The sequence below is a fragment of the Chenopodium album genome, chromosome 9 (genome assembly GCF_948465745.1).
Source record: "Chenopodium album chromosome 9, dcCheAlbu1.1, whole genome shotgun sequence".
Lineage (NCBI taxonomy): Eukaryota > Viridiplantae > Streptophyta > Magnoliopsida > Caryophyllales > Amaranthaceae > Chenopodium > Chenopodium album.
Genome location: NC_137842.1, coordinates 41,194,558 through 41,266,646, shown reverse-complemented (window position 1 = coordinate 41,266,646; position 72,089 = coordinate 41,194,558). Strand labels below are relative to the sequence as shown.

At 37.3% G+C, this 72,089-nt stretch overlaps 1 protein-coding gene, 2 long non-coding RNA genes, 1 other non-coding gene and 1 pseudogene across 4 annotated transcripts; 3 read left to right on the top strand and 2 right to left on the bottom strand.

Moving 5' to 3' along the window:
- Positions 1-15,520: 15,520 nt before the first annotated feature.
- LOC145559767 (uncharacterized) lies at positions 15,521-16,552 on the bottom strand. Its single transcript, XR_014092935.1, has 2 exons — positions 16,260-16,552; positions 15,521-15,665 (listed from the first exon to the last, which is right to left on the bottom strand). It is a non-coding gene; the product is annotated as an uncharacterized LOC145559767 (long non-coding RNA).
- Positions 16,553-17,277: 725 nt separating this feature from the next.
- LOC145559766 (uncharacterized) lies at positions 17,278-18,264 on the top strand. The gene is made up of 2 exons (XR_014092934.1): positions 17,278-17,512; positions 18,109-18,264. It is a non-coding gene; the product is annotated as an uncharacterized LOC145559766 (long non-coding RNA).
- Positions 18,265-40,978: 22,714 nt separating this feature from the next.
- On the top strand, positions 40,979-41,084 carry LOC145561025 (small nucleolar RNA R71). Its single transcript, XR_014093608.1, has one exon. It is a non-coding gene; the product is annotated as a small nucleolar RNA R71 (small nucleolar RNA).
- A 6,153-nt stretch (positions 41,085-47,237) lies between these two features.
- LOC145559764 (pentatricopeptide repeat-containing protein At2g42920, chloroplastic pseudogene) lies at positions 47,238-49,312 on the top strand (annotated as a pseudogene).
- LOC145559765 (reticulon-like protein B17) lies at positions 49,165-52,349 on the bottom strand. The gene is made up of 8 exons (XM_081621077.1): positions 51,648-52,349; positions 51,404-51,557; positions 51,145-51,219; positions 50,910-51,051; positions 50,726-50,795; positions 50,578-50,643; positions 50,348-50,470; positions 49,165-49,328 (listed from the first exon to the last, which is right to left on the bottom strand). The coding sequence occupies exons 1-8, from the start codon at positions 52,183-52,185 to the stop codon at positions 49,165-49,167; spliced, it is 1,332 nt and encodes a 443-aa protein (XP_081477203.1). The 5' UTR covers positions 52,186-52,349.
- Positions 52,350-72,089: the final 19,740 nt, after the last annotated feature.

The window sequence follows — 72,089 nt, the reverse complement described above, 5'->3', positions numbered from 1 at the left end:
AATGCCATTAATTGTTGGAGAAACAATGCTTAGTTTGGATGAATTAAAGAAAAATCCAAAAGCACCATTTCGAGGCTCTCCAATTTTATTACTGGTAGAAAAATAACATTTTTAATTACAGAAATCAAAAATATATATTTTTGTATAGTAATACTAATTATTTGCATTGGATTTTTGCAGATGTGGCAAATGGAGAGACTAGAATTATTTAGTCCTCCTAATAATATTGAAAAATACACTCCAAAGTGCTTTGTGAGGTGAAAGAAGCACTTCTCTATAAAGATGGGTCACCGTGAGTGGATCAAAATATTCGCCTCTCGTGATTTTGCTATCAAATGGGTCATCCCATGGTGGAAAATCGAGAAGATGGTTGGTGTCAACAAGCAACCCTTCTGCCGTCTTCCAAGCTTAATCAAATGGGTCATCCCATGGTGGAAAAAGAGAGTACGGTCTTATTCAAACAATTCCTTCTTGAGATCTTCGTCATCCCTATGAATTTCTTGTTTCTCAAGAAGTAGAGAGGTTTGACACTTATTGGAGTGCTAGGCCTTTATGGAAAGTGGTTACCGAAAAGGCTCCTCCTTCTTTGCCCAAGGATGTGAAGCATTGGCTTCTTAATAAGCCTATAAAGGATAAGAAGAAAGATCAAAGTAGAACCAATGTGAAGAATCGTCTAGGTGACAAGATAACTCCTATTAAGGAATGCTTAGGTGAAAGAGTTGAGTTCAAAACACCTATGATGCCTAAGAAGAAGGACACTACTAAAGGCAAAAAGAAAAGAAAAGCTGACTCTTCAGAAAAGAAAGTTTGGGTGGAAAAGAAACATGGTGTCCTAGCTACAGAAGAAACTATTTACTCCAAGATTGAATGTAGATCTTCTAAAGGATGCCTACTAGCTCAAGTGATGAACGATGAAGAAGACGCACACAAAAATTGGAAAAGAGTAAAGAAAGAGAAGAACGATTGAAGCATTGCTTAACTTTCAATTTATTAGACTAATTTAATTTTGTAGTCAATTTATTTTATTAAGCATTTATTTAAATACCATCAATAATGTAATTTTACTTTATTTTATTAATGCAATTTTCAGCTTTTTAATATTAAATTAACAATTACATTACATGTTTTATTAAAGCAATGAAAACACTTAATTTTTCTAAAAATATTCGAGTAAAGAAGTCGAAAATTTCCGAAATACACCGAAAATTTCCAAGTTTAATGTGAAAAAATTGGCGTCGAATTTTGATCCCGTTGCCAAACGATGGTCTCCGTCGTCTGACGTTGACTTCGTCGCCAGGCGACGATTTGCACTGGGAACGCTCGTGCATATTTGTGCTAATATCTTCTAACAGACTTGCTGGAATGCGAGGTTTATAAAAATTAAAGTGGCCACACCCTATAAGGGTTGCCTACGTATCCTTTCCTAAGGAATCAGTCCAAACGTAGCTCTCTTGAGTGTCCTACTCAAGTAATTATGGGTAGTACTTCTTAAGTTGGTCAAGATTTGTCATGTTTGAGAAGTCATTGCCATCCATATCATTAAGTTTTGCAGCTCAACCTAACAGGATGGTTTTGACAATGTATGGTCTATACTAATTGGGTCTAAACTTGCCTCTTGGATCTAAAACATTTTTTCTTAATGCTTTCAGGACCAAGTCTCCTACTTTTATATTTCTTGTCTTGACTTTCTTGTTGAAGTGTCTAGCCACACGGGTTTGATAACACTGAGTATGATTTAGAGCCTCTAGTCGCTTTTCATCAAGTAGAATTAGCTCTTCATACCTCACTCTAGTCCATTTTACCTCATCGAGTTTACTTTCTAACGTGATGCGTAGGGAAGGTATTTCCAGTTCTACAGGTTGTACGGCATCCATTCCATAGACTAAGGAAAATGGCGTATTTCTTGTTGATGACCGAATTGATGTGCGATAACCCCACAGGGCAAAGTGGAGTTTGTCGGGCCAATCTTTGTAATTTTCTGTCAACTTCTCGATGATTGTCTTTGAATTTTTATTAGCTGCTTCAACGACACCGTTTGATCGAGGTCTATAGGGAGAAGAATGATGGTGTTTAATGCCATACTTTTGTAACAATTCTTCACATTCTGCTTGAAAGTGAGTTCCATTGTCGTTTATCATTTCATGTGGGACTCCGTATCAACAAATGATGTTTATGTCGATAAAGAGTGCTACATGTTTTGCAGTGAGTTTAGCATATGATTTTGCTTCAACCTATTTATTGAATTAATCAATTGCTTCTAATATGCATTCATGGCCTCCTGTTCCTAGAGGAGTAATTTTTCCAATGATGTCTATTCCCCATGCTGAGAATGGCCATGGTGATGTATAGGTGTAGAAGAACGATGGAGGAACATGTTGTTAGTTGGCATATATTTGTCATTTAGGGCATCTTCTAACATATTGATGTCAATCCGTATTCATGGTAGTCCAATAATACCCTTCGCGCATTATCTTTTGGACTAGCATCTTGCCGTTTACGTGTATTCCCCATACCCCTTCGTGGACTATTCTCAAAGCTTTTTGGGCTTCCTTTTTGCCTAAACATAGAAGAGCTCGACCTTTAGGTACCCTTTTGTGTAGCTCATCGTTAATGAGCACATATTGGGAAGCCAAAAGTCTTAAGGCTCGTTTTTCCCTTTTAACAGCATGGGGTGGATATTTTCCCTTTGTGACATAGTTGAGGATGTTCGTGTACCAAGGTTCTTCCTCTTGGGTTACTTCATCATCCTCTATTGCTTGGATGTAAGCTGAGTTATGCCTCTTTTCTATCGTTAAAGGCATTTGCTCGATTTCCGTAGGTGTAGGGAATATTTCAAGCATTACCCCAAACTTGAACCCCACTGTGATCTACACTTAAGCATGGTGGCGTCCAAAGGGAAAGAAGCTAGAGCAAAAGAGTCGCCAACAAGTTTTAGGAACTTGTAAACCGTTCACAGGGTGAAGGTTACACCCCTTAACGATCCAGGATATCGTTAACTCCAATAGGTCTAGAACCAAGACTGGTGGTTCGGGGATGAAGGTACAAATCCAACCTAAAAGAGATTGAACCTGCCCTAGTAATAGACCTCTACTTTATTCTTCTTGTATTCATGTATGCTTTTTGACTAACATGAAATCAATAGGTTAACCCTAAACCTGTTTAATCTATGTTGGTTGAATATTAATGCATAAACAAATCTATTATTGGCGATCACTTTAATTATAATCAAAATAACCCTAAACAAGATTATTAATTATCTTATTAAGCGTGATTACAAGTACAAATTTCCTTTAAGCATGCATAAAAGTGTGATCAAGCACTAAATAATAATAAGCATCAAAGAACATGATATTAACAATTTATATATAGTTATCCGTCGATTAACAAATAACATGAAATAATTTATAAATTATCAAATTACGTGAAACAATTCACTAATTAACAAATTACATAAAAATTATATAATTCGACAAAACAATAATCTTAATTATCAAAATCATGTTAAAGCATAATATTAATAGCAAGATCTTAGGCATGATACTAACAAGATTAATAACAAACTCTAGCATGTCAATAAACATTAAAGATCAAAGCTTTAGCCCTAACATGATACTAACATGAATATTAGGAAAGAAAATAGGAAGCATCGTAGGAATCATAATTAGCATATTTGATATTATATCCTTTACCCTAAACATAATACTAGGAATCATTTTTGTCATTCAAAACATCAAACATGATACTAGGAATCAAAATAAAAATATAGACATGATTTCTATATCATATATCAATAAAAATTAAATTACTTACTTGGATGCCTCGTACCCTAAACATAATACATACGTTAGTAATTTCAAGGAAAAAAAAAACAATTAAATTACAGAATTAAAATAAAGAAAGTTTAGACTAGATTTGGGACCAAACCCTCAGAAATATCAAACCTTTCACGTCTAGGGCGAAGGCAACTTTGAACTATGCTAGGTGTGTCTAGATCTTGTGAATGCGGAATTTTGTTTGAGAGAAGGCTAGTTTAGAAAGAGAAAGAGAGTATCAAGAATTTCTTGATGAGAATTGGTGAGAAGAATTGGTGAGAGTTGATGATTGAAAACGGAGGTTTAAGAGGCTATTTATAGAGAAAATCAGTCGGATATGATAAAAAACGAATCAGAGTATCGAAAAGAATAAAACACGACCGCAGCACCAAACACGCGCTTGTCGCCAAACGCTGGAGTGCAGCGCCAAACGCCAGGTCTGGAAATAAATTTCCACGCGTTTTCTTATTTTGATAAAATTTAGCCGTACGAGAGGGCAAAATCGTATTTTCCTTAAAAACACTTCTTTTATTCTGATTAAAACTCTTAAAAAGTCAACTAAAGTCAATTTATCAATGCTAATTAAATTAGGATTCAAAAGAACCTTCTAAAAGAATCTAGAAGATTATAATTAATTCTAATCGCATTAGGAATGATAAATTAATATTAGGCCCTCCGCTAGATCATTGGGCTGCATATAAATATCAAACCGGGCCTAGTTTAGTAATTTGGCCATAATATCCTCATTATTCATCGGAATTCGGCTTATAATATATTGTTGGAAAGATCTTTTTGAACCCAACCCAACTACAATATTATTGGACCCTTGATATGGACCAAACAAAACTGGATTGGCTGTTTTCTTAAAATAGGTTTTCAAAAACAAAGAGAAAGAAAAGAAATAAAACTAACCGCAACACTAGACTTTCCACCCTTTCACTCCATTCGATTATGAATCGACGTGAAAGGTACTCATCACTGGGTTTGGTTTTGGGGAGACACAAATGGGTGACCACAGAAGCCCCCACTTTGACTGAGTTTGGAGAAACGCAAGTTTCCAAAACAAAAGTAAAATTATCGATAGGGATGGAGAATGATTGAGAACGTTCTGCAATCCTAAATCATTCTTGTAACGCCGATACCTGCAAACTAGCGTTATTTAAATAGATAAGAGAGCTAAGAAACGCGTATCTTGCACCGTCGAGCACACGTCTCTGTAGTAACCGATTTGTTGTGTTTGCTGTTGTTGACAACCTTCCACAAGCTAGGGAATGCTATCAATCATTGCTGCTACATCTCGAGCCTTTTTCTTGAACCATAGTGACAACCTTCCCAATCATAGCAAAAGTCATCGAATACCGCCTCTTCACGAACCGCTCTTCTTAAATCTCGGTGACAACCTCCACAATCTTAGCGAATGTCGTCGAAGACCGCCCATCTCGTGCTATCTTCTCAAAACTTTGGTGACAACCTCCATAATCTTAGCGAATGCTTTCGAAGACTGCCCATCTCGTGCTACCTTCTCAAATCTCGGTGACAACCTCCACAATCTTAGCGAATGCCCTCAAAGACCGCCCATCTCGTGCTATCTTCTCAAATCTTGGTGACAACCTCCACAATCTTAACAAACGTTGTCGAAGACCGCCCATCTCGTGCTATCTTCTCAAATCAAGTGATAACCTCCACAATCTTAACGAATGCCGTCGAAGACCGCCCATCTCGTGCTATCTTCTCAAATCTTGGTGACAACGTCCACAATCTTAGCGAATGCTGTCGAAGACTGCCCATCTCGTGCTATCTTCTCAAATTTTGGTGACAACCTCCACAATCTTAGCGAATGCCGTCGAAGATAACCTCTATTGAAGTCATCCTCAGTTGTTACGATAATATTCCGAAGAAAACTACCCCGAAGACCAACGCTTGTCGATCCATAATGCTGCTTGAATTTTGCTTAAGCCAGTGCGTCGGTGCTTCTGCTGCTTGTGAACCAGAATGTCGGTGCTTTGCTGTTTATGAACCATTGTGTTGGTGCCTTTGCGATGAGCCAATGTTTAGGCGCTCTTAAGCTAAGTGAGACGATCTTTTGTTAGGTCGATCACTTATTGCAATTGTAATCAAGCCGATTACTCAATCATGTCAAATTGCTTATAAGGGCTAACTGGCGTTCCAAGGAACCCGAAAATTGCTGCAATCGGTCCACATAATCTAATATGGGGGCCATGTATTGCGTCGCTGCACTAGCGCTCGCTAGAACTATCTGGCGCCGCGCTTTTCTTCTGTCGCCTTGTGGTGGAGTCAGGTTTTCCCTATATTGCCCTTGCTGTTGTTGTTCGTTGCTCGGTTTCGCTTCGAACTTTGAACTTAGTCTTTTCCTTTCAACCAAATCCGCTCAAATCTTTTGTAAATTAAAGCTCTTCATCTCCAATTTACTAATCCATGTAATTTTGCTCAAATTCCTTTCATCTTGGAAGAGTCTCATGTGGCGTATTCACGGTTTTTCGAAAAAATCTAGGAATGTTTTTGCTTGTTGAGATGCACCTGCATTTATATGTTTGACTCTAAGACTTTGCTTATCTTTCTTTAGGGTTGACCTAAGACTTAGTGTTGCTTGACTCATTGGCTTGACATGACTCAAAGTATAAACTTGACTCACCGTGATTGACTAACTCGAGGCTGACTCGACTCGATATGACTCGTGTGTGCGGGGTGTTGACTCATGCAGAAAAACAAAAATTTCTGTCATTTTTGTGGAGGGCATTGACTTTCTCCCGAAAAAGAAAGAGGCAAAAAGGAAGAAGTTTTAGATGGTGCATGTTGAATGAACTTATTCAAATGTTATTTGATACTATTTCTAAAGGTGCAAGGATTAATTCATCCTAGGCTATCTCAATTGTTGACTCCATGATGAAAGTATTTGGGTAACTTAGGCACAGAGGCTAAGCACTTCGTACTTTGTGATGCAATGATGAGTGATGAGCGATTTTGATATGACAAGGCATGCTTCAATGTTGTGTTAAGATTTCATGACAAAGGGTTCCTAAGGGAAGTATATTTGGTCATGTATCTGTGATGTGTGTGAAAGTGACACTAAGGTTAGGCCGCAAGGGCTAAGTGTATGGAAAAATATATTGAAAAGAGTCAAATGTTGTGACTCTTAGGCTAGGTAGGCTAATGATGTAGGGATCAAGGCCCCAAGTCTAGCTCTAAATTAAGAAGGATGAGCATTGGAGATTCTTAGATATGATCAGTTATGAACGCAAATATGAATGCATTTTTTATTACGGCCGCACCTCGATGTGAGGTTGCCTACGTATCCGTTAGGAATCAGGCCGAACGTAGCTCTAGCCGAACCTCACACAAGTATGTGTATACCTCAAAAAGGTCTTTAGAAGGGTTGTAACGTGGTTAGGATAAAGGTTTGAAGAAGAAGGGGATAAAGGCTCAACGCCCTAGATAAGCCCCCAAGGTGTGCAACCTTGCTTTTGAATCTTTATATTGTTATGCTTGAGGGTTTTAACTCTTTTTTAGCTCTTTTTGCTTTTGCATTTTATTTTATTTTGAACCTTTTTTATAAGTGTGGGCAATCCCGATCATGCGGTCTATCACTCACTTGGCATTCATGTTTCTCAGGCACGGTACCAAGCACTCGATAAGAAACGCAATCTGAGACGTTTTCTTATCAAAGATATTTTCATATCAAAGACATTGGAACACTTGCCCTTTTGTACACTTTAATTTATTATTTTTTTTATTTTGATCTTTTGAAATCACTCAAGCTTTTTATGAAATTGAAAATTGCATAAGTTGCACACCATCCCATCCCAAGGTTAAGTAGATATGGGTTGAAAAATGAAAGGTCTATCGTTAGACGAGGCTTAAAATGGTTTATCAAAAAAAGGATTGTATATTTGAAGGGTGAAAGGTAATATGATGTGGCTACAAGGGGTGCCTCAAATCATTGGTATATCTTGTTCTTAGTTCGACAATGTGTTTTTTTTAGTAAGCGATGTAGTGCAATGTGTTGGGGTTTGGTAAGTCCAACTTACCGCGGAAACGACCCCGACCCAAAGAACCACTCGCAATTAATAAAACCATAAAGCATAACAAATAAACATAAAAGGATAGAATTGTAATTTACTTTTCACGCGTGCTTCGCCGTCAAAGTCGGGCTCTTACTTGAAAGCTTTAGCCCCGCTCACACGAGAGCCTCCAACGGTATCCACCCACAAAGGACGAACATCGACTTTTTAGGTCCGCTACCTTGGAGTTAGCAAGGTCCGACCAAAAGCCGAGTGATTAAATGAGTTCAAAGGTTTTCACAATGGTGATGCCTTTTTCAACTCTCACTCAAGCAAAGAATTCTCAAGTAATGCTTTGGCTATTTATAAGGAAGGATAGCTTCTGAATTCCACTCATCTTTCAATGTGGGACTTTTTCACAAAAAGATCCCATATGGAAAGATTGATGAATTCAACCCTTAGTTAAATAAACTAAGGAATAAGTAACAAGTGTCACATGGTTAGGTGAGGACCACTTTCCTACTTGGTCCCCAAGGAATTTCACATGCAATGTGAACTAACCATGTGTCATCCAACCTTGAGCCCCAAGTTGGTTTCGGTTGGGCCATTTTATTTTGGCCCGTGTCCATGACCCGTCACCCGGGTCCACGACCTCTTGCCACACATGCCGCCACCATGGCGCGTTGCCACGTGGCACGCTGCCTACATTGCACGTTGCCTATTGGGCACTGCCACTTGGCGGCTGCCACTAGGTGGATGCCACGTGGCACGCACCTATTTTGCGCGCTTTCCTAGCCTTTCGCGTGGCTAGGATTTTACTTGTTACTTGAAACATTTTCCCGTCTTGCCAAATCCTAAATTTTGGCTCGACATTCGAGATTCTACGGCGCTCGGTTTCGACGCTCCAAGCTCGAATTTCCGATGTCTAAATATTTAACACTTGGGCGACGAATTAATTTCTTCCGAATAAATTCGTCGAGTCGGTTCGTATATTTGCTAGGGTGTGACCCGAAGGGTTCAGTCAAGATTAAGCTGCAATATTAATTATACATTAATATTATTGATCGGAAGTGGCCTCCACCCAGGCATTCCGATCACTTGACCTTACTGAATATATTAGCTTTCTAATAATTATGAACCCGCTATCAAAATAATACACTTGTTCGAAGGACACCATTCCTTTCAATCTCCTACTTTTCCTTCCGTACAAGTGAGAATTTAGTGTATAGCCCCTTTCCTATGTCTCTTCATGAACTATAAGGTAAGATTATTTCGTCATCCTTATTACGTCCAGAAGTGTTTCTCGATTCCGAGTCTGACTGTCAATAAACAGATGATTTCTAAAATCCATCCGAGCATGGCCATGCATTTTTACAGTTTCGCTCTACGAGAGGCCTTGTATACAACAAAGACATCTTCCCTATTTTAGTAGGGGGACATTCCCAGTCTTGTAATGTAGCTCCTCTTACTGAGAGGACCTAGCCGCCCGAGTGTTGCCGTTATAATCCCCTATTACGGCAGACGTTTGATAACATCAAAGCGGACTAGTACTCAAACAAGAGAACTCACAATACTCATGGTCAAGGAAATAGGTTCCGATAGCCATAATGAGAAGTATACTTATGACAATTTTTAATCTCTTAAAGTATTCTCATAGGTCGATCCAGTATGGTTCTAAACCAATACCTATGCAAATGATTTATGAAAATCATTTCCTCGTAGCACAAGAAACTGTGCTATAAATCAGACTGCACACTAATCTCAATTGGTCATTAATCGTCCATCGTTTAAATGACCTCGAATAAGGATAATTTTCGATTATAATATTCAACGTTCACTTAATAGGTGTTTCCTTACCAAGACTGGTCTTGATACCCTATTTTGAATATTCTAAGAATCGAATGGACTCATTATTTAATTCTAAATCACAATTAAATAGCAAACGGAGTGATAAAATTGCATGAAATTTTAAATTACTCCAAAACCTGAATAGTTCATCTTATGATAAATGGTTTTTCCAAATGTTTTAAGAATATCACTCTTTATAAAACATCTATAGAAATCACACCCATATCACTCTTTTTAAGAATATCACTCTTGCATGGATTTGAGACTTTGGGCTTTAAGGAAGTTGGGGGGGGGGTAGTTGTTCATGAATGTAGTGGAGGAGATTTTGTGGTTCCTCTTGGGAGTAAGATGTTTGAGGGAGATGGTGATCATGAGTGTTCTTCTTTTGAGGATTCTATGATTGATTTCCATGATCTTATAGGTTATTTGAGGCATGGTGGTGAGGAAGAGTCCATTAGAGAGACCATAGCCCCTATTTCCTCCTATAAGGCCCCTTTCTCAAGGAGTTTCTACCATATCTCCCACACTCCTTTATTCCTCCCTTTCTTTGTTAGTGAGCCTATTAGGGACTCCCTTGTCTATGATGATTTGTATGAGTCTCATTTGTCTCCAATTGCGGAAAAGGGTGATGTTGCAACCCAAAAATATATTGAGGAGAGTTTGCCTTCTTCTTCTTTTTCTTTTTCTTCTTATTTTGTTGAGTTTTCTTTTGATTCTTCTTCTTTCTCTTGGCATCTCTCTCCTCATAGGTGTGCACTATGCTTGTTCCATGCCTTATTTTTGTCATGTGCATACTTTCTTTCATATGAAATGTGTAGTATTGCATTTGACAAGCTCTTGCGTTCATTGCAATATTATTTACTAGAGCGGTCAAGCTTGGACCTTAAGCAAGCCTTTCTCGGGAAGTAACCCGTGTTTTAGATTAGATTTTCTTTTGTTTCTAGAATAGATTTTCTCTCATGGAAGTGTTTGTGTGCCTTTTGCTAAGTACATGACTTGATATACTATGGTGCTTCGATTTGGATCAAGAATCAAGGAGGGTTGACTCCTATTTTTGCGAGCATATGGATACAAGGTTCAATTCTTGAGAAATTAGCTTTGAAAGGTTTAATTGGGTCATTTGCGGGTATTTACACCCACCTAATATCCGGTAATATCCTTCCTTGCTCTTTCTCTAGTGGATGATGACTTGTTGGACATATGTTGGTATATTGGATTGATCTCCTTGTTTTCCCCTACCATGGATTATATGATTTATGTTTGAGTGTATTGTCTCATTCAAGGTTGAGGGAGGGTATTCTATCATGTTTGGTGGGATGTTGATTCATATATGCTATGCACCTTTGTATATGCTTTTCCATGTTTCTTATATTTTAAAAAACTCCAAAAAGATTTTTGTTTCTATCAAGGCAAATTTGCAATGTGTTTTGTTTTGTTCTTGCTTTGGACATAATAACATTTGGACTTGAATAATTGAATGCTATTCTTCTTAAATGGTAACGGTGTGCACGGTATAAGAGTATGCTTGGTTGATTCTAGGATAAAGCATGCTAAGGTAGTTGGTTAGAACTAGTGGGATCATGAAACCGGATTCTACTTGTATAAGACATGTTAGGTAGTTGCTTCATCCATGTGAGGTTTATACTTTTTCAAGCCTTCAAGATTTATTTGCATGAGCGGCATGGATCCTTGACTATTGCAGACCTAATCTAGAATCTTGACTCATATTTCTTAAGACCGAGACTGAACCATTTAGGGAGGACAAAGGCATCTTTTCGGGGTGGTAATTTTTGTTTTTCTAGGATAGTGTTCATCATTTTTGTTATTTTTGGGTTTACATTTGCCTACTTGCTAACCATTTGAGCTTTTTCCCTTCTTTTCAAGCCACATCTTTAGATTCTTGAGCCTTTATTTCTTTTTGTTCCATTTTTGGTTTTTGTGAAGCAAATGGTCATCCTTTGGAGTTTGTGGTGTATTAGTATGGTTATTGGTTCAAATGAATGCAAGATTGTGTTTTGAATATTTTTGTGAATAATGGCAAGTGAATAAATTTAAAAGCCGTCCAAAGTTAAAAAAGGCAAGGACAAAGCAAGTGCAAAGTTCAAAAGCCATCCAAAGTTAAAAGAGGCGAGGCAAAGCACTATTAAAGAAAAAAAAAGTGAAAAATGAAAAATGCAAAAATATTTTGATGTGAGTATTCTTCCTTTTTGAGCATTGAGGACAATGCTCAATTTAAGCTTGGGGGGAAGCGTTCTCACGCTTTTTGTGTATATGTTTGTGATTTATAGCTTTGAATAAGTTTGGGGGTGTTGTTGTTTTTGTTTGGTGATTACTTGGTTATGGTGTATATGTTTGTGATTTATAGCTTTGAATAAGCTTGGGGGTGTTGTTGTTTTTGTTTGGTGATTACTTGGTTATGGGTAAAGAAATGCGCAATCTTTGCTTCACAATTTAGTTTAACCACCAAATTTTAAATATTAGCCTACCTTTATCCTTTTGCCTTAACGTTACAACCTTGAGGAAAGACCTTTTGACCTAAGTGGTTGAGTCATTCATTGGTGGAGAGAAATGTGAGTTTTAGCCTAAGGAGAAGGGATGCATAGTCAAGAAATCAAGTAGCCTAAAAATTCTCTTTTTCCGGTTCCTTCGAGGAATCATTGGGATGCTCACTAGAGGTTGATATGAGACTAGTAGGAAGAACGTAGTAAGATCGTTTGGGATGAAAGTGGATTGTGAAAGCTAGTTCCTATGCTTAGCATATTTATGTTTCAATAAACCTTGGTTATCTTGTAACGTGCACTCCCTTACTTGTTTAGAAAGATTTGCATTCATTTGTGCTTGTACATTTGGAAAAGTCCTTTCATGAACATTTGTTTGTTTTGCTTTCCTTTTGACTTGTTTTTCGTGCTTTGCCTTGTTTGTATTATTATGAGAGTTATGGGTTAAACTCTTAGGAAACCCTTACGAGAGCATCACTCGTCCTCTACGGCGATCTAGGGGTTTAAATGGCTTGTTTTTAGTTGCTAAAATTGACCATGATTCCTACGAAAGTTGGTTAGTGTATATTCTTGTCTCTTCTCCTCTTTAGCTTGTTTGAATAAGCTCGTCATTTTCACTCCCTTTGTTATGTTTTGCTCGAGGATGAGCAAAAGATAAGCTTGGGGGCATTTGATGGGTGTCATTAATGGCACCCATTTGATGAGCATTTAGGTTGATTTCATCCTCTTTTCATAGCTTTCTTGCTCACTAAATGCTTAGTTTTATGCTTTGTTGCTTAGTTTTACCTTTCCTCTCTTATTTTGTAGTTTTTGTGTATTTCGTTGGTTTTCTACCGTTTTCTCCTTTATTTGCTCTATTTTCGTGGTTGTAGGTATTGTACAAGGTTCAGGTCTTGATATTGGTGATCTACTAAGGTGGAGAAAGCCTTTAGAGCAAGCTCACGGCATTTGGAAAGCTCAAGATGCAAGGAAGTGGAAATTCCAAGTCTTAGCTCTTGCGCTCTCATGTCGTGCTACCATTAAGAAGTGGTGTACCCACTAATCATGAGCATTAGCTACTGCCACTCCTAGTGTTCATCATCATCATAGTCGTGCGACCCTAGCAAACGCAAGAAGCCGCGAGAATTTCGAAGAAACCCAGAGAAGCGCGGGCGCGCAGAACTTGGATGCGGGCGCACCACAAGGTGGCGCGGGCGCACCACCCTTTGACGCGGGCGCACCTACCCTGCTGCGCGGGCGCGCCCTCCTTGGGTATTTGTTGCTCGGTTTTTGGTGTTTTTGCGCCTCTATAAATATCTTTGTGACCCGATTTATGGGGCAAGTTGAGAATAAGTTTTCATATTAGATTTTGATCATATTCTTAGCGTAGTGGAGAGCTTCTCTCTCTAGTTTTAGGGTTAGTTTTAGGAGTAGATTTTAGAGAGAGAAAGTGAGGAATTTCAATGGTGATTGAGAGATTGAAGATTCAATAGTGACAATTATATTGGAGATCTTCTCTATTATCAATGAGCATTTCTAAACTCTATCTCAATTATTGTTTTCAATTATTGTTTGATTTGTTTTGATTGGATTTTGATCTTTGATCTTTGATTAGAGTAATTGTTCTTCTTTGAGTGTTGATTCTTTTCTTCTATAGTTGTTTGTTGATTTGATGATATTGCTAGAGTAGTTTGATTAATAGGGTGATGGTGATCTTATATGATGTGATGGATAGATGTAAATTGGGGGATAATTGATGGAGTTGATGATGTGATTAAATTGGTTGATTGATTATGTGCATATGTGTGTTTGATTTAGGCTTGATCACCCTAGTTATTCACACTAGATTGCATTGTAGGCTCACATTGATACGGACCATTGATTTGTGGCTTGCATTTAACGATTGAGGTGTCTTGTGACGTTCCTAGCTAGAGTTTATCGTAGTTGACTCTAGTTAGACCTCTAGGAAAATAGCCTGATATGTTCTTTTGGTTGCATGATTGATTTTCCCTCGTGTCACTCGACTTAGTCAACTTCCTATCCCAATTTTCTATGTTCATTGCTAATATTTGAGGATCCTAAACCCTAGTGTTTCATTATATTGATTCCTATTTGTTTGGTTTCTTCGTTTAAGTAGTTGTTAGTGTCACCTTTTATCCTTAGACTTCGACCTTGCTTAGGCACATAATTGAAAGCACTTAGACATTACTGTTTCTTTGGGTTCGACCCTTGACTTACCTCTACACTTGTATTTAGGTTAGTTAAGTGTTTATAAATTTTGTTTGGCTTATGGAGGATTAGTCCAACGACCTAGTCCAACCCTTGTCACTAACGCGTGTATTTTGTTATTAGAAAGAGGTACGAGGTATCGAAGTAAGTACTTTAATTGTTTTATTGATCTTTTGATATAATTGTTTTATTGATTTTTGATATAGAAATCATGTTTAGATTATTTTATTGATTCCTAGTATCATGTTAGGATGTTTTATTACTTCCTAGTATCATGTTTTGGGTTAATTAATATTTCTAATAGCAAGAATGATTAAAAGAATGCTTACTATTTTTCTTTCCTAATATCATGTTAGTATCATGTTAGGGATAAATCTTTAATCTTTGATGTTTAGTGATATGCTAGGGTTTGTTATTAATCTTGTCAGTATCATGCCTAGGATCTTGCTATATTATTATGCTTTAATATTATTATTTTAATTATGATTATAATGATTATGATTAATTATGATATTGCTTGATCATGCCTTTTATGCTTGTTTAAAGGGAATTTGTACTTGTAATCACGCTTAATAAGATAATTAATAATCATGTTTAGGTTAATGTGATTATAATTCAAGTGATCACCAGTAATAGTCTTATTTGTGCATTAATATTCAACCAACATAGATAAACAGATTTAGGGTAAACCTATTGATTTTATGTTAGTCAGAAAGTGCACATGAATACGATCAGAATAAAGTAGAGGCCTATTATCACTACCACAAAATAGCCAATAGAGGACGCCTGAAATAGGCAATATAGAACGCCTTAGAGGCGTACTTCAAGTGGGGTGCCTTATAAAGTATACGAGACGCTTCTTTCGGGCGTTCTATATTCTATGCAAAATAGAACGCATATCCAATATAAGCGTCTCTAATTATAGGTACAATATCTATAAAAAAACAAGGAAAATAGAACGCCTGTGTTGTGTTAGGCGTTCTATATTATTGCATAAAAGAGAACGCCTATGTTAGCTAACAATTCTCTTTTCCTTATTTTTTATAAAAAAAAATAAATTTAAATAATATTACAGTGCAATATAAATACAGTGTACATATCAAAATACAGAATTACGAGTAATATACAATTCATATAGTAGTCAATTTAAAATTAAAAAATCAACCTTACATAATATTGTATAAAGTACAATTCAAGTAAATTATACGAAGTACATAGTAATGGAGAAACAAGAGATAAATTTAAACAAATAGCTAATCTTCATTTCTTCCCAGGTATATCTGCATCAATCAAAATAAAAAACAAGAACAAAATCATTATAAAATTCATAAGATAAATAAAACTACAAAAACTAAAAATCGAACTCAATATACCAAAAAAAAAAGGTACTAGTCAATATTGGAAATCAGAGGTCCTTACTAATTTCACTAGTATTGGCAGATTCAAAAGCTATTTGACATAATTTACAGATCAAAATATATAAGTTATGAATAAAGCATATAAAAATCAATAATGGAGAAACAACCAAGAGAGCAACAATGTTAATGGAAAGCCATGGATGTCAGATGCAAAAAAACGATTCTCGAATTCGTCGTTTTAAATACTTGATAATCTTTCAATTCTTCATGACAAATTTGAGGATTGCTTGTAAATATCCTCTGAATTCTTTCAATCATCACGCCTAAAATATGAAAACTTGAAAATAAAGTTGTGGGTAAAGATAAACCAAATTATAAGTATAATTTGATATTACCCCCACAATGAAAATGTTTAGATCAACTAATTCTCAACAAAATGTAAACAATTGCAGAAATAAGAATGAAAAATTAAGGGGAAAATTTGTGAATTGAAAAATTAAACTAATGAACTTTTACCTGGGGTTCGTGAATGATGAATAGTAAGAATTGTGGTCGCAATAAGCGGCAACGGACGACGGTGGAAGATCTGATAGAATGGTTGCTCTTTAGGAAGATGAATCGGTGATAAATTTTACTTTATTTTCATTTTACAATATGAATCGGTGAAAGAAATAGAGGAATGGAAGAACAAGAGGCGTGTGTGTAACTGACAGAGAGGAGGTGGGTAAGGTTTAGTTGTTGATTTTTTTATTTTTTATTTTTATAATAATTCTCAAATAAATTGTAATCATTTAATATAAAAGGCGGAGTTTTTTTTACTCATATAGAACAGTTAACCATACAAGGCGTTCCATTATTAAGTCACATTTAAAAAAAAAAATAATATAATCAAATAGAGTTGTTAGGTAGGATAGGCGTTATATATGATTTTACATATAAAACGTTCATCAATCTTGGGCGTTCTATATAATTCTAGAGAACGCCTAAGCAACTTGACAGTTTTGTATTAATCGTTACTTTTTCCACTTTTTGTGGTAGTGTGACTAAAATGTATTAGCAAATTAATTAGACAAACATATCGTGAAGACTCGAGCAAGATTAATGGCTGTCGTCAGACGACAGGACCGTCGCCAGACGCTGACAGCCAACGCCAGACGACGGGATCGTCGCTTAGCGCCGGACACTAGCGTGTGGCGCCACAATCCAGAGCTTTGCGCCGTTATAGAACATCAATCTGGGTCTGGTTCCAATATTTTGCTCTAAAGGGATTTGCCTAAATGTCGTACTAAGTCCAGTTTGATCAATTTATTAATTAAATTAGCAAAGCCCTTTTAGTTATTATTATTTTTATTTAACTTATACACAAGTCAAACAAACGGTTAGGAAAAACACATAGAGTATGCACAACAAATAATGCACAAGTAGTCATATAGTCACGATATGATGCAATGAGTTTGCAACCTAACCATCTCTAAAGTTCAGGATATGGGTTAGTCAAAGAGGGTCCATGGTTATGAGTCCGGATGCACCGATTCATCTACCTCAACATCTTCCTCCTCTCTGTCAGTTACACACACGCCTCTTGTTCTTCCATTCCTCTATTTCTTTCACCGATTCATATTGTAAAATGAAAATAAAGTAAAATTTATCACCGATTCATCTACCTCAACATCTTCCTAAAGAGCAACCATTCTATCAAATCTTCCACCGTCGTCCGTTGCCGCTTATCGCGACCACAATTCTTACTGTTCATCATTCACGAACCCCAGGTAAAAGTTCATTAGTTTAATTTTTCAATTCACAAATTTTCCCCTTAATTTTTCATTCTTATTTCTGCAATTGTTTACATTTTGTTGAGAATTAGTTGATCTAAACATTTTCATTGTGGGGGTAATATCAAATTATACTTATAATTTGGTTTATCTTTACCCACAACTTTATTTTCAAGTTTTCATATTTTGGGCGTGATGATTGAAAGAATTCAGAGGATATTTACAAGCAATCCTCAAATTTGTCATGAAGAATTGAAAGATTATCAAGTATTTAAAACGACGAATTCGAGAATCGTTTTTTTGCATCTGACATCCATGGCTTTCCATTAACATTGTTGCTCTCTTGGTTGTTTCTCCATTATTGATTTTTATATGCTTTATTCATAACTTATATATTTTGATCTGTAAATTATGTCAAATAGCTTTTGAATCTGCCAATACTAGTGAAATTAGTAAGGACCTCTGATTTCCAATATTGACTAGTACCTTTTTTTTTTTGGTATATTGAGTTCGATTTTTAGTTTTTGTAGTTTTATTTATCTTATGAATTTTGATAATGATTTTGTTCTTGTTTTTTATTTTGATTGATGCAGATATACCTGGGAAGAAATGAAGATTAGCTATTTGTTTAAATTTATCTCTTATTTCTCCATTACTATGTACTTCGTATAATTTACTTGAATTGTACTTTATACAATATTATGTAAGGTTGATTTTTTAATTTTAAATTGACTACTATATGAATTGTATATTACTCGTGATTCTGTATTTTGATATGTACACTGTATTTATATTGCACTGTAATATTATTTAAATTTATTTTTTTTTATAAAAAATAAGGAAAAGAGAATTGTTAGCTAACATAGGCGTTCTCTTTTATGCAATAATATTGAACGCCTAACACAACACAGGCGTTCTATTTTCCTTGTTTTTTATAGATATTGTACCTATAATTAGAGACGCTTATATTGGATATGCGTTCTATTTTGCATAGAATATAGAACGCCCGAAAGAGGCGTCTCGTATACTTTATAAGGCACCCCACTTGAAGTACGCCTCTAAGGCGTTCTATATTGCCTATTTCAGGCGTCCTCTATTGGCTATTTTGTGGTAGTGTCAATTTATTAATGGCAGTAATTATGTTAAGTCCTTAATTGAGTCTAGGCACATAGTCCCATAGTCTCACAAAGGAGTCAAAGTATGTCACTCACATTCACTAATAAAGCACACACATAACATGTCACATATTGACTATGTCTAGAGAGTCTTCTATGCGCGTCTTTTTGTCAGTTTTTTAGGGGGGTAAGTCGAATATTAATCCTCCATTAAAACCATATTTGTTAATTCCTTACTTGTTCTTAAAAAAATACATCCCATTTTTGCTTTTTTGTTTTTAAAATAAATAAAGTCAAAGTCAAAGTCGAGTCAAGTAATTAAAATAAATAAATGGTTTAATTTACAGCGCTTGGTCAAGAAAAGAAGGGCGGCTAATGAAAGACAACACTTTCGTTCAGATACTTTTTTTTGACAAACCCATTACTCGGAAAAGGAAAGCTAAGAAGATCATGGCCACTCAAGAAGAAGTCAATGAACTCAAGAAAGATGTAGCCAACGTCACTAACTTGATGAAGAACATAGCTCTTCAAGTTATTGATCCTGTAAGGCAACAACAAATGGAGCTCATGCAAGAAAGTATGAGCAAGATATCCAATGATTACAGGTTCCAAGGCATTAGCTCACAAGGGGTCTTGGTGGACAAAGAACTTCTTCCACAAAAGTTCAGTGCCACACATCCATAAATTTAAAGCAACAGACAATCCCTATTTCCATTTAAGAGCATTTGAAACAACAATGAATATTAAAGGGATAGATAAGAAAATTTTCCATACACTGTTTTCTTTATCATTAGAAACTGTCTATCAGCAATGGTTCTTTTTTTCCCTTGACAAAGAGAAAACCTCTACTTGGGAAGCCATTTTGAATGCTTTTATTGATAGGTATAAATGCAATATTCAAGTTGAAACTGATCATAGGGAACTTAAAAAACTCAAACAAAAAGAGAATGAAAGTTTTACTTCTTTCTTTAATAAGTGGAGGGAAACCTCTGCTAAGATGATTGAGGTCCCTACCGAAAAAGAGTCTGTGAGAATGTTCATCAAAGATCTCCAGGAAAAATACTCTAAGCATCTCAAGTACCAAAGCAACTTGAATACCTTTAAGGTCGTCTATGACATTGGAATAAATATTGAAGACGACCTTGCAAAACAAAAAGTTGCTAACACTAACTCCAACAGTGGCTGGAAAGGAAAGAAGAACAATAATCCTTCTTCTTCCAAAACTACCCACTCAAATAATGTTAGCACCTTTAATTTGAATGAAGTCCTTGTTATGAACAATCAGGGACAAAAGAAACCATTTAGGAGGAACTTTACTTCTATTGGTATGAGTTATGACATCGCATTTGACTGTCTCCATGCAAAAGGTCTTATAACTCCCATTGGACCTTTTGGGGATCCACCAGTTGAAAAGAGATCACCTAACTGGAACCCTAATGCACACTGCAAATACCATTAAGGCAGGGGCCATCTTAGTAAGAGTTGCTGGAAGCTAAAGGAAGCTATCCAAGACTTGATAGACAATTAAAAACTCCCAGTGCCTTTTGCAAGTAAGAATCCAAGCATCAACAATGCACCCCTTTTAGATTCCTTGGCTATCTCTGATGAGGAAAGTTCTGTTGACCCCTCATCCTTGATCAAACTAATTGAAGAAACTCATGCCCTTGAAGAAGAAGAAGAAGAAGAAGAAGTATTCTTCAACGCCATGAGTGAACCATCCCCAATGCAACGACTGCTCAGTAAAGAAGACATATTGCTCCTTGTATATTCAGTGGAAAAATTTCTAGGCGTGTGTAGAAAGATTCTTGAACGCGATGAACAAGAACAAAAGAAACATGTCAACAAAGAGGTAGCACCAACTACTAAGAAGTCGTTCTCTCTTCAAGTAGTTGAAACACCTATAAGGAGATATAGGTCCTACACACTAATTGGGACCACCTATGCAAACATATTTAAAATGCTCTCTGAGAGTGGCAAAAGTAAACCTCTCGATGAGACCATTTGAATCGTTAAAGAGGATGGATAGGTTTTACCGTCCATATCACCAATCAGGGGGACATACAATAAAACACTGTTTTAAATTTAAAATTTTAATTTAGAAACTGATTGATGATAAAAAGATAGTCCAAATTCCACAAGAAAAAGATGCTACCATTAATGGAGTTTGGGACAGCGATGATGAGGATGTCTACCTCAAAGATTTGTAAAAGACTCCACTCTCCATGTTTTATCTAGTAGACGCCATTTGGGATGAAGAGGATTCACCCACAGATGTCCTCAAAGGTCCGGGAGAATGCAACCTCCCATTACTGTGCAACAACCTATCCCTACAACTCAGCAAGTTCCCATACCTATCATAGAAGACAACAAAGTTGTCAAGCAACTAAAAAAGACCAAAGTCGATATGAATGTATGGAAACTCCTATCTACCTCCCATCAACATAGGTTGGAGGTAATGAATGCCTTGGACAAAATAGGAATAGATTCTGAAACCACTCATAAGGGGTTAGCTAACTTTCTCACGAGTGATCTTCCTAGTCCTATAAATCTAATCACCTTTTCTGATAAGGACTTACCTCCAGAAGGTGATAAACACAAAAAGCATTAATTTCACGGTAGTCTGCAAGAGAATGAATGTCCCAATGACTCTTGTAGATAACGGATCGGCAATAAACGTCTGTCCACTCCGAACCGCTAGGATGTTAGGGATAAAAAATGAAGATTTGTCTCCGTCACACAGGGAATAAGAGCCTATGACAACACTCGTCGCCAAGCTCTTGTACTATCATTATGAATGTGACGGCGGGAGTCATAGAACATGCCACTACGTTTCAAGTGGTTCACATTAAAGCCTCTTTCAACCTATTGTAGGGACGCCCTTGGCTTCATGACCTAAAGGTCGTCCCTTCATCCCTTCATCAACAAGTGAAGGTCATAGTTGGAGGAATCCCTATCAAAATCGATGATTCACTAATGAGGATCAAAGCTATTGAAAATCCCATAATAAACGTGGAGCACGATGAAGATGACAAGGACTTGTGGGGCTTTAACGAAGAGGTCTCCTTAATCGAGTAAGATGAAAGGACCCCTCTTTACTACGACCTCCACTCCAATATGACAGTGAATGCTATCTTTAAAAACAAGAACACTTTCCGGGAATGACCCTTTGAAAGAAGAAAGGAATAACAAAACAGATAGGACAACCTGGCCTCCCTAAAAGATAGGACAACCTGAACCGACTCTAGAAGATCTTAAGCGAACCCGAGAAAAGGCAAATGCACGTAGAAACGCTCGTACCCAAAAGAAAGCAATCCCAATGGATCGTTACCCTCTTAATCTAAATGGACAATTTATTAAAGAGGGAGAGGATTATCCATGCTACGAATTCCCCGAACCCTTTGTCAAGAATGGGATAAGACAACTTGGGTTCGAAATATTTCTGGATTGCAATTTCATAGACGATGTCCCGACTCCCATCCATAAAGAAAAGGCACCCCCATGCTTTGACTTTAATGTCATTGGACTTCTCTTTGGGTACGAAAAGAATGAGCCAAAGCGCATTGAAGACAATTCCTCGCTCATTCAAACAGTACTACAGAGTGATAGCTTTGATCCCTCCAAACTTATCACTCTGGCAGAGGGTCTAGTTCAAGGGTGGCAAAACACCGTGAAAGTGACCACCCCAAGCGGAAGAAAGATCTCTATAACAACCGGACAAGGGCCAATGTTCGATGAATTGTCTAATTCAGAGTCTGAGTTAGAGTCTTCCCCTATCGAGTCTTCCAAGTCCTTAGTTGTAGCACCCTCTTCTTCTTCCTTAGTATCTTCCCCTAGGATAGTCAATAATCAAGTCCCAACGGACATTTCTTTATTTGATGTAATGATTTCAGAGTTTAATAATATGTCCTCTTCTGCATACTTCTCGTGTAATTCTTCAACTCAAGATGATGAGCATTGCTTAACTAACAATGAAAGTGACAAAAAAATAATTAAAGCAATGAAAATACTCGAAAATAAAAACGCCAATAATAGAGGAACTGAAACGGTTGACATCTTAAAAGATACAACCATTAAAAGAGAAGTTAAAATCGGACTAACACTTAATAAAGAAGAAAGAACCGATTTTATTAATCTATTAAAAGAATTTATCGATGTATTCGCTTGGTCATATAAAGATATGCCAGGCATTAATAGATAAACCTGTAAAACAAAAGTTACGTCGAACGAAACCCGACGTGGCTAGGATTGAAACCTGTAAAACAAAAGTTATGTCGAACGAAACCCGGCGTGGCTCTTAAGATGAAAGAAGAAGTACAAAAACAAATAACAGAAGGCTTTATTAGGGTATCCAAATACCCCGAATGGGTTGCAAATGTAGTCCCAGTTTCGAAGAAGGATAGAAGGGTACGAATGTGTGTCGACTATCGAAATCTAAATAGGGCAAGTCTAAAGGACGACTTCCCCATACCAAACATCGATATTCTAGTAGATAATATAGCAAACCACGCGCTTCTCTCATTCATGGATGGATACGCAGGGTACAATCAGATCCTCATGGAAGAAGAAGACATGGAGAAGACAACTTTCATAACACCTTGGGGCACTTACTGCTACACGGTAATGCCATTTGGGTTGAAAAACGCGGGTGCCACTTACTAACGAGCAGCGACTGCTTTACTTCATGATATGATGCAGAAGGAAGTCGAAGTCTATGTAGATGACATGATTGTGAAATCAAAGGATCGACCAGGGCATTTGGTAGACCTACGAAAATTCTGTGAAAGATTAAAAAAATATAACATGATGTTAAACCCATCCAAATGTTCTTTTGGAGTTACCTCAGGAAAACTCTTGGGATATGTCATTAGCTCTAGGGGAATAGAGATAACCCAACCAAGATTAATGCAATCATGTCAATGCCACCGCCTAAAACTGAGAAGCAAATTCGAGGATTCATTGGCCAGTTGCAATACATAAGTAGGTTCATATCAAAGTTGACAACAATATGTGAACCAATATTCAATAAACTCAAAAAGAATGTACCGGTAATATGGGATGATGGTTGTCAAAAAGCGTTTGAGAAAAACAAAGCTTATCTAGCTAACCCTCTTGTATTAGCACAAGCACTCCCAGGAATCCCTCTTAGGTTATACTTAACAGTCACCAAGGAGACAATGGGGGCTATGCTCGCACAAGAAGTAGAAGGAAAAGAAAATGTCATCTACTACCTAAGTAAGAAGATGCTCGAGTATGAAATACGCTATACACCACTTGAAAATTGTGCCTCGCATTGGTGTGGGCCGTAACCAAGTTAAGACATTAAATGCTCCTTCATACAGTCTTTGTAGTATCTCGAATGGACCCACTCAAGTATGTTTTCGAGAAATCTACTTTAAATGGGCGAATATCAAGATGGATAGTTAACCTAGCCCAATTTGATGTAAGATTCATGCCTCAAAAGGCCATTAAAAGATTAGTGGTTTCCGATTTCTTAGCGGATTTTTCAATAGAAGACTCCACGCCCATACATGAGAACGATTTTCCAGACGAAGACTTGATGGTCACAGAAGATGATACTTGGACTCTCTACTTTGATGGAGTCTCAAACCAAAAGGGATATGGTGTAGGAGTTCTATTGGTATCACCAAAAGAAGAACATGTTCCAATCTCTATAAAGCTAGATTTCGACATTAACAATAACACTGCAGAATATGAAGCATGCGTGGTAAGCCTCGAAACAGCATTGGCATTGGGATTAAAGAAACTTCGAATTTTCGGGGATTCTTCGCTGATTATCAATAAAATCTCTAAGAGATGGAAAGTAAGGAGTGAAAGCTTAGCCCCTTACCAAACCTACTTGGAAACTCTTACAAACAAACTGGAAAAGGTAGAATACACATATCTATCTAGAGAAGAAAATTAATTTGCTGATGCCTTGGCAAGACCAGCCTCAATGGTTAGGATTCCTACGGAAATCGAGTAAATGCCTTTAACGATATAAAAGAGGCATAAACCAGATTACATCCAAGTAATAGAGGATGATGAAGTAACCTAAGAGGAATAAGAAGAACAGGAAGAACCCTGGTACACGGACATCCTCAACTATGTCACAAAGGGAGAATATCCACCCCATGCTGACAAAAGGGCGCAAAACGAGCCTTAAGACTTTTGGCTTCCTAATATGTGCTCATTAACGAGGAGCTACACAAAAGGGTACCTAAAGGTCGAGCTCTTCTATGTGTAGGCAAAAAGGAAGCCCAAAGAGCTATGAGAATAGTCCACGAAGGGGTATGTGGAATACACGTAAACGGCAAGATGCTAGTCCAAAAGATAATGTGCGAAGGGTATTATTGGACTACCATGATTACGGACTGTCATCAATATGTTAAAAGATGCCTTAAATGCCAAATATATGCCAACTTACAACATGTTCCTCCATCGCTCCTCTACACCTATACATCATCATGGCCATTCTCAACATCGGGAATAGACATCATTGGAATTATTACTCCTCCAGGAATAGGAGGCCATGAATACATATTAGAAGAAATTGACTACTTCACTAAATGGGTTGAAGCAAAATCATATGCTAAACTCACTGCAAAAAACGTAGCACTCTTTATCGACAAAAACATCATTTGTCGATACGGAGTCCCACATGAAATGATAAATGACAATGGAACTCACTTTCAAGCAGAATGTGAAGAATTGTTACAAAATTATGGCATTAAACACCATCATTCTTCTCCTTATAGACCTCACGCAAAGGTGCCATTGAAGCAGCCAATAAAAATTTAAAGACAATCATCGAGAAGATGACAGAAATTGCAAAGATTGGCTCGATAAACTCCACTTTGCCCTGTGGGGTTATCGCACGCACGTCAATTCGGTCGTCAACAGGAAATACGCCATTTACCTTAGTCTATGGAATGGATGTCGTACAACCTGTAGAACTAGAAATACCTTCCCTACGCATCACGCTAGAAAGTAAACTCGATGAGGTAGAATGGACTAGAGTGAGGTATAAAGAGCTATATCTACTTGATGAAAAGCGACTAGAGGCTCTACATCATACTCAGTGTAATCAAACCCGTATGGCTAGACACTTCAACAAGAAAGTCAAGACAAGAAATATAAAAGTAGGAGACTTGGTCCTGAAAGCATAAAGGAAAAATGTTTTAGATCTAAGAAGCAAGTTTAGACCCAATTAGCCTAGACCATACATTGTCAAAACCATCCTATCAGGAGGAGCTGCAAAACTTACTGATATGGATGGAAATGAGTTCTCAAACATGACAAATCTTGACCAACTTAAGAAGTACTACCCATAATTACTTGAGTAGGACACTCAAGAGAGCTGCGTTTGGCCTGATTCCTTAGGAAAGGATACGTAGGCAACCCTTATAGGGTGCGGCCACTTTAATTTTTATAAACCTCGCATTCTAGCAAGTCCGTTCGAAGATATTATCACAAATATGCATGAGCGTTCCCAGTACAAATTGTCGCCTGGCAACGAAGCCAGCACCCTGCGTCGAGCAGCAGTGTCTGGCGACAAAGTCAGCGCTAGACGATGGAGACTAGCGTTTGGCAACGGGATCAAAATTTGACGCCAATTTTTTCACATTAAACAGGGAAAATTTCGGTGTATTTCGAAAATTTTCGACTTCCGTACTCGAATATTTTCAGAAAAAATTAAGTGTTTTCATTGTTTTAATAAAACATGTAATGTAAATGTTAATTTAATTTTAAAAAGCTGAAACTTGCATTAATAAAATAAATTAAAATTACATTATTGATGGAATTTAAATAAAAGCTTAATAAAATAAATTGACTAAAAAATTAAATTTGTCTAATAAATTGGAAGTTAAGCAATGCTTCAATCTTTCTTCTCTTTCTTTCCTCTCTTCCAATTCTTGTCAGCTTCTTCTTCATCGTCCATCACTTTAGCTAGTAGGCATCCTTTAGAGGATCTACATTTAATCTTGGAGTAAATAGTTTCTCCTTTAGCTAGGACGCCATGTTTCTTTTCCACCCAAACTTTCTTTTTTGAAGAGTCAGCTTTTCTTTTCTCTTTGCCTTTAGTGTCCTTCTTCTTAAGCATCATAGGTGTTTTGAACCCAAATCTTTCACCTAAACGTTCCTTAACAAAAGTTATTTTGTCACCTAGACAAGTCTTCACATTGGTTCTACTTTGATCTTTCTTCTTGTCCTTTTTAGGCTTATTAAGAAGCCAATTCTTCAAATCCTTGGGCAAAGAAGGAGGAGTCTTTTACATAACCACTTCCCATAAAGTCCTAGCACTCCAATAAGTGTCAAATCTCTCTACTTCTTGAGAAACAGGGAATTCATAGGGATGACAAAGATCTATAAAAGGAATTGTTTGAATAAGACCGTACTGTATTTTTACCCTGCAGGGATAATAAAAAGTCATCTTAGTTAAGCTTTGAAGACGACAAAAGGGTTTCTTGTTGACACCAACCATCTTCTCAATTTTCCACCATGGGATGACCCATTTGATAGCAAAATCACGAGAGGCGAATATTTTGCTCCACTCATGGCGACCCATCTTTATAGAGAAGCGCTTCTTTCGCCTCACAAAGCAGTTTGGAGTATATTTTTCAATATTGTCAGGAGGACTAATTCATTCTAGTCTCTCCATTAGCCACATCTGCAAAAATTCGATGCAAATAATTAGTATTACTATACAAAAATATATGTTTTTTATTTCTGTAATTAAAAATGTTATTTTTCAACCTTTAATAAAATTTGAGAGCCTCGAAATGGTGCTTTTGGATTTTTCTTTAATTTATCCAAACTAAGCATTGTTTCTCCAACAATTAATGGCATTAGATTTTTCCCTGATTCAATTTGCTCCATCACAGACACTAATATTGCTTGATCCTCACGATTATTACCACTAGTGAGGAGATATTGGCTAAGCATGCAAAAGAGAAAAGCCCTCATTCTATAAACATGAAAAGATTCAGAATACGGTCTATCAAAGTAGTGGCGTGCAAATTCTTTTAGATTAACTACGCTACCATCTACAATATTTGTTAGATCTCGGTCTTTCAGGTTAAAGAAGCGCTCAAAATCTTTAAAATAATACTCACTAACATTAGGAATTACCGCAAGATCCATGGAGCTAGGGAAAGCCAAGAATGGTATTAAATTCTTCAGGTAAAGGACTATTTTCATCATAGCCTAATCTAAAGCATGTATGTCTGGATCCCAATATTCTAAGGCGGTATAAATAAAATCTGTCTATATCTTCCCCCTTAATACCATAGATACCTCCCATGTGAATGAAATCAAGCTCTTTTCTCTCCTTAGCAGTCAAAGAACGACACCACTCACGAGTAAAATCACTAAAACTCTTAGACATGATTTCTTAAAGAGAATTAAGCTAAAACTATTATTTTAATCTGATTTAAATATACAGAATTCGACGGATTTGGGGGCTATTTATTGACGAAACTGATGCAGTTTGTTTCCCGAAAGGATTTGGAGAAAAAGAGTTCGTCGCCAAACGACAGGCACAGCGTCTGGTGACGAGGCTCGTTGCCTAGCAACGACACCAGCGTTGTGCGACAGAAAGTCTGTTTGACGATCAGATTATTTGCGCTATCCAACCATATGTTTTTTTCAATTACGTCTCAATTTTTGTGCATTGACTTTATGTTTTGCCTTCGTTCTTTCAAATGTATTTTTGATTAATTTAAGCTTAATTAATTTTAGGCTTATGTTAGTCAAAATTTTATTTTTTTTTTTCATTTTGGGGGAGAAAGTCGGATACCCTCCATTAATAATAAAAATGACGGAAATTTTTTGCGCAAAAATTAGTCACAATATTTTGCACACACTCACATGCACGTAAAATAAAAAATAAATTACAAAGATAATATAAGCATAATAAAGTTTTATATACAATATGTCTAATATATACAATGAGTCTACTAAAAAAGTCATATAAATTAGCAAAGTCCTATCAGTCAAATAAAAAGCACAAGTACAGCTAAGCTGCCGGTGGACGCAAATGAGGAGACACTCCCAAAGCATCAAAGAACAAAGAGGATCGCGGAGTGTGCCCCTCACCAGTCCTAGGATCGCCACCAGTCGGAATTGGCAGCCTAGGACCAGCCCATCCCGGCTCGCTATGATGCTCAATAGCCAATGGCTGAGGGTGCGGCGGCTGCGATGACGAGCCAAACTCGTACGTCCCACCACCCCCTAATTGAGCCAATGATATGCCTCCCTGGCCGGCTGATTTAGTATGTGCACTCTCAGAGGAAGAGCTCAAACCAGTCGGTCTCTTAGGAGGAGCCGCCTCCGATCGGCCACCCTCACCCCTAGACGAGGTACGACGATGCCTCGAGCTGGACCTCTCTATCCTAGCCTCAGGTCTCGGCCAAGTATGAGGAAGAATAGGCTGCCCCTACAAAAAAAAGTCATGTCAGATGCAAAGTGAATAAATCAAAACATAAACTAAAAGTAAGAAAGATACCTCTGTAGTGTCATCACGACGACAAGAAGCTCGATCCCTCAATATCACCAGCTGGTGACGAAAGGCGTCCAAGCCTCTAGCCATCATCGTCACCACCTCGCGAGAGAACTGTCAAAAGACAAGTCAGAAGCGATTGACAATATAAATGTAGATAAAAAAAAGGAAAATAAATGACTTACCCAAGTTTGACGTTGTGGTATCGACTGCTCGATAAAGAGACTATCTGGAGGAGCTAAGGGAATCATCTCCTCAACAGGGCCATACACCCCCTGATAGGTGATGGACACAGGTGGAGCGACAAACTCCGCATGCGCATTCTATAAGATAAACTGAGTAGTTAACATCTACTTGGGGGCTACACAAAAGACAAATGAGCAAAATAAAGGATACCTCATCTCCTCCCTCTTGCAAAACAGGTGGTGGAGCCAAGAACGGTAGCAAAGCCTCCGTGTAACATAGCTCCGGACGAGCGTGCGTCCGCCAAGGCGTGCCCTCTAGCGTCCTACTCGCCAAAGTCCTCAACCTTGCCTTATCATATGCTGATGTGGGCGAGCTGGAACAACAAAGGTCTCCGAGGAGTGCTGAATAGCCTCTCTCTCGCCAAGATACACCGCAACCTCATACATCCCCTGAAAATAGCGACGCTAAGCAGTGTATTGCGCAGCAAGCGCGGGAATGTCAAAATCGGTCCACGGCCGAAACTTTATGGCCAACTCCTACAAAATGCACACTTATGAGACAAAATCCTAATAAAGGTATAAAAGAGCAAGCATCTAAAAAAGGAAAACATATCGAGAGGATCAACTCTCGAATGCGCCTAGAAGTGACCTCACACTATGACGATCTCCACAACTAGCAGCAACAGGGAGCTCGCGAGGCGAGGGTCTCGCCGGCACAAGAGATCGAAAGTACTCGTAGATACAGATCTACGCAAGAAAAAAATGCGTCAATAGATGCTAAAATAAGTCTAGATCTAACTTTAAAAGGATTAAAGTGTACCTCTACGAATCTCCAAAAGATGGAAAGTGCAATGTCTCCCTCGAAGGAGATGTGACGGCTAGAAAGCCGCAGTCCAACCAGGAAGTTAGCATAGGCCAAGCTGGCCCAATCATACGACCTGACTGAAGCAAGGTCGCGAACAGTAGGTAGGTAGTAGAGCAATACTCGACTACCTGTCAGGAGAAAAGGTCCCTGACAAAAGGATCAGAGAAAAAATGCGCACCCGCTGCTCTGGGGTGGTCACAGGATCCTGTAAAGCAATAGCAAGTGTACTCCGGCAAATGCATCTAGTGCTAAGATGCATCGGGTAAGCCTCAGCACGAGCCCAAATATTAATAGGGCCCAACAGCTCCAGCACCTCCGGAGAGAAGACGGCGATATTGCTATCAAAAGAGAGAGGGACAGAAGTGAACTTCAATCCCGTAATAAGACTGAAGTCGGTAGGAGTAACAGTCGGCTCACCCCAAGGAAAGTGAAAAGTGTTTGTGGTGTCCCAAAAGAACTCCAACAAAGACCGGACTACAAGGTTGCTATGTCCAAAAGAGTACATAGCCCGGGTGGCTCGCAGCAAAGGAGTCAGGCGACATGACTCCCACAAATGACATAGACCGACGTCGTCTCGGAAATAGGTATCGTATAGAGAGCCGATGGTCGTGTTGCCCGAACCATGGCTGCGGATCCTCCCGCTGACAATCCCTCGGCGAACACGCTTCGAGATATGGGACAATGGCACGAAATACAGAGTGTGCCCATCCCACTCTGGAAACTCCCCTAGAGAAGAGGAGGTGCCTACGGGGTTGTCCTCCCGACGAGTCTCCCTAGAACGAGAACAAGAACCCCAGCCTCATTGTCTAGCCATTCTATATTATGCAAAATACTAGAAAATTAAAGTTCTTTAGTATATAAGGTTCGCCTAGCCGCATGATACTATCTTCGCAAAAACAGAATACGTAGTACTAAAACAGAGCACAATTTCAAACCAAGCATAAATAGAAAAAATTCACCAATCAAACAATTTCTTGCAATATTATGATAAATATTGTGACAAATTTTGATAAAAATGGCAAACAAAAATACAAAGAACATGTCACATTGCTCTCACGAACTTAAGAGGGTCAACAATGGCAAAATGCTCGTTCCTTCACCAAATTGAGTGAATCAAGTCTCAAAACACTCTAAACATGATATATTAACATTATACAACAATTTCAAGGCATAAAATTTGATAAATAAAGCAAATTAAGCAAAAATGGGTTCAAAATTTTCAATACCCGCTTAAGGAAAACATCCAAATTCAGCCAAAATTAGGTTAAGTTTGAGAAAAACTTACATGTATCCGGAAAATAGATGAAAAAAGATTTGATTTGCAACAAGTTTGAGTGAATTTGGTGCACAAACGAGCGAGAACAAGCGATTTGAACTTCCAAGTGAAAATGAGCAAGTAGCAGCAGCGTTCACGACAAATGGGTAAGAAAGGGGTTTTATTTTAAAAACCTGAATCCTTCGCCAGACGACAATTTCGTTGCCAGACGCAGGCCTTCGTTGCCTGGCGATGGAGAAAAAATGCGGCGACGATGCTTTCCATCGTGCGCTGGTGTGGCGACAGAACAGGTGGACCTTATGTGGAAATTTCGGGTTCCTTAGTACGCCAGTTATCCCTTATAAGCAATTTGACATTAAGTAATCGGCTCGATTATAATGACATTAAGTAATTGGCTCATCACAAAAGAACCGACATAATGGTTCACAAGCAGCAAAAAGCGCCGACATATTGACACTGTGGAAAATTCAGCAAATATCACGGCAGCAAAGTTCAAGTGAGCTTTAAGGATCGACGGGAGTTGATCTTCACTAATTTTCTTTGGAATATTATCGCAACAATTGAGGATGACTTCGGGCGAAGCAATCTCCAATCATGTTCCCTTGCTTGTGGAAGATGGTCACAAGGCGGTAGAAGATCGTTTCAGGCGAAACAATCTTTGATAGTTTTCTCTGGCTTGCAGAAGACTATCACAACGGAAATTGGAGGTAGTTACGGGCGTAGAGCTTGAGGGAGATCGTCAAACAAAAGATGCTCTTTTGCTCAGAGACGCGTGAGCATATCACCAACAAAGCAGCAAGATGGCGTACCCTAGCTTGTGGAAAGTTGTGACAATAACAAGAACAACAACAAATCGGTTACCCACAGAGACGTATGCTAGACGGGGCAAGATACACATTTCTTAACTCTCTTATCAGTTTTAACTAACGCTAGTTTGCATATTTCGGCGTTATAAGAATGATTTGGGATTGCAGAACGTTCTGAATCATTTTCCATCCCTATTGTTACTTTAACTTTTGTTTTTGAAACATATGTTTCTCCAATTTCAGTCAAAGTGGGGGCATCTGTAGACACCCAAATGTGTCTCCCCAAAACCAAACCCAGTGATGATTACCTTTCGCGTTATTTGATTATAAAACGAGGAGAAAGTGTCCAAAGTCTAATTATGAGGATGTTTTTATTAAAATATTTCTCTTTCAGTTTTCTAAAAATATTTCTTTGCTTACTCATATATATGAAAAATAGTCAGTCCAATTTGGTTTGGTCCATAATAAAGGTCCAATAATAGTGTAGTTGGATCGGGCTAGAAAAGAGCTCTCCAATGATATATTATAGGCCCAATTCCGATGACTTATGAGGAAGTTATGGATTTAAATTAGATTAGGCCCAATGATTTTTAAAGGTGGCCCGATGATCTAGGAGGGACTATTAATTATTATTTTAAAAAAGAATGTTTTATTCAGAATAAAAAAAATTAAATCTAATTTCGAAAACTTCTCGGACGCTTAATTACCTGCAACCGGTGTAACAGGTAATAACGCGTGGAAAAGCGCGTTGATTTTTGGACCAGCACGAGACGACGAAGTCGTTGCCTGGCGCTGACCTTCGTCGCCTAGCGTTCTAAATGACGAGGCGCGCAAATAATAATAAATCGCCAATATTTCCTAAAATACCCCTAGCATCGGAGTGCCCCAAGTATCCGAGTGCTAGGGGCAAAAATGTCCTAGCATAGGTGGTTAGCAAGCGCACCAAGCCGAGCCATGCACGACCGACTGGGGTATGCTAGCCGCCACATATAGCAGCGTGCTAGCAGCAACTAGCTGCCGCAAGCCGTGCGTGCTAGCAGCGCACGCACGAGCTGGGCACTAGGCGGGTTGTGGCTGGGCCATAGGGCCGTGTACTAGGGGAGCAAGTGGGAGTATATGGAAATCAAGTGGGGTGAGGGACATGTGGCACAAGGAGAGCGTTGAGTGGGGAGCAAGTATGGTCCCCTACTCTCCATGTGGTCCTCACCACCCTTTACATATGATAGTGCCACTTGTAGATTTATTATTAGTTTGCTTATTTATTTTAATTTAGATTTAAAATAAATTATGGAATATCATGACTCCCACATTGATGGGATAAAAATTCCCACTCTCCCTCTTACTTGTAAATACCCATCTTGGGTTTTTGGGAAGAGTGTTTGAATAGGAGTTCAATAGAGCATTGCATTAGCAAAAACTCTTAAACTCACATAATACTCGGGTTTTGGTCGGACCTCGCTAACCTCGAGGTAACGGACCTTAAAGTCGCTAGTAGTTTTTGCGGGTGGACTTTCGTTGGAGGCTCTCGTGTGAGCGGAGCTAAAGCTTTAAAGTCGCTAGTAGTTTTTGCGGGTGGACGTTTGGTCGGACCTTGCTAACTCCTAGGTAGCGGACCTAAAAAGTCGGTGTTCGTCCTTTGTGGGTGGATACCGTTGGAGGCTCGGTATTTTCGGAGCTAAAGCTTTCAAGTAAGAGCCCATTAGGTCGGGCGAAGCACACGTCAAAGGTAAATTCCGATTTTATCCTTTTATGTTTATTTGTTATGCTTTATGGTTTTATTAATTGCGAGTGGTTCTTTTGGTCGGGGTTGTTTCCGCGGTAAGTTGGACTTACCAAATCCCAACAGCGGTATCGAAGCCATGCTCGTTTATTTTTAAAATCATAATATTTTTTCAAGGTGATTTTTATGGCTTAATTTTCTTGTCTTGAAGTGCTAATTAGATTAGTAACTCTATTTATTTATTTTAACCTCGTATTTAAGCTACCTTCAGCCCCAAACCCAGATTTCAACCAAAAAATAGTGAATTTTGGGTGGAAAATGTGTTCTGGAAATGGTTTTAGTCTTCCAGGGGATGGCTTTTAACCAAAAAAATGACCAAAAATGCAATTTTCGAGGGTTTTTTCGTTTTTACGAAAATTTTTAAGTCTTTCTAACCTTGAAAATTAATTTCATATTTATGGTGGTTATGTAATTGGTTCAATACATATTTTATATGCAATTTTATACCTCTTTAGGCATGATTTCTTGGTAGTAATTTGTGCTTGAAAGCTTGGTTTTATTTTTCACATAATTGCAAACTAATTGCATTAAGTGTGAAATTGTTGTTCTTTGAGGCTTCCAAGTATTAAAGATTCAATATTTAATTATGGTTAAGTGATTGAAAATTTATATTACTAAATTCCATGAATTTTTGTTAAACTTTGTTGATTTAATCATTTTTAGTTGATTGGAATCATAAAGTTTGAATCTTTGTGATAGAAAATTGTTTATCTTCACATTGGAAGATATAATTTTTCAAGGATTCACAAGTATTAAAGTTGGAATCTTTATTGAACTTATGTTCATTTTTCCAACTCCCTCTTATTGTCAAAAACTCAAGATTAATTTAAATTAATAATGAGTAATTGCCCTCTTATTTTTGTTGCACCAAGTTAAACCAATTTAATTAAAGAATGGTTCTTGGGAATTATTTTGGTTACATGCAGTTTGAAAATTTTATTTAAGTTAGACTTGTTTAATTTTTTATTTTTTCTCAAATGAATTAGTTCTAAAATTGATTTAGAATTAATAGTTATGATACCCAAAATTAGGATCAAATCCCGAGGCTATGGCATGCAAAACGAGGCAAGAGCATCACTTGGCTAGCCAGGCTGCATAGCAGCCCGCATGTGGTTGCCAAGGGTGGTGCCCTGTGCTTGCGCGCAAGCCCATGCGTGGCTGCTGCTTGGTGCCACCATCATGGCGCGCCAATAAACTCCAAGCAGCAGCACGGCGCAGCAGCAACATGGTGCTATGCGTCCTGGCTTGCTTGGCCGGCCGTGGTTGGTGCAAGCACGAGCACATGGTGCATCGCTTGGGACTTGGTGCATGCGTCGTGTAATTAGGGGTATGCGTAGACGTTGCTTGCGAAGCAATTTAGTGCAATGAATTCGTTCAACATGGCTATCAAGGGCCACATTATTGATGTGGGAAAGTTCGCTGATGTGGGTGGTGTAACGCTTAGCGATATCGGGCCCACTCCCACGTTCATTGAGCTTCAAACGGTTGTGCGAAATGTGAGCACTCCATGTCTTAGTGCTAGGCACTTAGACACTTTGGACTACGTATTTTTTGCTTAAAATTGTCGTTTTAATTATTTTATTAATCGAATTTGTTTTTAATTATTTTAATAAATTTTGGAGGCTAGGCCTCGGTTTTGAGCGGCATTGGCAAAATTTATTTTGACAAATTTTGGGATTTACCGGCTTAATTAATTGGATTAATTAAGCTGGATGCAGAATTTAGTGGGAGCTTCAAATGTTAATTGCTCTTATTTACATAACCGGTTAAAACAACTTTGACTAGTTTTAATTAGGCGTGTTTATTGGATTAACCACCTAGATTAGTTACTAGTTCACGCATGTTTATGCATTGTTACTTGTTTATCGTTGTAAAATGCATGGGCCATTCACAAATAGTGAATGGATGAATGGAATGTATATTCTCTCACAGGTTTATGAAATGGCAACTAGTGGGGCCCAATTAGGATAAAAAATACGGGTTGCGATCCGTGATGTATTTTTGTAAATCTAAATACGGTCTACGTACCGTTGAGTATTTTGTACCTTAATATTTAGATTAGTCCTAATAGTAGATACTAGTAGTTGCATTTAATCATGGTCAAGTCTTGAAGATGGAGGTTCTTGCAAGACGTAGCCATGAAGTTGCAAATGAAGACCTTTTGAAGATTTGAAGATCTCAATGGGTCATGCTAGTTGCCAAATGCATCTATATTAATGTTTTTCGATATATATATAAGTTTATGTATATGAATTATATGTTAGATGCATGTTTAGGATTTCGAATGTTGTGATGATTAATTAAGTTCACTTAAATCAACCAACATAGAAACCGTAGGTCCCTAAATATTGGGTAAAACTTGTCATTCCAAAACAACACTTACCAACCGAACGAGGGTAATGGTGGGCTACGCCAAAGCGAGGCATCACTACCTCTCCTAGGAGCGTAAGGCATACCGGGTATGCAAGTTGGTTTTGGTTGTACTCAACAATATAAGTGATGGAGTCCTAACATGTCGTGGCAAAGTGAATAAATTGTTGAGAGAGCATTAGATGCGACGATTTATTCAACCAAGAGTGGCTTGGAGCCATTAGCAAAGCGTTGCTTACCTTAGGAGATTGAGTGTTAAGACAAGCCAAAGCATGCTTAACCACTCTTTGTTTCTTCGGATCTTGGAATCGACTTATTCTCACCAAATTGGGGACAACTTTAAATGTGTGAATAAGACGTTTTTAAATAAGTTTGATTAAAAATGCATGAATTCAATCTTATTTAAATATCATGAATGGTTTTTCATTTCAAATACTTTCAAATGTAGAATCATGTCTTCAACTATCAACAACAATCTTATGTTCCCAGAACTTCCCGAGAAGTTATCATTTAGCTTGAATTTGGTAAACTTCAAGGAATGGGAAGAGAAACTCCGTTTGACCCTCCGCAATTGCTACCTAGAGCATATCTTGGATACGCCCATCCCGAGTTTCTACTCAAAAGGGATTATGAGCGATATGGCTCATGAGGAGTGGAGTTATGATTGCAAGAGAGTCTCTCGACTTATGGAAAACTCCATTCCGGAACTGTGGAAGAAGAAATTCTCCAACTACCTTCCAGATGTACTTCTCAAGGCTCTAGAAGATGTGGTCAATTTGAGGATAACAAAGAGCGATAAGGGCAACTATGATGGACTCGTGGAAGAAGTGACTAGGTCATTGTCTAACATGAGGATCAAGCCACCGCAAGATGGATGTCATAGCAAAGAAAGGCAAGAAGTATGGGCTAGGGTCTATAGTGCAAGACTTACCCCCGGGATGCCACTTCAAGCCCATGTGCAAAAGACGACAAGATTATTTAACCATCTGGAACCGATTGGTAAACTGGTGGAGGATGAGCAAGCGGCTCATATGCTTTTAAGCTCACTCCACTCGAGATACATTGCAATTAAGATGCGACTTACCAAAAATCGGAACAAACTGTCCTACAAGGAAGTTGTCTAAGAGCTCCAGAAAACCTATTCTTGCAAGGCAGCTACGTTTGCTCTAAGGCTCAAGAAAAAGGAGTTCAAAAACAAGGCAAAGATGCGTTGCTTCTATTGTAGTAAGCAAGGCCACTACAAAAGAGAATGTAGCAAGTATCTGGAAGATGAGGCAAGAGGAAAGATATCCTCAATCTCAGGTATCATCTACACACTTGAAAATAAGCAATTTATAAGTTATTAGATACCGGAAAATTGACTCATTTTATGCTCTTATTTCAGGAACGAAATGAGCGTTGTTTTTTCAAGTGGTCATGAGTACACAAGTGGAAGATGAAGAAAATCTATCAAAAGAAAGCTTGTAAACTCATGTATTTTGTCTAAATTCTAAAACTTGTTAAGTTTTATCTACCATACTTTAATCTTGCGACGTTGGACGTCATTTTAACCTTGATCACAAGACCTTTTATTTAATGTCTTGTTTATATTTATGGAAATTTCACCTTTTGTGTGTTTAGACAAAATTGTTTATGATAAAAGAACTAAGACCATAGAGTCAAACCAAACTTACTTGTGGCATTGTCGTCTTGGCCACATTAACATCAAATGCATCAAGAGACTTCTACAAGAAGGTGTTCTTGAATCTTTCAATTTAGAATCGTTTGAGAACTACGAGGGATGTTTATTATGCAACATGATTAAGCATCCATTCTCTAAGCTGGGAGAAAGGGCAGGAGACTCATTAGGTCTAATACACACTGATGTATGAGGACCAATGAGCTCAACCACAAGAAATGGACACTGATATTTTATCACCTTCACAGATGACTATAGTAGATATGGTTATGTCTACCTAATGTCGCATAAATCTAAATCGTTTGAAAAGTTCAAAGAATTTCATAGTGAAGTTGAAAATCAGCTTGGGAAGAAAATCAAAGCCCTTCGATCGGATCGAGGTGGTGAATACTTGAGCCAAGAATTCGATGAACATCTTAAAGAAAAGGGTATACTTTCATAATTGACACCTCCAGAAACTCCACAATGGAACGGAGTATCCGAAAGGAGAAATCGGACCTTGTTAGACATGGTACGATCAACAATGGGTCTTAGTGATCTTCCTATCTCTTTTTGGGGACACGCACTTCTAACTGCGGCACTAACACTGAACCGTGCACGATCAAAAGCTGTAGAAAAGACTCCATATGAATTATGGACAAAGAAACCTCCTAGGTTGTCTTTTCTAAAGATTTGGGGATGCGAAGCATATGTCAAGAAATTGATGTTTGACAAACTTCATCCCAAATCTAACAAGGTTTACTTTGTGGGCTACCCAAAAGAAACCAAAGGGTATTACTTCTACAAAAAATCGGAGAACAAAGTGTTTGTTGCTCGCGATGGTGTCTTTTTAGAGAAGGAACACCTTTCCAAAATGACAAGTGGGAGGAAAATCGAACTCGGCGAAGTTTGTGAGGGTGAGCAACAAAATCAGAATGACAGTCAAAGTGCTCATACAACATCTGTTAACGTAGGTCAAAATGATTAAAATGTGCAAAGTCAAACCGACAATGCAAATGCTCAATCCATTACCCTACGTAGGTCTTAGAGGCCGATATCTCAACCTGATAGATATCTTGGTTTAGTATTAACCGAGATCTCAGAGGACATCCTGATTATGGATGGAGATGAACCGGCAACCTACAAGTAAGCGATGACAAGCACCGACTCTGCTAAATAGCATTAGGCCATGAGATCTGAAATGGATTCCATGTTTGAAAATCAAGTCTGGGACTTGGTTGACTTACCCGAAGGATATACACCTATCGGATGTAAGTGGATTTTCAAGATGAAAACCGACAAAGATGGAAATGTATTCATTTAAAAAGCTAGATTGGTGACAAAAGGTCTACCTAAAATGATCGGGATATTACTATCCTCCTCCATATCCAAAACTACAAAGTCAACAGGGATGAAAAATTTCCCAACCCGAACGGGGACATCCTCCAAAACACCTAAAGGGTATTTTATAGAACGATCCGTGTGCATTTTAAAGCTCCCATATTCAACCTGTTACAAACAGAAAGAGGCATAACAGACACACTAGCACCTAAGTCACATAAAGCTTTATCAATGAATAATGCACCTACATGACATGGGATGGAAAAACTACCAGGGTCCTTAAGCTTAGGTGGGGATTTATTTTGCAATATAGCACTACACTCTGCAGTTAGAGCGACTATTTCTACACCACCAAAGTCTTTCTTCTTAGTAATCATTTCCTTTAAAAGCTTTGCATACATTAGAACTTGAGAGACCAAATCAGTAAAAGGAACAGTTACCTCAAGGTTCTTGATCATAGTCAAGAACTTACCAAATTGTTGATCTACCTTGTTCTTTTGCATCCGATGTGGGAATGGTAGCTTTGGCTCGACAGGTGGAGGCTCGGAACCTTTCTTTTTCTCTTTCTCAGCATCATTTGCTTTAGCTTTCCCATCTTTTGAGGCGGGAACATCATCCAAGGCTTTCTCTACAACCTTACTATTATCCTTCTCAAGATTTGCATCATCAATAGGCATTTGGGGCCCTTCATAGCTAACACCACTACGAGTAGTGATAGCATTGGCGGTCTCCTAAGGGATAGGCTGTCCTGGTAAGTGGCCAGGTTGCCTTTGGATATTGGTACCTGCGACTTGCGCGATTTGGTTCTCCAAATGCTTTGTCGTATTTTTCAACTCCTTGATGCTATCTTCAGTGTTTTGATTCATGGATGTCATCATTCTCATGAGGTCAGACATAGTAGGCTCTTGAGTGCTAGCATTTCCATGAGTAGGTTGTTGAGGTGGTCTATTGAAACCCGGAGGAGGATGATGAGAGGCCCCTTGTTGATGTTGTGGAGGTCTTGCAACATATTGCTGAGGTTGAGGGTTCTGAGGCTGTGACCACTGTTGCTGAGGTTGAGGATTTTGAACATTATTGCTTTTGTATGAAAGGTAGGGATGATTCCTCCAACCTGGATTGAATGTGTTAGAATATGGGTCATTTGGTTGCCTTTGTTGAAAGGCATTCACCTGCTCCATCTGATTGGTATCTTGAGAATTCTGAGCACATTGATATCCAAAGTGACCCTGTATACCACACAATTCACAAAAAAAAATTAGTTTGCAGAGGTTGAGAATACATAGCATTAACAGATACAAAAGAGGAGTCCTGAGTGGCCTGTAACGCATTAATCTTTGCAGTTAATTGAGCCATATGAGAAGTCAAGATTGAATAGGCTTCAACTTCTATCTTCCCTTTCTTTGCTCGCGTTCTTGGAGAAGCTAAATGATTGGCTGCAAGATTTGCAAGGAAATCATACCCTTCCTCGATTATCTTGTCAAAGAAAACACCACCTGCGGCAGAATCAACAATACATTTAGTCTCGGGTTCTAGTCCGTTATAGAAAATACGAACTAGATTCCACTTTTCAAAATTGTGATGCGGGCATTATCGTTGAAGATCTAAGAATCTATCCCATGCTTCCCTAAGAGATTCCCCCGACTCTTGAGAAAATGTTGATATTTGATGTCGAATCTTTTCAGTTTTTTCAGGGGGAAAATATTCTTTGAGGAATGCTTGAGAAATCTTGCTCCACTCCGTCTCCTCGACAGTGTTCAACCACTTTTGAGCTCTATCGCGAAGGGAAAATCCGAACAACATCACCTTCAATTGATCTTGAGTGACTCCTTTGTGATGAACAGTGGAGCATAATTGTTGAAATCGCTGCAAGTGATTAATTGGCTCGTCAGTAGGATGGCCGCTAAACTGATTTTGTTGGACCATACTGAGCAATGCGGGTTTAATTTCAAAGTTCTATGCAGTGATTGCTGGAATTTTAAGACCCGTTGGAATGCCATCTTGGGATGGTACTCCGTAAGAATTAAGAGACCTATTATCAGTCATCTCTTTGCGTGTGTCAGACTGTGTTGTAGAGCTCTTCTGTGAGTGGGTCTTTTTCTGCTTCCCTTTCCCTTGTTTTTTGAGTTGCCTAAGGGTCTTGTCCAAGTCCGGATCCGTAGGGATCAAATCACCTGTTCGTTTTGACCTGGGCATAAACAAAAAGAAAAGAAAGCAATGAGAATGTCCCAATTGAAACTAGAAGTTCCAATGGGACAATAAAAACAGTTCAAACAATCAAACTAAAACTAATATAATCTAGCCGTCACCCCGGCAACGGCGCCAAAAACTTGATGAATAAAAAGTTATACCGCGAGTGCACGGTGTCTATTGTTAGCAGAGATTTAGCAAATACGGGTCGAATCCCATAAGGAGACAGGTTCTATTAGTTTTTGCCCAATTATATGAACTATTTCTATAAACGAATAATGATTCGATGATTAATTAACTAAAGAATGAATGACAATAATGAAAATAAGGTTGTTCTCAGAAAAATTAAAGTCTAGGGCATACGTTCGGTCCACCATGCCTATACCAATCCAAGAAATGCAAACAATCCATTAATAAACAAACTAGGTTGAATAATTAAAACACTTGTTAATCCTACGGTCGGCAATTAATGCTTACGAATTAACATATGTAGTTCGGCCGCTAACATAATCAAATTCGCCAATTGTAATTAAGCCTCTAAAAATATGATCTTTCAATTCTAATTTTCATTAGCTAAATAATTAACTCATGATATTGGCCAATTATATGAATCAAAAAATAAAGCACAAATCAATTGGAATTATTCAAACCCTAATTCATAAATTTATAAATAAGGGTTCGTTTGGCACCGCTGTGATTTTCTGTTTTTTGGTTTTTTGTTTTCTAAAAGTATATGATATGTGTCCCATAATGAATCAAAAATTATATAAACTTGTTAAAATTATGATAATTTTGAAAACTGACAACAGAAAAGTGGAAACACCATTTTCTTGTTTCCTGTTTTTGGTTTTTAGTTTTAAAAAAAACAGAAAACTGAAAATCAAAACTGATGCCAAACAAGCCCTTAAATAAGCACAAATAATCATGGTATAAACATGGCTTCCCTCACTTAACCCTAGAAAACGACTACTCACTCATAATTGAAATAAACAAAACAAAATAAATAAATAGACTTGAATTCATAATTGATAAAATAAATACAGAACGAAAAGAATAAATGAAATACCTCGATGATTGAATTAATGGAGAAATAAAGCTAGGGTTCAACAATGGAGAGAAAAACTAAGAAACGTTTAATCTGGAAAAATAAAGCATGAAGAGGAAAATAAAATCCTCCCAAGTATTTATATTAAAACCTAATCCTAAATAAAATAAAATAGATAAAATAAAAATAATGAAATAAGAGTAACAAAGGTCATCTTTTAATTGGTCGAGAGAATTACGATCGACGGAAAACAAGTTTCCCGCGCGCCAGACCCATCGCCCGATGGGTGGCCGATGGTCGAGTGATCAAGGGTTGCGACGACGACCATCGGCCGATGGATTTCCATCGGGCTAGGCAGATTCGAAGGGTCATTTGTGCGGCTAAACTATCGCCCGATGGCTGGGCGCTTGCTGGCAGATTTGCAGGACCAATTTCGGAAGGCTGTAATTCACAATCTAGGAATTGTATGAAGGCGTGCTACCTATCATTGGAAAGCTCTTCAAGTATAGTTTCCAACCCAACTCGAATCACCTCAATCCAATATGTAAAACTAGAGATATGGCTAAAACAATGCACAAAGTTTCTTTTTGATACTTTGCAAGCCTTCGTTTTCCTATGTTCCAAACTCAAATTCAATTCCGAAAAGTGCATATCGATCCTTGTGGATGCTATTTTCAATTCTCATGCATATAATCCTTAGAGACAACATCCACGAGCATAAATCCCCCGGTAAATGAACTCGATCCATCTATTTCCATTCAAATATCATTCGAATCATCTCCAAATACTTCGAAAGCGTCCAAATGACTACGAAATCACCTGAAACATTAATAAATACACAAACGGAGCGTAGTAGAGCGATATAGAATGACTTATGCATATATGACCCTAAAATCGACCAAAAAGACTAAGAAAAAGATATAAAAACTAACATAAACGTGCCTAAGAACCCTATATAAATATGATTCATCAGCCCATTGGATTGCGGCCAAAAACATCCTTAAGTACCTGAAACGGAACAAGGATAAATTCCTGGTATATGGTGGTTCATAGGAATTAGTTGTTGAAGGTTATACCGACGCGAGCTTCCAGACAGACAGAGACGATTTCAAATCGCAATCTGGATATGTGTTCTGTCTAAATGGAGGAGCGTTCAGTTGGAAGAGTGCCAAGCAGAGTACAATTGCAGAATCTACAACTAAAGGCGAGTACTTAGTAGCTGCTGAAGCGGCTAAGGAGGTTGTTTGGATTCGTAAGTTCATTGGTGAACTTGATGTTGTACCCTCCATAAAGGGTCCAATAGCCCTCTATTGTGACAACAATGGAGCTATTGCTCAGGCCAGAGAGCCAAGGGAACATCAGAAAGTCAAACATGTCAAACGGCGGTTTCACATGATTCAAGAATGGAAATCAGAAGGTGAAATAAAAATTTGCAAAGTTGGAACGGATGACAATGTAACCGATCCACTTACTAAACCTTTGCCTCAAGTGAAGCACAACAAGCACGTTGAGGCAATGGGAATCAGACATGTAGGAGACTGGCTTTGATTTCCTTGTTTAGTGTTTTAGTTAAATTTTGAACATTTAATGTAAGACACTAAGAAAAATCATTCAATTTTTGGAGTAATATAAATTTCATGCAATATTTTATCACTCCATTTGCTATTTAATTGTGATTTAGGATTAAATAATGAGTCCATTTGATTCTTGGAATATTCAAAATAGGGTATCAAGACCAGTCTTGGTAAGGAAACACCTATTAAGTGAACATTGAATATTATAATCGAAAATTATTCCTAATCGAGGTCATTTAAACGATGGACAATTAATGACCAATTGAGATTAGTGTGTAGTCTGATTTATAGCACTGTTTCTTATGCTACGAGGACATGATTGTCATAAATCATTTGCACATGTATTGGCTTAGAACCATACTGGATCGACCTATGAGAATACTTTAAGAGATTAAAAATCGTCATAAGTATACTTCTCATTATGGCTATCGGAACCTATTTTCTCGACCATGAGTATTGTGAGTTCTCTTGTTTGAGTACTAGTCCGCTTTGATGTTGTCAAAAGTCTGCCGTAATAGGGGATTATAATGGCAACACTCGGGAAGCTAGGTCCTCTCAGTAAGAGGAGCTACATTACAAGACTGGGAATGTCACCCTACTAAAATAGGGAAGATGTCTTTGTTGTATACAAGGCCTCTCGTAGAGCGAGACTGTAAAAATGCATGGCCGTGCTCGGATGGATTTTAGAAATCATCTATTTATTGACAGTCGGACTCCGAATCGAGAAACACTTTTGGACGTAATAAGGATGAAGAAATAATCTTACCTTATAGTTCATGAAGAGACATTAAGTGACATAGGAAAAAGTCTGTACACTAAATGCGCACTTTTCCGGAAGGACAAGTGGAAGATTGAAAGGAATGGTGTCCTTCGAACAACTGTACTATTCCGTTAGTGGGTTCATAATTATTAGAAAGCTAATATATTAAGTAAGGTCAAGTGATCGGAATGTCTAGGTGGAGGCCGCTTCCGATCAGTAATATTAATGCATAATTAATATTACAGCTTAATCGTGACTGAACCCTACGGGTCACACCTTTTGCAGTAAATGAACCGACTCGACGAATTAATTCGGAAGAAATTAATTTGTCGCCCAAGTATTAAATATTTAGACGTCGGAAATTCGAGCTTAGAGCGTCGAAACCGAGCGTCGGAATTCGAGTCAGAAATAATAAATGACGAGACGCGCAAATAATAATAAATCGTCAATATTTCCCAAAATACCACTAGCATCGGAGTGCCCCGAGCATCCGAGTGCTAGGGGCAAAAATGTCCTAGCATAGGTGGCTAGCAAGCGTACCAAGCCAAGCCATGCACGGCCGGCTGGTGCGTGCTAGCACACCACAGCTAGCAGCGTGCTAGCAGCCGCAAGCATCGCATGCTAGCAGCAGCTAGCAGCCACAAGCATGCGTGCTAGCAGCAGCTAGCTGCCGCAAGCCGTGCGTGCTAGCAGTGCACGCACGGGCTGGGCACTAGGCGGGTTGTGGCTGGGCCATAGGGTCGTGTACTAGGGGAGCAAGTGGGAGTATATGGAAAGCAAGTGGGGTCAAGGACATGTGGCACAAGGAGAGCATTGAGTGGGGAGCAAGTATGGTCCCTTACTCTGCATGTGGTCCTCACCACCCTTTACATATGATAGTGCCACTTGTAGATTTATTATTAGTTTGCTTATTTATTTTAATTTAGATTTAAAATAAATTGTGGAATTTCATGACTCCCACATTGATGGGATAGAAATTCCCACTCCCCTTCTTGCCTATAAGTACCCATCTTGGGTTTTTGGGAAGAGTGCTTGAGTAGGAGTTCAATAGAGCATTGCATTAGCAAAAACTCTTAAACTCACATAATACTCGGGTTTTGGTCGGACCTCGCTAACCTCGAGGTAACGGACCTTAAAGTCGCTAGTAGTTTTTGCGGGTGGACTTTCGTTAGAAGCTCTCGTGTGAGCGGGGCTAAATCTTTCAAGTAAGAGCCCGACTTTGAGGGCGAAGCACGCGTCAAAGGTAAATTCCGATTTTATCCTTTTATGTTTATTTGTTATGCTTTATGGTTTTATTAATTGCGAGTGGTTCTTTGGGTCGGGGTTGTTTCCGCAGTAAGTTGGACTTACCAAACCTAACACTTTAATTGTTTTATTGATCTTTGATATAGAAATCATGTTTAGGTTATTGTATTGATTCCCAGTATCATGTTAGGATGTTTTATTGCTTCCTAGTATCATGTTTAGGGTTAATTAATATTTCTAATATCAAGTATGATTAAAAGAATGCTTCCTATTTTTCTTTCCTAATATCATGTTAGTATCTTGTTAGGGCTAAAGCTTTAATCTTTGGTATCATGCCTAGGATCTTACTATTATTATTATGTTTTAACATGATTATTTTAATTATGATTTTAATGATTATGATTTATTATGATATTGTTTGATCACGCCTTTTATGCATGTTTAAAGGGGATTTGTACTTGTAATCACGCTTAATAAGATAATTAATAATTTTGTGTAGGTTAATTTGATTATATAATTCAAGTGATCACCAATAATAGTCTTATTTGTGCATTAATATTCAACCAAGATAGATAAATAGGTTTAGGGTAAATCTATTGATTGTACGTTAGTCAGAAAGCGTACATGAATACGAGAATAATAAAGTAGAGACCTATTATTAGGGCAGGTTCAATCTCTTTTAGGTTGGATTTGTACCTTCATCCCCGAACTTCCAGTTTTGGTTCCAGACCTATTAGAGTTAACGATATCCTGGATCGTTAAGGGGTGTAACCTTCACCCTGTGAACGGTTTACAAGTTCCTAAAACTTGTTGACGACTCTTTTACTCTAGTTTCCTTCCCTTTGGACGCCACCATACTTAAGTGCATGATCACAATGAGATTCAAGTGTAGGATGACTTGAAATATTCCCTACAGGTGGCCTACTCCAAACGTATTTGGAAAAAGGAAAAACAAAAATAATTTTTTAAAAAAAAAAAAGAAAAAAGAAAAAACATGTTATCCAGTGGTTTTGGGAGGGATTAAAATTTACAGAATATTCATCAGTACTATCCTCTACGCTGTTGTAATGACCACACATTCCCAAGGTTCTCTTTCTTTCCTACCTGAATCAAACACAACCTTCACATCAAAATAAGTAACTGAAAAACATGGGAACAATAAGCCTTTGCATGCTCACTCCATCGCAAATCAAAATTTCAAAGTTCATTTCCAATGATTATCACCTCACAATGCTTGAAAATCACTGCAACACAATGCATGACCTTAAGAAAATCCATGCCCACCTCGTAAAAACCGGCTTATCTAAGCATCCAATAGCCATTAGTCGTGTATTAGCTTTTACTGCTACATCCCCTCCAGCTGACATTAACTATGCTTATTCGATATTCTCCCGTATCCATAATCCAAACCTCTTTATGTGGAATACCATTATTCGGGGTTTCTCCCAAAGCTCAGTACCTCAAAATGCGATTTTACTCTTCATGGACATGTTAAACAACTCAACAATTGAACCTCAAAGGCTCACCTACCCTTCTCTCTTTAAAGCATATGCTCAACTAGGACTTCCTGACTATGGAGCTCAGCTTCATGGAAGAATAATAAAACTAGGCCTTGAGTTTGATCCGTTCGTGAGGAATACTATCATTCATATGTATGCAAACTCCGGAAGTTTGAGTGAAGCCTATAAGCTCTTTGATAGGGAGGAGGATTTCGATGTGGTGGCTTGGAACTCACTGATCATGGGCCTAGCAAAGAAAAGGGAGATTGATGAAGCAAGGAGATTATTTAACAAGATGGGGTTGAAGAGAAATGCCATCTCGTGGAATATTATGATAAGTGGGTATGTAAGGAATGATAAATTTACGAAAGCTATGGAGCTTTTCGAGAGGATGCAAGACGAGGGGATCAAGGCAAGTAAATTCACAATGGTTAGCTTATTAAACGCTTGTGCAAATTTGGGATCCCTTGGACAAGGAGATTGGATATACCATTATACAAGTAAGAACAGATTTGAGTTTAATGTCTTTATGACTACTGCAATTGTGGACATGTATTGCAAGTGTGGTGCCATCAACAAGGCACGTCGATTCTTTGAGAAGGCTACTATCAAAGGATTATCAAGTTGGAATTCTATGATTTTAGGCTTAGCCAATAATGGGTGTGAAGAGGAAGCGTTCCAGTTATTCTCACAGCTTATCTCCTCAGACATAGAGCCTAACGATGTCACTTTCCTTGGAGTTTTGACAGCTTGTATAAACAAGGGTGATGTCAAACAAGCCAGAGAACTTTTCTTGTTAATGTCTGAAAGATACAAACTTAAGCCATCAATTAAGCATTACAACTGCATGGTTGAAGTGTTAGGTCAAGAAGGCTTTCTAAATGAAGCAGAACAGCTAATAAGAGAGATGCCAATAGAAGCGGATGCTATCCTATGGGGATCGTTGCTCTCTTCTTGTAGGAAGCATGGAAATATTGAGATGGCAGAACGGGCAGGAAATCATATCCGTGAGATTGACCCTAATGATAGTTCTGCATATATACTTGTGTCTAATGTCTATGCAGCCTCAGGTCAGTTTAAACAAGCCATCAAACAGCGAATTGAGATGAAAGAGAAGCAAGTTCTAAAAGAAAAGGGATGTAGTTCCATTGAAATCAATGGAGAAGTTCAAGAGTTCACTTCTGGTAGAATGTCAAACCCTGAAGTTCAAGATCTAATGAACCTTCTATATACTCCCCATCATGATGAAAAATTGACTGAAGAAGTGAATTTATAAAATTTGAATCAACGTACTCTTTATTACAAGCAAAAAAATATATATATGAAAGTTACATTTGTACATGAATGTGGAAGAAGAATAAACTTTTAACTCATTGGTTTTAGCAGTCATTTTTCCTACTTTTCTCACATTGATTGGGATGCCTGCTTACTTGGTTTCTGAAAGTATCACTTTCTGTCAGCCACAACCAATGCCTTTTCTGGCTCCTTTTCTTCTTCAACTATTACAGCTCGTTTTTCTGGCTCCACTTCCTCTTCTGTTGGTGAAGGTTCTTCAAATTTGGTTTCTGAGAGTTGCCTATAGTATCGCAGTATCACTAAGGCAATGAAAGCTGCAAACAAAAGACAAAAAAAAAAAAGATGAAGTTCAAAAGATGCCCTAGCAGCTGAACAATGTAACAATAATTATTAACACATGTTAATGAGGTAGATAACAAACAGCAGAGCATATGCTACACTATACAATCAAGTTTAAGAAATCAAATCTTGAAATTTACACACTGCGTTTATTTAAAAGAGTTGCTTATAAAGTTTTGGGAATTGATTTGTTCTAATGTTCACAAGCATAATTTGACACCGCCACCCAACTGAATGCTGATTGTATTTGAAAAGCAATCTCTTAAACTGTTAGGCAGCCCAAAATGTGGTTGCCAGATACCAAAATAGGGACAAGTGCATTAGAATTGGGTCACCCAGCCATGGAAAAATCTGAGGAACTTGCTGCTACTCAATCATCCTCATATTTCGCCATATTTTTTTCTTTCTCTTATCTAAATACAGATTATTTTGTTATAAGTGGCAACAGTAGCAGAACAGGAACTTATCAGATAGAATACTCCTTGACTGAACTACTAATCTATATCACAGAGTACTTCCAAAAACCCAAGCCTGAGTAAAAACTGGCAATTTTAAATTTTTTGCATTAATCATGCTTCCCTTAGCTACTTGGTTTTATGACTTATCTCACACTTGACAGCTTTTGAATTCAGTGTTTTTCCCTGTTTCAAAAGCTTTTTTCCAGATAAAAATCTGGAAGTTCAAATATGTAGTCAATGCCACAAAGCTTAGTAGCCCTCTCAGCTTGTTATCGAAACCTGACAGGACCTCAACAGGAATATCAGCTCAGTTAAACATTATGCCGGGTAAAGCAATGAAACGAAAAATGGCTCTACTCCTAATTTAGGTGGTTTATATGATGTGAAACCAACAAGTGACCAATTTGAACAAAATAGTTTTACATCAAGCAGGTCATTTACAGGGGGAACAAACTCAAATGATTACTCAACATAGCACATGTGACTTTATATTCTTGCTACGAATGTTGTGCCTAATACAAGATAAGAGGCATCACCTGCAATGATTCTGGTTTTGACACTTGACAGACTCCAGAAGGCTGTAACTGCTGATGCAGCTACAATCTTCTTGTGGTAACACGCTCGCCATGCTTCAAGTACCCTTGACTTGCATTGCTCAGCTAGTGAATAAAAAAAAAAAATTCTGTCAAAGCCTAAATAACAACAATTCTCTTGTTAATTAAAGGGCAATCTTTTCTTTTTCTTTTTTCCTTTTTTTTATTAGTACCTTTTCTATCTATCTGAGCAGCATATGAGAAATATAGCTTCGGGGCCGTAAAGCTAGTTAAAAATCCTGCAATTTAGGATAAAAACTCAACTAAGGTATCTAATATAATTGCATTCAAGGAAAACTATACGGCGTTAAATGCTTGTACCAAGTGCACAAAGTCTCCAAAGTGTTAAAAGGTGACCATAAGCCGAGCCAACCAAGAGAAACAAAGCTACCTGTATCATCATAGCAAATGTGAATGCCTAAAGAAACATCTGAAAACAATGAAAATTTCCAAATAATTTGGGTAGTTGAGTAAAAACTAGAAAGTATTTGTAATTATAATATACTTTAAGGGTCATTGATGGCTCTCCAGAGAAAAGCTCTCTTGTTTTCGAAATAACAAGGTTAAGAGCTGGCAGCAGCACTCTAATTACTCTCAATATGTCATCCTCTTTCAAGCTTACTTCCACATTTCTTGGCGTGCTTTCCCTACATAAATGACAACATTTTAGATAAGTAAACGTAGTACTAGTAATTTTTTGTGTAATTTTCTAAATTAAATTGCATTATTTACGGTTTTACCTTTGATGCAAAGAATTTGTTGTGAATGATGCTGCCAAAAGTAGAAGACCAAGTTGGGAGATCACTGAGAAAAGGCTATAAAAAACACAATTATAATGTGTTAGTTTGCTGAATGATATTCTAAACCCGTAACTTACACTTCAAATTGCGAACCAAATGATGACATATAGTTTATACCCAATTAACAATAAAATTATAAACCATTTTGAAACATAACTAATTAACTATAATCAATTAAAAATATTAAAAAATTTGTTACCTAATGTTTAGTCCCTTAGTAAAGGAAGAAGATAAGATACAAAGACAACCAAAACCAAACCAAAGGGTTGATTTAGCAACATCTCTCCACACAATCAATTCCCATATTATCTGTCCAAGATGATCCAATGCACATTCTTCTCCAACATTGCCTTCTAATTCACAAAACCCAATTGATAAATTTAATAATTATACAAATTACAAAAGAGAAATAAAAAAGATAAAGAAAAGGGGAAGTTAATTACTTGAAGGAGTAAGAGAAGGAAGTGAAGCGATCTTCTCTTTCTTAGACTTTCCACTAATTCTTCTTCTTCTGGGTTTCACAACTTCATCAACACCAACAATTTCTCTTTCCTCAGTATCAATCATCTTTCTCCTTGATCTCCTAAGATTACGAGGCGAATAACAAGCAGGTAACCCATTAGAGCTAGTCCTTGTCTTACACCGCCTCCTATGTTCAGTAGAATCATCCGCTGTTTCGAGACGGTCTGAAAGCCGGGTTCGGGACTTCCGCACAGGGGAAGGAGAAAGAAGCAGGTGTTCATGAAGAGGGAGGAAGTTTTTCGGCTTATTAATTGATGGTTTTGAAGGTGTAGATGATGGCGTCTTTTGACGCTTCGGCGATGACGGAGAAGGAGCATATTCTACTGAAAAATGGGGAATTTGATTATCTGTATCACTCCCATAATCTGGGTTATTAGCCATTAAAGCTAATCTTGAAGCTGATTTAATTTTGTGGGTTGGCTCTGATTTGTGATATTCAGGAGGTGTAATTGATTCCATTGAATGTTCAGAGGTTTGAATGTTTGATTGTTTGTAAAATTGGAAAATTTTTGATGAGATTTTACTTTGTTGGAGTTAAAGATTGAAGTATTTTTGGGGTTAAAGAACGTCAATTGGAGTAGCCGTTGGGGAGACATGGACGAATGTCTCCTTTTCTTTTTTTCTTTATTGCTTTTTAGAATTATTTATTTATTTATTTGAATAGTTTGACGGCGGGATGGGAGAATTAGATCAAATGTGATGTGAAGCTCACGTGATTAACGGTCAGAAATCGGATGGCTGATATTTTTTTGGACTCTTATAAATTTATCATTTTTGCATACTATTGTAGACAACTATTTGTGTCTCTCCAAAACCAAACCAAGTGATAAAACATTCCACGTCGAATCATAATTGAATGAAGTGAAAGTGTGGAAAGTCTAGTGTTGCGGTTAGTTTTTAATTCTTTTTTTTCTCTTTATTTTTGAAAACCTATTTTGAGAAAACAGTCAATCTAGTCATGTCAAGGGTCCAATAATAGTGTAGTTGGGTCGGGTTCGAAAAGAGCTTTCCAACAATATATTATAAGCCCAATTCCGATGAATAATGAGGAAGTTATGGCCAAATTACTTAACTTGGTCCGGTTTAACCTTTATATGCGGCCCAATGATCTAGAGGAGGACCTATTAATGATTTATCATTCCTAATGCGATTAGGATTGATTATAGTCTTCTAGAAGGTTCTTTTGATCCTAATTTTATTAGCATTGTAAATTTACTTTTAAGAGTTTTATTTAGAATAAAAGAAGTGTTTTTAAGGAAAATTCAATTTTACCCTCTCGTACGCATAATCTTTATCAAAATAAGAAAACGCGTGGAAAACTGATTGCAGCACCATACGACACGTCTGTCGCCAAGCGACACGCGCGGCGTCTGGCGACAGGCGCGTGTAACACCCCAATAATTCTCCCTTTTCCAAACCACTTACTTTAAATAAAAAGAGATGAGAACCATTGACATGTTACCGCCACGTGTTAAAACGTTAAGGCTTTATCAAAGTATTGCAGCGGAAATCCAACTTAAATATTAAAATAATATAATTTAGAAAACCAATAAGTCAAAGCTTACAAATTGGAACCATAAAGGCCCTTATTAAAACCAAACCAATATTCCAAAATCCCAAAACATAATTAAAATAGTAAAACATAAATAAGTTCAACACAAAGAACGAATACTCTCAATCACACCAATCCCTTGATAATGCGTATGTCAAATCCCCGAACTTCACATCATCAAGCTAACCTGTACAATACTGCTCCCCAATAATACAAGTGTAATAATTGGATCATCACAGGGTCATTGAAAGGCGAAGGCCATGACCAAAAGAAAACACACAAAAGCACGCAATCAGCAAAGCTGAGTACATACAAGCTACAACGCACAAAATCTAGCATGCTCAACTAGTTAAAGTAAATAAATATACAACTCGAATTCATTAATCAAGACTCTACACTTAAACAATTCAAACGACTCAACATACTTGCTAATAAATTCCAAACACTTGATTCTTTATACTTAATTTAATTAATTTAGTTTGGAGTAAGCAATAGACGAGGTTGTCCAATCCACCAAATCATTTTGGTCCCAAATGACCATTTAAAATAAAAGTTTAGCGCGATGCAAGAATGGGCGCGACTCCATTCTCACAAAGTTAGTCTGGGATCCCATCTAACTTTCATTATAAAATAAAATGTAAATACCAAAAGAGAAGAGGACATGTTGATCAAACAAGCCTCGAAAAGCCACGGGCTACCACCGTGTACCCCAACCCATAATTGTCAATACTCTAGAAGTGCACGCTTTCCAGAGTTTTATTGCTCATCCATGTTTCACTTTACGTGATTACAATTTTAATTAATAGCCGACTCAATCAAGAAGACCATACATAACAATCATACATCAATTCGCTTTTAATCTTATTTAGGACAATGGTGATCACATCACAAGTTGACCGTTAATTCCATTAAACTTCCAAATTATCCAAATTGTTGAACATAGTCAACTCACCTAGCCATTTCGGCTTAATCCACCTTTACTCAACATACTAACAATTCATGATTGAGTAATAAATAAATAAATAATAACCTTGTGGAATAATTAATAAATTCATTCCACTTAAACCATTCAATTCCAATCCTTTAATAATCCAAATGTGGTTAACAAACCAATCCAATAAAATATGTTTGTATCAACATTCCATACAAACAATTAATCCAATATAATTCAACATGTTTGCATCCATAATTCCATACAAACATAATCAATTCACCAAAACATGTCTCATAAACATAAGCACATGAATTAATTAAATGTATAACCAAACAATTTTCATCCAAGTGTTCTCTAATCATGAAACTAAGTTCTTTTCTTTGGTACCTAAACATGATACTACTTACAACGAAGTAGACATATACGTACCTCGTATAAACAATCCTTTGTGCCACTTTTAATCACTTAAAAGTCTCCTAAGAAATAATCACTTCCTAGAAAACAAGCAACAATAATAAATTAATACTTAACCAAATTTCCAGCAATATAATTTAGATTAAAACTCCTTAAAAATTCATTAAAAACATGTTTTTATGGTTAATTATGCATTAGAAATACAATAGGAACAAAAGCCCCAATTTAATTAGTCATAAGAACCCTAAAATCCCAATTTAAATAAATTGAAACCCTAGGTTTTTAAACTTATAAAATCTGAAAATTATAACAACAATTATAATCTGAAATTATTAGTTTAAAACATAAAAACATGATTTTGATACTAAAAATATAAACTTTATACTATAAAATCAAAACCCAAAACTAATTATAAACATTAAGCATAAAAAAAAACTTCGTTAAAAATCAAAAACTGCCCGAAAATAATATTTATAGGCTGAATTTGGCCACGAGAGGGTGGTGCTCACTACCAAAGGTAGTGAGTCTTTCTTAAAACATTGTTTCCACATGGAAAACACTACTTTTTTGTCAAAATCGGATGAGTTCAGAACCTGATCGGGATTAAAACGGGATTAATATTAACGAACCAAAATCTAAACATTAAAACACGAATTTACGTGTTCAAAATAATCTGGAATTAAGTTAAACTAATTAGTAGTATAATCACCAAAATTTCAAAACACCATTACTATAAAAGCCCTAAATCGATTGTTCATAAAAACCCTAAAATCATGATTTTCAATGATTAAAAACCCTAGGTTATTAAATTTACAAAATCTGAAAATTATAACATTTATAAAATCTGAAATTATAAAGTTTAATCATCAAAATACAATTTGATACTAATTAAATTAATTTCAAACAATAAAATCAAAACCCATAATCAATAATTATAATTACACAAATTAATAAAATAAAGGAGAAAGAAAATAAGACTAACCTTTTGTGTGGGGAAATTTTTGGGATGTATGGGGTATTTATAGGAGAGAGGGTAGTAGGGTAAGTAGGGATATTGGGCCTCATTAAATTAATGGGTCAATTAAGAAAGTAAACTGGGTTTGGTTTGTTTGTTGGACATAAATTATAGAAGGAAGGTTCATAAAAAGTTCTTTGTAATAAAATCGTTTATCAACCCCAAAAATAACTTGAAACTTTTGAAATTAAATTCCGGAAAAATACAAGTAAATATTATAAATAATATATAATTTCATTTATAATATATTTTAAAATATGGGGGATTACAGCGCGTGTTTGGCAACAGCGTCGTGTTTTATTGTTTTCGAAACTCTGATTCGTTTTTTTATCTAATCCGGCTTATTTTCTAGAAAATAGCCTCCTAAAACCTCCGTTTCCAATCATCAATTCTCAATTCTTCTCATCTGATTCTCATCACCAACTCTCATCAAGAAACTCTTGATATATTCTCTCTCTCTCTCTCTTTTCTAAAATAGCTTTTCTCAAACAAAATTTCGCATTTACAAGATCTAGACACACCTAGACAAGTTCGAAGTTGGCTTCAACCTACACGTGAAAGGTTTAATTTATGAGGGTTTTGTCTCAAATCTCTCTTTCAATTATTTAATTTAATTGTTTTAATTTTATATTTTCCTAGAAGTTACTAACGTGTGTATTTTGTTATTAGAAAGAGATAAGAGGCATCCAAGTAAGTGTTTTAATTGTTTGCATTGATATTATGATAAAGAAATCATGTCTAGGTTCCTATTTTGATTCCTAGTATCATGTTTTGATGTTTTTCTTAATTTGATGTTTTGAATGACAACAATGATTCCTAGTATCATGTTTAGGGAAAAGGTTATAATATCAAATATGCTTATTATGATTCCTACGATGTTTCCTTTTTTCTTTCTTAATAGCATGTTAGTATCATGTTAGAGCTAAATATTTGATCTTTGATGTTTAGTGACATGCTAGGGTTTGTTATTAATCTTGTTAGTATCATGCCTAGGATCTTGCTATTGTTATGCTTTAACATTGTTATAATTATTAGTATGATATTTTTTTATTATTATTATGTTGCTTGATTTTTATTGTTATTGCTTAATCACACCTTTTATGCATGTTTAAAGGGAATTCGTACTTGTAATCACGCTTAATAAGATAATTAATAATCTTGTTTAGGGTTAATTTGATTATCATTCCAGTGATCGCCAATAATAGTTCTATTTGTGCATTAATATTCAACCAACATAGATTAAACAGGTTTAGGGTTAACCTATTGATTCCATGTTAGTCAGAACGAATACATGAATACGATCAGAATAAAGTAGAGGCCTATTATTAGGGCAGGTTCAATCTCTTTTAGGTTGGATTTGTACCTTCATCCCCGAACTTCCACTCATGGTTCCAGACCTATTGGAGTTAATGATCTCCTGGATCGTTAAGGGCTGTAACCTTCACCCTGTGGACGGTTTACAAGTTCTTAAAACTAGTTGGCGACTCTTTTGTTCTAGCTTCCTTCCCTTTGGACGCCACCATGCTTAAGTGTATGATCACAGTGGGGTTCAAGTTTGGGGTAATGCTTGAAATATTCCCTGCAGTTTTTGGCGACTTCACTGGGGAGGATTTCTATTTTAATTCCTAAAATTTATTTCGGCAATGATTTAGAATGAGTGGATGAGACTCGAAAAGTTCTAAGTATTTCATGTGCGTAATTTTGATTAACATTATTGTCATATGCATAAAAAAGATCTCATTTGAAACACCATCCGTAATGAGTTAAAACATAGGATTTTTGCACGTAGGAAATTTGAGGAATATCTTTCACAACTAGGATCAAAATAATGCTGCGAAAAACTGGAAAATTTTATCGAACACAGAAAGCTACTGAGGTGCAGAAATCTACTTTTGGCCTCCTGTCCCGACAGAAAGTGCAATGACGATAAATAAAGCCATTTTCGTGTTGGATCAAAGTGAAGAATACTTATAAATAACTGGTTAAGCCCCAAAACACAAAAGACTAGCCCAAATTAAAGAAAAGCCAAAACAAAGGTCCAATTAACTAAACCCGATCATAATTAGGCTTCAGCCCGTGCTTAAACCCTAACAACGATGGATTTAGGAGCGCCTAGGTTAAAACATAGTGCTGCCGCAGAAAAAGCCACGCGCATCTCACAAAGTCGCGTTGGGCTGCCGCGCGCAACTAATTCAGTTGCGCGAGACACCCAGCGCAACTTTCAGAGTTGCGGTGTGGAAGATTTGTAATTATTTGGAAATTATACGGAAAATATAAAATTGAATCTTACCATAAAGCCGCGCGCAAGACCAATAGTTGCGCTGCACATAGCAGCACAACTTTATAACTTGCGTTGGGATGCCGCGCACAACTTCATCTGTTTCGCGCGACACTTACTGCGGCAGAAAGCTCGAAACCCTAAACCTAATCCTTCTCTATAAATACGACCTTAAACCGAGGCTTCAACAGACAGAAATTAACCTAAAACTCTGGCGAAATAACTTGTGATCTTGTGCAACCTAGCCCTCTTGTCTCAAACACTCACCCTTTCGATACTTTGTTACTACGGTGGAGGTTCCCCCAACAAGAAGGTGTCCATAAGTGTTCTAAACGGAGATCTAGCAAAGAGAAGTGATAAATTCCCGAGCACTTAGTTAAATCACCTTTTTTTTTCTTGTTTAAATGGACTTTAATTAATTAATTAGTGTTGTTTGATCACTTTTAAAATAATTAATTAATCAATCCCACATAGTATCTTGCGTTAAATAAAGACTAGAATTGAATTAAATAATTGTTGGTTGATCACCTAAGCCAAGGCGAATCTTGTTTACTGTTCTTCCACGAATTTTATTAAATAAGAATAACGACTTTGCAATGTAATTCTTACGTGAATTAATGCTTGTAAATAAAATCAACTAACATAGTTGTAGGTATCGTGTTGCATATATTGTTTGGTGACGAAATTTTCAAAAAGGAAGAGCTACTAGAGGTCGTACTAGGGCTAGGATGACGATTCCCCTTTAAAAGGAACGTTATCTTAGTACCCTCGCTCCCGAACTCATTTCTGGTTTATAGACCAATTTGGGCATGGGTAAACTTATGATTTGTGCTAATTATTCCATGAACTCCACATGGAAGAAAGGCATGAACGAGGTTTATGAGTTTTTCCTAAAACTCATTGGCGACTCCTACTTCACTAGTAGAAAAATTGCATTTGGCACCCCCCATATGGCACCGGTTCAGCCCAAACCGGTGCCAAAAATCGGCCCAAAATTGGGCGGGTTTTTAAAAAAAGGGAAAAGGCACCGGTTCAACCCAAACCGGTGCCAAAAATAAAAAGAGCACCGGTTTGAACCGGTGCCTTTTCGAACCGGGTCATTTAAATATTAAAAAAAATAAACCTCCCTTATAAACACCCCCAAACCCTAGCTAATTCATTAGGCCGTTTTCTTTCTCTCTCCTCTCCTCTTTCTCTCTCCTATCCTCTCCTCCTCTTTCGCCTCTTTATCTTTCTGGATCTCTTACCTCCTCCTTTCTATACTCACTCGAAAACCACCAACAAATCGAAGACAACAACATGCAACAGCGATTTTGAGGTTTTTCAATCGATTTCTTGTTTTTTTTTTCCATTTCAATCAATTTCTGGGTTTTTCGATTTCAATTTTTTTTTTTTCAATTATTTCGATTTTTGATTGTTTATTCCGATTTCTAGTTTTTTATAATTCGAATTTAATAGTTTTGTTTTTCGATTTTGATTTTTTCAATTTCGATTTCTGGGTTTTTTTTAATTCTTTTTTCGATTTTGTTTTTTTTTTTTTCTATTTCTGGGTTTTTCTTTTCGATTTTTTTTAATGTGTTTTATTCGATTTTAATTTTGTTTTTCAATTTCAATTTCGATTTCTGGGTTAATTTTCTGTTAAAATAATTGATTATTTTGGGTTAATGCATGCGGTTTTTGGGTTTTTTCCCATTTCAATTCTCTTCTAATTGGGTTTTTTTTTCAATTTTCATTTTTGATTTTGGATCTCTGGGTTTATTTTATTTTTGATTTCATTTTTGTTTTTCGATCTCTGGGTTTTTTTTTCCAGATTTCAATTTTTTTTTTTCGATTTTAAATTTTTTGTTTTCTGGGTTTCGAATACTGGAGTTTTTTAATTTATTTTCTGGATTTTAATTTTTTTATATTTATTTTCTGAGGTTTTTTTTAATCGAATTTAATTATATTTATTTTCTGGGTTTTTTTTTTATTTTTTTTTTATGATTTTCGATTTTGATTTTATTCGATTTTTTTTCTGGGTTTTTTTTAATATTTTTATTTTTCGATTTTCTTTTTAACTGATGTTCTGGGTGTTTTTTTTCTTTTCAACTGCTTTTCTTTTTTATTTTTTCGATTTTCTGGATTTTTTTTTAAAAAAATTTTCGCAGCTTAATTAAATCTTTTTAATCAATTTATTTTGGTTGTTTTAATTGGTGCAGGTACTTAGATCTTAAATTGAAGAATCAAGATGCAAGTATATTGATTTAGATATTGTGTGGGTTTTTTTTTTATTGTAAAGTTGTAAATTTTTATTTTGATTTATATTGTATTTTTATTTTTTGATTCATATGTTGCAATTTTTTTTTTTTTTTGATTTATATGTTGTAATTTTTTTTTATTGATCTATACTGTAATTTTTTTTTGATTATATATATATTGAACAGATTTGATTTATATGTTGTGATGTTCGATTTATATTGTGTATTTTCATTTAATTGTAGTTTATTTAATTTTTAAGAAAAAAAAAATAATTTTTTGGCACTTTTGGCACCGGTTAACCAGTGCCAAAAGTGGTGAATTAAATTTTGTAGGCACTTTTTGGCACCGGTTAACCGGTGCCAATTTAAAGTTTTGGCACCGGTTTGAACCGGTGCCTTTTTATACCCCTTTTTGGCACCCCCCACATTGGCACCGGTTCAAACCGGTGCCTTAGGCCGGGTTTGAACCGGTGCCAAATGCAATTTTTCTACTAGTGCTTGTTTCTTATAAAAAAGCGTGATGATAGAATCAATTCTAATTGAAGGTCCCCCAAACAGTAAGGAATTCAAATCCTACTACACCTTAACAAGTGTAAAGTCCTAGGCATAATTCTAATTAACTTGGATAATCTCTAGTTAGAGAGCGAGACTTGAACGCATAATATCTTCCTTTTGCACAAAAGTAAAAACCAAACAAGCAACATTGCATCATGTATAAGCATAGCACACTTAAACCATTGGGGATTGGCTCATTGACTAGGGGTCGCCAACACTAGGCGTCTATCCCAAAATCAATAACAATCATCCCACCCATATCACCAACAAAATGTTGGGAGGGCGATGTCATGGGTCAACACGTTGAGTGATTGATTTATGCATCGTTTCTTTAGGTGTGGTACCTTTGGACACCTAAGCTTTTTTGACCTTAGAATGGCATTGCGTGAATCTTGACTTATAACATGCTTATGTGATTATGTGGCTATGTGCAACGTGTTAGGATAGTCTTCTTTTTCTTTTCTTTTTTTTAAGTTTGGTCTAGGTTCCCAATTACGAAGTTGTCTCTTCGTGATTTAGCGTCACAATTAAAGGATAACATAAAAAAATGGGTCAAATAAAAAAAAATCGAATTAAAAAAAATACTACGAGCAGGTGGCGCGCACAACTCAAGAAGTTGCGCGACCCCTCCTAGCGCAAGTTATTTTGTTGCGCGCGACAGCCGCGCGCAACTTAGTAACTTGCGCGCGCCCACTGGACGAGTCAATTTTGATTTCTCAAAAAAGAAATTGACTCGTCCGAATAATATCTTCATTGAAGAATTGTTAACGGCGATGTTATCCGTTTGAGTATATTTTGCGTCTTTTTTCTTTTTTTTTTCTTCAAAAGCAAGCGTATCGATTTACTTAACCTTTCATACTCCTTTAGGGCCGGTTTTCAAGCTTGGGAAAGAGGACCCCCGGGCACTCGCATTCTACGTTTACCATCCAAAGATCAACCCCTTTTAAACCACTTTCATTCGACAACTAATCCTAGTCCACAACAATGACAACTATCGAAGAACTTCAACAAGTGATTCTTCGTATGAGAGAGGAAAAGGCTCAAGAGGCCGAGGAGAGGAGAATTAAGAAGATGGAAAATGCTAAAAAGAAAAAAGTTGAAGCATTAGCATTACAAGAAAAGATGGAGCAATTATCCATCAAAGAAAAGTCGTTAGAGAAACTAGTTCTTCGTTCTACAATGGGGAACAAGTACTTTGACGCAAAAAAGTTTGCTCCTCCCCCAGGACTTACTTTACCAGAAAAGTTCGTAGCTACGAACTTGCCAATATTTAAGATGACCAATAATTCACAAAATCATTTAATGTGTTTTACTGGCACTATGGCACTAAAGGGAGTTGATCCTAAGATTTATGATTTGACTTTCCCTTTATTACTAGACCCAACCGCGAGAGAGTGGTATTATGGGCTAGATCCAAAATTCAAAGCAACATGGGAAGATGTAGTTCGGCTTTCATCACTGTAGACACCTAAAAATGTCTCCCCAAAACAAAACCCGTTGATGAACACCTTTCACCGCCATTATTGGTCAAGTTGAGTATTTAATCTTTGAAGTGCTTAAATCCATGTTCTATCCAATATATTTCATGAACCAATCCAATTTCTAGTTCATTTCCCTAAACCATAACCTATTTTCCACTTTTCGTGTCCACATCGCAAAACTGAGAGAAACTGATTTTATGGATATACAATTTTGATCCAATTATTATTTTGTTGGATATACCTTTCAATAAGCTTTCCAACCATATATCATAAGCCCAATTCTGAGCTGTAACAAAAAAGATATGAGCAAAACACTAAACTCGGCCTAAAACCGACACCCTTCCACTAAAACGGACATATCTTAAAATATAAATATTATTTTGACTTGATTCTAATTGGTTTGGAAAGTAGACTTGATAAGATTTCCAATGATATATTATATTCTTTATTCCGAGTTACGGATCAAAAGTTATGATTATTTTAAAAACGGATAAAAAATTGAAATTACCGCGCAACAACAAAAATGTCGCGACGCGGCAAAAGCTGACGTGTCACGGGGCTTATTCCCGTGACACGGTGCCCATTTTTTTAATTCTGCACAATTTTCTCCCGTGTCACGGGATTTTGCACCGTGTCATGGTGCAATTTCCCGTGTCACGGTGCCCATTCCGTGACACGGGGATATTCCGTGTAATTTCCGCGTACTTTTTACACCGTGACACGGCATACGTACTGCACTGTGCCACGGTGGACAATGCCGTGTCACGGCATTTCTTCCCGTATGACAGTGCACATCTCGTGCCACGGGATTGCTGCGTGTTTTCTCCGCGTAATCCCTAAACGCGTTTTCACTTCCCGTAACCTAATTATTTCCCGCGTCACTCAGTTTTTCCCCGTGTCATGGGATCTTCCCCCGTCTGACGGTGCCTATCACCGTGTCACGGTGCTCTTTTCCGTGACACGGTATTATTTTTTAGGGTTTTTATCTTTTTAGGGTTCCGCGTGTTCCCTCTGCTCATTTTCCCTATAAATAGGACCCCCCCCCTTTCTGTAGTTCGGGGCACCAATAATCATTCTCTCTCACCTTACACCAAAAATAATTTTCTTCTCCCTCTTTAACCTAATTTCTAGCCTCCTTATTCTTCCATAATAATTCCCCTAAGCACTCCAAGGAGTCTATACTTAACCCGAGGTTCCGTTCTTAAACCAAGGCGTGAAAGGTACAAATAACTGAGGGTTTGGACCAAATCAACTCTACTTTTTATTTAATTTAATTTTCATTTACTTTATATTTTTTTTATTGAAGTTACTAACAGTTTATTCATGATGTAGCAATTTAAAGGAACGTGCTGAATGTAAGTAATTAATTAAATTAATTACTCTTATTTTATCTCATATTGCTAGTATCATGATTAGGTTATTTTATATTTGATTTGACTAACACTATTATTGTTAAATTGCTTCCAATATTAATGTTTATTCTATTATATTTTTTATGATCACCATATTGCATGTTTAAAGGGAATATGTAATTGAAAATCACGCCTAATAAGATAATTTGGACACCCGGTTTAGGTTCCTTTTTAATCTTATTGTTTAATCAAGTGATCACAATATTTTAGAATTATGTTTTGCATTAATATTCAACCAATTTATCTTAGTAATAGTTTGGAGCAAATTGAATATTTTGTTTTGCATGCCTTTGTGATCGCAGGAATCATTTTTCACTATAAGAATCAAGTAGAGGCCAATACGGGCGAATGTGACTCCATGACTCACTTCGTACCATCATCCTCGATCCTCCTTTCGTGGTTCCGAACCATATGGAGTTAGTAATCTCATGGATTATGAATGGGGTGTAACCTTAACGGGTCAATCGTTGTTGCCTTTGTTGTCCCTTATTCGTGGTTGCCTTTTTATGATCCGTGAACGGTTTACAAGTTCCTTAAATACTTGTTGGCGGCTCCCTACTTTATTTGTCCCTAATCGTATAATGTCAATTCTCACTTCCTAAGAGTTCCAAGCATATTCACACATGCTTAACGTAGGCACACTTTGAGCGACGCCTACAATCACCCAATACGAGATTAACGTAGAGATCACTACAAGAATCAGCTGGAATTCCGACGGAACAGTTCCGACGAACATGAAATTCCGTCAGAAATACCAATATTTCCGACGGAATTAGATTCCGTCGTATATTTCTGACGAAATAAACAATTATGTCAGAAATCCGTCGAAAATTTCCGACGGGAAATTATTCCGTCGGAAAATATGTACTTTCCGACGGATTATTTCGTCGGAAATTTAATTTTCCGACGGAATTTATACCCATCGGAAATTTACGACGGAATTTTCGTCGGTTAATTTAATTTTTTTAAAATCACTTGTTTTAAAAAAAACCCTAAATATCTAACTCATCTCCTCTCCTCTCCTATCCGCCTCTTTTCACTTTCCCCTTCTGATTCTCATTTCCTTTCTCTCTCCTCTCCTCTCCTCTTCTCTTTCCTCTTTTCCCTCTGCCCCTCCTCTCCTTCTATTCTCCTTTCCTCCCTTTAGTTTTCTCCATCTTCTCCTCTTCCCTTTCCTCTCATCTTTATCTTGCCTCTCTCCATCATCCTCTTCTTTCTCCGTCCACCATCGCCGACCGCAACAACGCAAAAGCAACAAGGACGCAACAACGCAACAACAACAACGACGCAACAACGCAACAACAACCACGCAACAGCAACAACAACCACGCAACAGCAACAACAACGACGCAACAATAATTGTAATTGTAGATCTAGTTATTTTTTTTGTAATTGTTATGTTAATTTTTGAATTTTATTGGATAATTGTATATTTATAAATTTCATGTTATAAAATTATCATTTTTTAAAACGAAATTCTGTTTAAATTTGTAGATCTATAGATTTTGATTTTATTTTGTATGGATTTTTTCGATTTCGTTGTCGATTTTAAGATGCTTAGGCTAATTTTCGATTTTTGGTGTTAATTTTTGATTTTTTTTGTGGGATTTCGTTTCATTGGGGTTTATTTTCGTGTTTTGGTGTTTAATTTTCGTTTTTTTTTTTTGTGTTTTCAAAATTGATTTTCGTTTTTTGGGGTTCATTTTTGGTGTGGTAGTGTCGGTTGTGGTTGGGGTTGGGGTAGGGGCTGGTGGTTCTACGGTGGGGGCTGGTGGTTCTAGGTGGGGCTGGTGGTTATAAGGTGGGGCCTGGTGGTTCTGGGTGGGGGCTGGTGGTTATAAGGTGTGGGCTGGTGGTTGAAGGGTGGGGGTGGAGTTTTTTTTTTTGTTTTTTTAATTGAATTTTTCAACGGATTTTCCGTCGGAATTTTCCGACGGCATACTTTCTGTCGGAATTTTCCGATGGACTTTCCTGGGCCAGAATTTGTCGTCCGACAGAAAAATCCCATCGGATATTCCGTCGAAAAACTAGTTCCGACGGAATTTCCGTTGGAAAACATCAATTTTCCTACAACACCTATTCCGATGGAAACAGGTTTTGCGACGGAAAACGAGGTGTTTCCGACGGATTTTTTCCGTTGAAATTTAGCTCTTTTCTAGTAGTGGATGCTTAAACAAGGCGACGTTGAAGGTTCCCTAGCTTTCTATGGTAGATGGCAAGAAAAGGCGGCCCACCTTGCCCAAAGGCCTCCTGAACTCGAGTTAGTACAAAAATTCATTGACTATTGTCATGAAAAGTACAACAAACATCTACGTTACCTTGGTCTAGACACTTTTCAAAAGGTCTATTCTGTGGCTACTAGAATTGAAGATGATCTTGCTAAGGAAAAAGCAAACAAACCTCATTATCATTATCATCCTAAGAATAACTACAAGAAGGGGAATGATAATGCATCATCCTTTATTGACGTATTTGCGACTTCCACGCAATACAATAACACGAATCGATATGATGATCCTAGGAAAAGATGGACAAAAGGGAGAAAATTTACTCCTTTTCCTGTAAGCTATAAAGAATTGCTAAAAAAAACTAAATGAAAAAGGCTTGCTTGCCCCAACAGGGCCAACACCACCCACTCCACCAGAAAAGAGGTTTCCTCAATGGAATGATAGTGCTTATTGTGCTTATCATAGAGGCGTTGGACACGATACTGAACGTTGCTATGTTTTAAAGCACAAAATACAAGATTTAGTAGACAATGGGAGAATCACCACGCCTAAACCTAACAATAATGCATCCCCCTTAGGGGTGTTTCACATCGAGGAACACATATGGGAAGTGACACGTTCAATCCTTTGGACTTTATCACGCCCATAGGAGAACCACTATCCACAATACTCATAGGGGCAACTAATGAAGTATGTGGACTATGGGACGACGACTTTCAAGACATATATGTCTCTAAGTATGCCGCCTTCCCACCTCCATCTTGTGTGCGAAATGAAACAAATGGAACGCTTGATTGGGATCATTTCTTGGGGAAATCGCAAGACTTATCGAATCTCTCCTTGAATGAACAATGGCATCAAGCATAACTCATGGAGCATCTTGAAATGGAGGCACATCCAAAGCCTCTAGAAGAAAGTTGGTTTATGAGTCCTATGACTAACCCAAATGAGATAGATCATTTAACTCGTACTGGGCGAGTCTACCAAGCACCACCACCAAATGGATCTTCGACCACACAAAATTAAACTCAAGGTCAAACATAAAATACAATACCACCTCCACTTGAGGTTGGTAGATCCATTGGTCAATCAACTTCGCCAATCCAAGGCGAATGTTAGAATTTGGGAACTCCTAAGTACCTCTAAAGAACATAGGAATTCTCTCCTGAACGCTCTAACGGCTTTGTCTGTAAGTACAGCCACAACCCCTCAGGATCTCGTTAGCTTGCTTACTAGCGAGAAATCTGACAAGTCAATCATTTTCACTAATGATGATTTGCCTTTAAAGGACATTACCCACAACAATGCGTTATACTTAACTGTGGGATGCAAGGGATACAACATCCCTCTAACTTTGGTAGACAATGGGTCGGCTGTAAACGTATGCCCATTACGAACGACAAAATACTTAGGCCTTAATCTAGAAAAACATTTCCAATCAACAAAACAAAGCATAAGTAGGGCCTATGACAATTCGATAAGATCGGTGCATGGAACTGTTAAGCTACCAATTACCACAGGACCAATTCAAAAGATGGTTGAATTACATGTTATGGACATAAAACCTACATTCAACCTTTTACTTGGACGTCCTTGGATACACGAGCTTGGTGCAATACCATCCTCATTTCATCAAATGAGTAGGATGAACTATCAAGGGCTTCCTATGACTATACATGCTTCTCCACTCAAGATAGCAATAAATGGTCAATCACTCTTAGAAATAAACCATGATAATGATGAAGAGGACATGTAGGGATTTGCCGTGGAGCCAATCTTCACAATTAAAATGGAAAAAGACTTGAAAGAACCATTCAAGCTTGATCCATATTCCACTCGGATAGTAAACAACATCTTGCTCAAGAGTAGTTACTTTCCTGGGATGCCTTTGGGAATAGGAATGAAGAAATCTCTCTTACTTTCTATCTCAAAAAAAATCTTCTCCTTGGGATTGGGATATAAACCAACCAAAGAAGAATTAGAGTCTCACGATGCCAAAAACAAAGCACGTAGAGACAATAATAAGAAAGGGATAATCACTTTACTCCCATCCTATCAACAAACCCTTAATAGACAATTCATTAGGGAGGGAGAAGATTACCCACTATGACTTTCCGGGACCTTTAGTTTTGGAAGGAATCAAGAATCCTGGATGTGAGATATTTCATGATTTCTACTTCTTGGCTGACAATCTTAGTATCGTTAAATCCAAACACCCAACTCTAGGGTGCTATGATCGCAAGCATTTAACTTGCTATTTGGACTAGAGCAAAATCATGTCGCAACAATGACCAATCAAAACGCCATTCAAGATGAAGCCTTTGACCCAACCTCGTTGATCACCCCTTCAAACGAAACTTTTGAGCATGGATGGAGGAAACCTTTCAAATGGATCAATCACAAAGGCGATAAACTGGAGATCGTCACAAGCGAAGGGAAGATGTTTGAAGAATCGGACGATGAATCTATTGTAGATTCTAAGGAAGCTGAAAATCTAGGCCTTGTGGCCATTACTGAGTCTTTATTTTCTAGTTCTAAGGACGAAGATCCCAAAAAGGATTCTTCTCTCGTTGTACTCTCTTTTGATTTTAATAATATGAGCTCTATTTCCGAGTATATGCCTTCTCTTGAATCTTTCGAATGCTCTAACAATCAATCTAATGAAGATGATAACATTAATAAATTGGTCAAATTAATGAATGAACGAGAACAAAAGTACCCTATTGTTGAAGAAACTGAAATAGTTAATATAGGAACTAACGAAAATAAGAGAGAAGTCTAAATTGGCTTAACTCTAAATCCGGAAGAGCGATCGACCCTCATATCGACGCTCAAAGAATTCGAAGACGTGTTAGCTTGGTCATACAAGGACATGCCTGGAATATATAGGGAAATCGCGGAACATACCATTCCCTTGAACCCTACTTCTAAACCAGTAAAACAAAAACTTCGACGAACGAAACCTAATGTCACATTAAAAATAAAAGAAGAAGTACAAAAACAGTTAAACGCCGGTTTTATTCGCGTATGTAATTACCCAGATTGGGTAGCGAACATCATTCCAGTCCCTTAAAAAGGATGTACGAGTTTGTATGTGTGTCGACTTTAGGGATCTTAATAAAGCTAGCCCTAAAGACGATTTTCCTCTACCACATATTGATATATTGATAGATAACACAGCTGAACATGCGATGTTATCCTTTATGGATGGATACGCAGGTTACAACCAAATTTTAATGGCAAAAGAAGATGAAGAAAAGACACGCGTTATTACCCCTTGGGGTATGTATTGCTGCACAGTTATGCCATTTGGTTTAAAAAATGCAGGAGCTACGTACCAAAGAACGGCTACGACTCTCTTGCATGATATGATGCATAAAGAAATAGAAGTGTATGTGGATGATATGATAGTGAAGTCCAAAGATAGAATAGGACATATAAAAGCTTTACGCAAATTTTTCACTCACATAAAAGTATAAAATGCGATTGAATCCACAAAAATGCGCCTTCGGAGTCACTTCTGGTAAGTTACTCGGATACGTAGTGAGCACACGTGGCATAGAGATCGATTCCTCTAAAATAAAGGCAATTGTTGACATGCCTCCCCCTCAAACAGAAAAAGAAATTAGGGGATTCCTTGGCAAGTTACAATACATTAGTCGATTTATCAACAAATTGACTATGACTTGTGAGCCAATATTTAAAAAATTAAAAAAAAAGAGGAGAACCATGAATGGGACGATTAATGCCAAAAGGCCTTTGAGAAAATCAAAGATTATCTCAAAAGTCCACCAATTTTAGCACCATAAGTACCCAAACTACCTCTTAGGCTATACATTACAGTTACAGACATAGCCACAGGCTCCATGTGAGCACAAGAGGTAGAAAAAGTCAAACATGCATTATATTATATAAGCAAAAAATTCATCCAATACAAAAAAAAAATATAGCACTTTGGAAAAGACAAGCCTAGCATTAGTGTGGGAAACTAAAAAGTTACAACATTATATGTTACCACACACTACTCATGTGATTTCTCAACAAAATTTGATAAAGTATTTGTTTGAACAACCAGCCATACAAGGAAGGATATCTAAGTGGTTGGTGATGTTGGCTAAATTTGAGCTAAAATATGTTCCTGAAAAACCAATGAAAGAAAAAGTAATTTTCGACTTCCTGGCACAACATCCAATTCAAACAAGTCATGCAGAAACTACTCATCTTCCGGATGAAAAGATTCTCATGACACAAGATGATTAATGGGTAATGTACTTCGACGGTGTGTCCAATCAAAAAGGATGTGGCGTAGGAGTGTTACTCATAAGTCTAGAGGGAGCACATACTCCAATCTCTGTTAAATTAGATTTTGAGGTTACTATTAATGCCGCAGAATGTGAAGCGTGCATTATTGGATTAGAAGCAGCAGCTAGCATAGGTGTGCAAAAATTAGAGGGTATATGGAGACTCCAGTTTGATTATAAATCATGTATTAAAAAAATAGGAAATAAAGAACTCCACAATGATATTATACCAAGCACGCCTAGAGCAACTCATCGAGCATTTTGATCATATTGATTTTAAATATCTCCCAAGGGATGATAATCAATTTGCCGATGCGCTAGCAAAATTAGCCTCAATGATCAACATTCCAGATCACTTAAATACGATGCCATTATGCGTTGATAAAAGAGAAGAACCAACGTATTGTAACGCAATAGAGGAAATAAATGACATTGAAGGAGACAATCCTTGGTATGATCATATCCTCCAATATATTACTCATGGTACATATCCCGAAAATACTTCATCGAAATACCAACAAGCCTTACGAACACTTGCGGCCCAACATGGTCTAATAAATGGTTAATTATGCAAAAAAGGACCTAATGGTAATAGCTTACTATGTATAGGCTAACCGAAAGCCACACGCCTTATGGAAAATACTCACAAAGGTGTTTGTGGACCTCACATGAATGGTAAAATGCTTTCAAAAATAATTTCACGGCAAGGGTACTATTGGTCCACTGTGGAACATGATTGCATACAATATGTTAATAAATGTCCACAGTGCCAAATGTTCGCTAATTTACAACACCTTTCACCATCCGAACTATACAATATCACTTCCCCTTGGCCTTTTTTGACTTGGGGAATTGACATAATTGGAAAAGTCTCTCCAACAGGATCAGGAGGGCACGAGTACTATAGACACCTAAAAATGTCTCCCCAAAACAAAACACGATGATGAACACCTTTCACCGCTATTATTAGTCGGGTTAAGTATTTAATCTTTGGAGTGCTTAAATCCATGTTCTATCCAATATATTTCATAAACTAATCCATTTCCTAGCTCATTTCCCTAAACCATAGCTTGTTATCCACTTTTCGTGTCAACATCACAAAACCGAGAGAAACTGATTTTTTGGTATTATAATTTTGATCCAATTTTAATTTGGTTGAATAGGCCTTGAAAAAATCTTTACAACCATATATCATAAGCCCAATTTCGAGCTATAACAAAAAAGATATGAGCAAAACACTAAACTCGGCAAAAAACTGACATCCTTCCACTAAAACGGCCATATCATAAAATATAAAAATTATTTTGACCTGATTTTAATTGGGTTGGAAATTATACTTGATAAGCTTTCCAATGATATATTATATTCCTTTTTTTGAGTTACGGATCAAAAGTTATGATGATTTTAAAAATGGGTAAAAAAGCTGGAATTACCGTGCAGCAGCCAAAACGCCGCGACGCGGCAAATGCTGACGTGTCACGGGGCTTATTGCCGTGACACGGTGCTTTTTTGTGTAATTTTTCACATTTAATCCACCGTGTCAAAAGATTTTGCACCGTGTCACGGGATTTTGCATCGTGACACGGTGCAATTTCCCGTGTCACGGTGCCCATTCCGTGACACAGGGATGTTCCGTACAGTGACACGGTATACTGTACCGTACCACGGTGGACACTGCCGTGTCACGAGATGTGTGCCGTGTCACGGAATTTTCTCGTGTCTTTTCTGCGTAAACCCTTCACGCGTTTTCACTTCCTGTAGGTCAAATATTTCCCGCGTCGCACTGTAGAGCTTTGTCCACGTCACTCATCACCTTTTCCATCTCCATGTCACTCATCACCTTCAAACTACTTTCAGTTTGTCCCAATGGCCACTAAGGAAGATATTGAGAACATTAACAAGTCCATTGAGACAATGTCTATGCACTCACTACCAAAGTCAACACTGTAGAGCAAA

Excerpts from the sequence above, each read along its gene's own strand:
- LOC145559765 (XM_081621077.1), bottom strand. The coding sequence starts at position 52,185 with ATGGAATCAATTACACCTCCTGAATATCACAAATCAGAGCCAACCCAC. Across the intron at positions 51,052-51,144 it reads ACAAATTCTTTGCATCAAAG|GGAAAGCACGCCAAGAAATG; the intron begins GTAAAACCGTAA and ends TCATTTATGTAG. Across the intron at positions 50,644-50,725 it reads TTGGAGACTTTGTGCACTTG|GATTTTTAACTAGCTTTACG; the intron begins GTACAAGCATTT and ends CCTAAATTGCAG.